Source organism: Rutilus rutilus (genome assembly GCF_951802725.1).
Source record: "Rutilus rutilus genome assembly, chromosome: 10".
Taxonomy (NCBI): domain Eukaryota; kingdom Metazoa; phylum Chordata; class Actinopteri; order Cypriniformes; family Leuciscidae; genus Rutilus; species Rutilus rutilus.
In genome coordinates, this window is record NC_140215.1 from 15,070,816 (window position 1) to 15,142,904 (window position 72,089).

The 72,089-nt window shown below is 37.8% G+C and overlaps 2 protein-coding genes across 4 annotated transcripts; one reads left to right on the forward strand and one right to left on the reverse strand.

Annotated features, from left to right (window-relative positions):
- Nucleotides 1-4,050: 4,050 nt before the first annotated feature.
- Nucleotides 4,051-9,371, forward strand: klf5b (Kruppel like factor 5b). The gene is made up of 4 exons (XM_084420492.1): nt 4,051-4,340; nt 5,409-6,211; nt 6,790-6,849; nt 7,405-9,371. The coding sequence occupies exons 2-4, from the start codon at nt 5,416-5,418 to the stop codon at nt 7,581-7,583; spliced, it is 1,035 nt and encodes a 344-aa protein (XP_084276618.1). The 5' UTR covers nt 4,051-4,340; nt 5,409-5,415; the 3' UTR covers nt 7,584-9,371.
- Nucleotides 9,372-12,315: 2,944 nt separating this feature from the next.
- Nucleotides 12,316-58,642, reverse strand: klf12b (Kruppel like factor 12b). Of its 3 annotated transcripts, none has more exons than XM_084421481.1 (6): nt 58,544-58,642; nt 37,184-37,266; nt 31,319-31,820; nt 26,155-26,290; nt 17,467-17,624; nt 12,316-17,311 (listed from the first exon to the last, which is right to left on the reverse strand). In XM_084421481.1, exons 2-6 carry the CDS (start codon nt 37,247-37,249, stop codon nt 17,130-17,132), a joined length of 1,044 nt encoding a protein of 347 aa, XP_084277607.1. In that variant the 5' UTR covers nt 37,250-37,266; nt 58,544-58,642; the 3' UTR covers nt 12,316-17,129. The 3 variants fall into 3 exon arrangements, with proteins under 3 accessions (XP_084277607.1, XP_084277608.1, XP_084277606.1); XM_084421482.1 differs by lacking the exon at nt 58,544-58,642 and adding an exon at nt 58,350-58,532; XM_084421480.1 differs by lacking the exon at nt 58,544-58,642 and adding an exon at nt 39,037-39,177.
- Between the last annotated feature and the right edge of the window lie 13,447 nt (nt 58,643-72,089).

The window sequence follows — 72,089 nt, forward strand, 5'->3', positions numbered from 1 at the left end:
GAACTTACAGTAGTACAATATTTCAATGTGCCTTTTCCTTACGGCTTTAAAGAGGAAATGCCTACTTGCTTCTGATTCTTAATCTGATAGATGCAGGCTTAAAATAGATTCATTATTTTTCTCTTTTTTACCAAAAGAGTCTAAACAGTATATTTATTTATTTTTTATAGTCATCACACAATACATTTATGTAATTCACAAATGTAGTTAATGTCTAAGTCTAACATGTTAGTCTGTGCTCCAGAGAAAGATCAAACAAGTCAGGGTGACAGAGTTTAGCATACAAATCTCCTTTTCAAAAGCTTAAGACTGACTCTCATTCTGTTTACAACTTTTGCCCTAAATTGCACTCAGAGTACATGCTGAATTTCTGATGACTGCAAAAGGCTCTTTGATACTTCTGCTAAGCCAACATCTTGATTTGTTTTTGCTATTTCACTTATGTAATTTGTTTTTCTACAGTCTTTTCTTATATCAAGATTGCGTTTAAACCCATTTGTCCCATTTGTTCAAACAAACTACAATGTCTAGATGTCTCAGTGGTGCTCTGCACATTTCTTCCAACAGTTTGTACTTGTTTAATCTACATTTCCCATTTTGAGAAATCCTAAACGCCCACGTGCATGGAAAAAGCCAAAGGTAATTCACACATATCGCTCTCTATCTTTTTTGTGTGCTAGTTCACATGCAATATAAACACATATATTCACATGGATTAAGTTCTATTCAGTGCCATCAAGCATTAAATATTATCTTAAATAGCTCTTTCAGTAAGCCACTCGTAATCCCACTCACAATGTGTGCTTCCTGACACACCACACCCTCTAGAACTAAACTGCAACTTTACACTTGACTTAACTTTTTAAAAAATATCACAGAATATGAATGCAATTGCTGATCAATACAATCCTTTTGAGAAAACCTGATGAGGAATAAACATATTCAATTTGAATTTCGAGATCCAATATCAGTTCTTGTGCATCGTGACAATATTTATTGTAGAGCTTGGCAGCAACTATGTTATGAATGTGGGGTTAGAATAGAATTAATTTGCATTATACATGGCTAATGTTTTTTATATATATATATGATTTTAACCTGGAAATGAAAAACAATAAGAATTCACAAGCTCAGATTCTCATTTGAGAAATGAGAAAATTTTCTAGTGAGAAAATAGCTCACAAGCCATCACTATCTGTGGTAAACAATTTTTAGACATGTGAATTTCACCGTATTAGTCCATGTACAGTAGATGCTCACTTCAGATGCTTTGCATTTTCCAAAGCCTGGCATCTAATTGTCTGAATATTCTGAGTTATAAATGATGTGCAACATGAATTACTTGCATTCATATGCGGATGTCTATGTGCCAACATCAACAGATGCTCCCTGGCTGCTATCATCCTTAAATTCTCTAATGAGCAACAGAAAATACTTGCCTTTGATGCACATTCACTGCATAACTAGAATCAGTGGATCTTGATTTAACATTTGGCAATGAGGCATATTGGCAAAACAAAATGTGTAAATATGTCACTATATACTGTCCAGTATTTGATACTCCATGACAAGTACATCAATGAGATGTATGAAATATCAGTTTTATGCATATTTGTAAATACTCCTCAATATCATAATCAGTATTTTATTATTTATTATTTTACCAGGAAGGTCCCATTGAGATAAACAAAAGAAAGAACAAAATCTCTTCTTCCACTGGGTTCTGGCCAAGGTGGCGGTACCAATAATACACAACACACAAAACACATTATAAAAAAAAAACATAAACAATAAATAATAACCATACATCAGAAAATTGTATCTCATCACTCTGAGAATATGTCAAAACTGTAGTCACATCTGCTTATTTTATTCCTTATTAATTTACAGGAAAGTCTGTTGTCTACAATGCAGCATATGCCTATAGGAACGGGTTTTTTTTCCCATACAATGAAAGTCAATGGGGTCCAAAAGAACTTTGGATTCCATTGACTTTCATTATAAAAAAAAACATGAAAAATATCTTATGTGTTCCACAGATGAAAGAAAGTCAGACAGGTTTAGAATGACATGAAGGTAAATTTATTGAGTGAACTATCCATGTCAAAGTATATTTTACAAATAAATATTCTCTGAATGATGCTGCAAATGTGAGTCAAACTTTTACAAAAGTAACATCACATTGTTCAGTTTCAGTGGTTTGTCCGGCCCCAGGATAATCTGGAAACCTGTCTAACGTGTCTTTGTTTTTCTAATGTACATGTGTTTGGTTTTCAAATGTTTCTGTGAAGCAGGACAATAGGTTCAAATATGAATAATGGGAACGGCCTTTATTTCGACATCACAATTGATTTGTAATGCTAACACATACTGTATGTTTTACTTGTTGTAACATTGATTTCCTTTCATAATAAAATGAAACTGAAATTCAGGCACCTTTTCACTAATCAGCGCCATTTTGATGAATAGGAACTAGAACCATTCTGCTACAATAATTCAGCCAGGCAGGCAAACATGCCACAACTGTAAATTTGGATTTTGACATGTTTACAGCATACCAGTTTTTATGAATAATTTTCAACTAGATTTTCCTTAAGTGACATCAAATTTGTCCACAAATACCCTTTTGAAGACTACCAAGGCATTCCTTGTGATTGTTTATGATCGTGTGCTATTTTAATCAAAACATTCCTGATATTTTTCCCTGGCAGCAACTTTGCCTACTTCAACACTTCTCCTAGCATGTTGGCATAGAACACGCAATCCACACAGGCAGCTGCAGTGCAGTCAAGCAGTTTTGCATACCAGCACATATGGCCCAAAGCAGAAAGAGAGAGAGAGAGAGAGAGAGAGAGAGAGAGAGAGAGAGAGAGAGAGAGAGAGAGAGAGAGAGAGAGAGAGAGAGAGAGAGAGAGAGAGAGAGAGAGAGAGAGAGAGAGAGAGAGAGAGAGAATAAATGTGAATTAACCCATTCCCTGGAAATTCATACTGTATTCACAGGGATTAAGGATTTTATCAGTCAAATGCCAAATTTTATATATCTGAGTCTGATTATCTTGAAGTGTTGTTGGGGAAACAGTGTCATATTAATATTAATATTAATATTAATATTAATATTAATATTAATATTAATATTAATATTAATATTAATATTAATATTAATATTAATATTAATATTAATATTAAGATGATAAGGTCATTATTTAAACATTTTGGTAAATATTTTCAGACTTTTAGTTTCACTTTATTTATATATAAAACTGAAAATGTAAAATGTAAAATATATAAAAATTACATATTTTATATTTACACATTATATATGAATTACCTAATAATTAACACAGAGAGAGAGAGAGAGAGAGAGAGAGAGAGAGAGAGAGTACTTTTTGCAGTAAAAAAATGTTCGTCTTATCCCACCTTTCCATGTGCAGATCATTACATTTGTCTGGATTTTGATTTAAAACGTTATATTTCTTCTTATATTTTTTTCAGGGGCATTTGAGTGTTTATGTAGCATTTTGTGTTTTGGTTCATGTTTACTTCATGTTCATGTTTACATTTTTTAAGCGTCAAGTGTGTGTGTGTGTGTGTGTGTGTGTGTGTGTGTGTGTGCGTGTGTGTGTGTGTGAGAGAGAGAGAGAGAGAGAGAGAGAGAGAGAGAGAGAGAGAGAGAGAGAGAGAGAGAGAAACTGTGCTATGTCTTGATTGATCACAGTTACTGGAGAGGCCAATTTTGATTAACTTTTAAGATCTACCTGTGTAATTATGTTTTTTTAAAAACATTTTAATTGCTCAAATAGGTTGGTATATTACGCTATGATTTAATGGCATACATTTAGTCACTAAAGTATTTGTATGGTAAAGTTCTGGCAACTACAGCAACCAACTGTATTAATATAATAATAAAAATAACAACAACAGCAACAACAATAATTACAATAATAATAATTAACATTATGTTTTTATTTTTTTACAGTGCATTACCATGTTTGTTTTTTCTTTACTAGACAGTTACAGATCCGGAAAACCTGTTTGGATGAATTACTAAATGTACAAAGCCCCGCCCCGTTTTGAGGCATTGAAACGAGGCAGTTGCGTAATTTGTCTTGTCAAACGCGTAAAGCGCTTGCCATCTCTGGCTGTCTGTCGTGTCGTTTTCATTTGCGGCATATTGTATGACGTGATCTCCAGTTTATTTCAGCGGAGGACATGCGTTATGGGCAACGCTTTGTTGAGCAGGATCCACGGCTAGAATAAAACACCTCTAAGAACTGAGCGCGGAATTGAGAAAGGACGATTACAGTGGATTTAATGACAGTCCATCAAAGCATCACATTCTGGTAGAGTGAATCTGTAATCGCATGTTACATTGGTAAACAGTGCTGGGTGCCATGCTTTCCGAAATGCCAGTGTTATTTATGCTTTTGATCTAAAGCGTAACATGATCGCTGCACAGCTTACATTTTATAGTAATGTTTTCTCATGGTGTTCTCCACCACGTTATATAGCCTATATATTAAGCATGCTGGATGAATTGTGCTGAACTCTGCTCTGACCTTAATCTGAAAACTCCATAACAGCAGAGCAGCTGTAGGCTCTAAATTCAGATGGAGTATTTCCTAGTTTATGGATGGCAGATAGAGAGAGAGAGAGCTTGCATGGGGGGTTCCTTCTTCGGTGTAAGGTAGCAACAAGCCTAGTGTATTTAGACATGCACACAAGCTGACTTGTTGACATAAAAATGACAGGAATATTACTAAGTTTGTGTTGATCTTTCAGTCTGAGAATGTACATGTATCTACTGTACAGGTAAACATAATAGAAAAAAAGAACAGTCATGTTGAAGATTCATTCCTCTGAACTTATCTTGCAATTCTCAGGAATTTCTACCTTGTTTACTTGGAAGCTTAAAGGATTATGCCAAAGTGGATTAAAATATATAATAAGTGGAGAAAGATGTCAATTATGTTTCCCATGTCAATGACAGTCGCTTGGAAATATGGAAATATTCTGTGTTTTGAACCAATCATCTGACTCGTAAATACCTTGTGACTAATGTATGTAGTGTGTCATGAATGTTGATGGGAACATAAGAACTCACACAGTCCCAAAACCTTCACTGAGTGACTTTCCTGAACTGTGATGTGAAGGACGACAGATGTTTTGTGCTTTTCCTCAAAAAAGTCTTGGACATTGGTAAAAACTATAATATACTAATATATCTGCAAGAAAGAAAACAACTAGGTTACAGTTACAGTATCCACCAGCTATGGCCATGCTAAACTCTTTATTAATACAATTTCAAGGATTATTGTTGGGTATGGCTGAAAAAACGTGTTTATTTTCATGTATTTTATGTTTTTGTGCAATTCGTGGTGAATGAAAACCTGTTTTTTTCTGACCCTCAGATCAGACATGGATGGATACCTGCCGCCTCAGTTTCACGTTTTGTCAGACCATAAGAAGTTTTGCCAAGACAATTCCCTGACGATGGACCAAGGAGCACCGTACAGCATAAACATGAATGTTTTTTTACCTGACGTCACCTACCTACGGACCGGCATGTGTAGACCCGTTCGATCTGCAGCGACACAGATAAAGACGGAACCCCTGCATTCGTCTTTCAACTACTCCAGTTGCCACGGCTCCGTTGCGCCCGCCATGGCGCACACAGAGTACATGAACCTCTACAGCCCAGCTGCGGAAACAGGTAACAATGTTTACGTCAAGCACGAGACCCCATCCCTCGAATTCCCAGAAGTCCCTCTGTTTCAGCTGTTGACTTCGGAGCTTGAGCCCAATGTGCCTGGAGGCCACTCTTGCACAGATTCCCACAATGCCGCATGCTCTCCGATGTCAACGTACAATGGCATTAACCCACCCCCCAGTCATGTTGCAGAAAGATCTCTTTGTAACATGGGCAGCAGTGGATATTCTCTACCTGCCCAGTTTGGTCAGCATCCTCAGAAGAGGGCGGCCTATCTACCACCGTCCCCTCCCAACTCCGAACCGGGCAGCCCAGACAGGAGGAAAGAACTCGTACAGAACTTATCGCCACCTCCGTCATATGCTGCCAGCATGGCATCTAAAATGTCGTGTCTTACTCCCGGACCAGCACTTTCTGTCCAAACACAAGCAGGACCTGCCCAATACAACCGCAGGAACAATCCCGATCTAGACAAAAGGAGGATACATCACTGCGATGTACCAGGTAAGACTGAATTTAGCATCTAGACACTTCAGTATGTGAATATAGTATACACTTTATTTGACATGATATTCAAGGTCTTAGAAGGAAGCCACAGCTTTTTCCAAATAAATGACACAGCGCAGGCTTAAATGCCTATTCAGGTGATTTAACGTTGTTGAATAGATGTTGTGGAGTGACGTGACTAATCATCTGGCAATTACCGGTCTAAAAGTTGGACTAAGAGGCTTAGGACACAATGGCATAACCTTTTGACATTGTATTTGAATCTGCCGGACAAGTCAGTGCCGGCCAGAATGTTAAAACGATAGTTGACCCATTGTTTACTCACCCTCATGTCATTCCAGACCTGAATGACTTTTCTGTGGAGCACAAAGGAAGATATTTTGAAGAAATTCTTTTTGTAATGGAGAGAAAACACTTGAGACATTTTTCAAAATATCTTTTTTTTTTATGTTCCACAGAAGAAAGAAAGTCATACTGGTTTTGGACGAACCATCCCTTTAACGTTCATATAATGTATATAAGGTTTAATGGTAAAGGTTATGATGTATACTGACATTTATTGTATTATTCGTCAGGATGTAAGAAGGTATACACCAAGTCCTCACATTTGAAGGCCCATTTACGTACTCACACAGGTAAGTAAGACTTTTAATAAGCAGCAATATCGCACAGACAACAGAGCTGTTCACACAATTTTCAGTGTGATATCGCTGTCATACAATAGTTCAGTAAAGTTGACTAAACAGAATTACACATTTAGTGATTTGATTCTGATTCACAAGCTCTCTATTTTGAATCATTCAGGCATGTTATAATGTCCCTGGTATGGTATGGTATAACTTGATACATGACAAAAACAGTTAAAAACAACATTAGTTCAAATCAACCTGCCCAAATTATGCAGTTCAATTGCTATTTATTTAACAGATATACTAAAAGATTTACTTTTATAAAATTATTATTCATGTTTTCCATGTAAAAATGTCCAACGTCCAATTTGATGATGATGTGGTGTAATTGGTGTAATTTGTTTGTGAATCAGATAATAATAGTCGCGCTGTATGTTATTGTGTGCAGCCCATTAGGACGACTCAATGGAAAGACCTTTTTTTTTCTTGCCAATGTTTTATCCTACGAAATTGTGATGTGCTCTCCCCTCAAACTGTATTGGCCTGTGTTTTTTTTTGCAGGCGAAAAGCCATACAAGTGCTCATGGGAGGGTTGCGACTGGCGCTTCGCCCGCTCTGACGAGCTAACGCGCCACTTCAGGAAGCACACGGGGGCCAAACCTTTCCAGTGCGCCGTATGTAGCCGTTGCTTCTCCCGATCGGACCACCTGGCCCTCCACATGAAAAGGCACCAGAACTAGAGCTGCCCGCTCTCGTTGTTCTGACGGAGCCGCGGGAGGGCTATCAGGACCTCTGCTGATGATACTAATTAGGATTTGGGTGTGTTGGTTAATCTTGGGTTTTGGCAGTTCATCAGGTACAACAGGACCAAACCCTGCCGTCGGTGCGGCTCCTGTGGTCACAAAACCAGCTAATTGATGAGAACTTGGCTCATTTGCCAGATGGGACATTCTTTTGACATGTTTTTTTGTTTCTTCGTTTGTCTGCATACTTTGAGGTCATAATTTATGACATAACTACTTTTAATGTGCCTTTTTTACCTTATAGAACTGAGGTGCCACGTAAAATATACAATGTGCAAGATCTTGTGGGCAGTTTTACAGTTGTACTCCACTATAGAGGAATATTCTGGGTTTAGTAAGAAGTTAAGCTTAATTTACATCATTCGTGGTGTAATGTTGATGAACACAAAAATAGTTTAAAAAAAAAAATATAGAAAATCAAGTTTACAGTGGAAGTGAATGGGGCCAATTTGAAATGTGAAGCTTATAATTTTATATAAGCACCAAAAAAATACTTTTTAGAGTTTAAGACATTGCTTTGACATGGTAACAAAGTTTTCACACTAAAATCATGTTAAAACATTCTTTATGTCTCGTGTTATTGAAACATGGAGAATTTGAACGTTTACAAATTGGCCCCATTGAAATTGAGTTTTTGTGGTACCACAGGTTCTGTCAGCTGAGCTTATCTTGTACTGAACCCATAATAATCCTGTAAGCGACTACTCGTACTTGCATCACAAGGTAAATAATTTCAAGACAGAGCTGTAGTCTTGGTTGTAGAACCAAACCGCAGAACAGTCATGAGTATGTGAGCCACGGACGGCGAGTCACTATGAATTAAGGTCTCTTAAAAGCAGCGCTTGATAAGAAACAGTGCTTCAGAAATTTGTGTGGGAGTCGCCGGGTAATTAGAAAATTAAATGTAGCTTCAGAACACCAAAGAGTTGGATTCAGTCCAAACTATGATATGTGTCGAAGAGGATTCGCTTTACGTCGGCAAAATGTTTGAAAGAGCACAATCTGAAGATTGATTGAACTCCTTTTTGTGTGTTTTACTGAAATGCAATAAGTGGTACAAATACTGTATTTTTCCTGGCAAGAGGACAGGTTGGATATCGATTACTTCCATAGTTGTTTATTTTTCCTTACTATGCATTTGTTTGGGATAAATGATAGCTTTAAATGTACATAAGACGTGTATTTATTTTGCACAGATTGTTTTTTTTGTTTTGTTTTTCCATTTATATTTTATAAAATGTAACTCAACGATCACATGAAATGTGCGCCGGGTTACTGGGAAGTGGTTTTAAAACTCTTTGTTCAAACTAATAGTGCTCTGAATGGCTGCATTTTGCAGAACAATGTGGCAGATGATTGTTTACATTAGTTAGTTTGGCTTTTGGTGTGTTACGTCTGTATGTGTGGCCTCATAAAACCTCTTATTTTCCATTACAGTGATAAAAATGTTTTCCACCTTATTTTTCAGAGATTACAAATGCGTAACAGAAGGGACTCATTACAGATGACAAGCTGATGTTGTTATTGAGATGGAAGTAAAATAGACAGAGGACTTTTTTTTATTTGTCTGAGGTAATGTAATACAAGGATCCACAGTGTTAAAGAGTATATGTGTTAAAGAGAGAGGAAGAACATATTTGTAACTACAAGTTCTTCATTTTGTGACCAAAACCCAAAGAGAAAAACTCTTAATTACAGCAATTAAAGGTTCAGACTGCTTAAGATTAAACACACCCTCTAATCGCTCTAATTTGCAGTACTTAGATAAGTACAGTAATGTAAAATATGTAGGCTACATCATTACTGTTATTATAGAGGCAGATCTGTATGTCTCAGTATGTCGGGTTAAACTGGAGTGTCCCGTCGTCTCACATGTGATTAGGTGAATAAATGGAGGTGTGGTTACCATTGCTAATACGGTCTGTCAGATTTTAAGTCGCTGAATTTAAAGTTGATAGTTTTGAGTGGTAACACCCAATTAAATTGATACTATAATTATCTTGACTGTATACAAATCACTGAGTAACAGCAGAAAGGCCACAGTCATGGAAATAACCTGACGTTTTCACAATGCATTCTTTTCATCGTTAGGCGTATGTTATTGAATTAGTTCTTACATAAGCAACAGATTCTGAACATGAGTAATTTACAATGTTTTTCCTACTTTAGTAATAGATACTGATGCTATCATCCAGAAATGACTAACAGTCAGGCCTACACCGGAACAAATACACCAAAAAATGTCAACTGAATGGACTACATGTTGGTGTAGGCCTATTGTGTGCTAACGAGTCCTAAGACGGAAGCATGTGGAATTATTTAGTATTTATCAAATAAAAATACAATCTCCAAATAGAGTGCAAGACAATCACCACTCTTGAGGTAGGTATTGTCTATCTTATAGTAAGAGTTTTATTTTATCTTGTGCGGCCTCTTTAAACATTTTAGCTGAGGTTATCATGCTAGCTACATGCTAAGTCAGCACATTCACCTGTCACTTCAATGTAAAACCTCACTGGTCAAACAGAGTGTGATGTTATTTGACAATTAGTGACTGCTGGCTAATAACTTTCAAAATCTTTATATAATATACTTGTTAACCATGACTGGAATCAACCCAACTGCTTTGTCTCTGAGGAAGATTGTTATCATGAAGCCAATGCCTTCATGTTTCTTTGAAAAGACTTGTGTCAATAGGGAAGTCATTTATTTTCTTTCATGGAAAGGAACAATAGTTTAATTCACTATTTGACCTGACATTTAGATGTTCTTTGCAGATGAGAGTATGGATCAAACAGTAGCTCAGCTGTGATCCTCTTTAGTGAATGCCATTTACTGAAAGCACTTACAGGATCGCTGTGATGTTGCTCATACCCAGGGAAAACCATTTCATTTTTCCCACAAAATCATATTGGTATGAAAGCAATATCAATTGAAATGTTAAATCATCATCTGACTTCTGTGTTTATAGTCTTATAAAGGCCGTGATCTCAGATAAATACACTATACCGTTCAAAAGTTTGGGGTCGTGAGAATTTTTTTCTCTTATGCTCACCAGCAGTGTTGGGGTAACGCATTACCAGTAACACATGTTACGAAATCAGATTACTTCAAGTAACTAGTAAAGTAATTTACATTTACAACAAAATATCTGATTTACTTTTTCAAATAAGTAATGCAAGATACTTTGTGTTGCCATTTATTGACTGATACCTCTCCTGTCCCCATGTTGAGATAAATCAGGAGTAAGGGCAGAGGCGTTATGTGTGTTGTGTGTAATATGAGGGTTATTGTAGTTCTAGACTAAATATGAGCAGTCATTTACCCATCTCACTGGCACTAAAACAGAATCAATATTCCTCAAAAAAAAAAAAAAAAAAAAAAAACAACGGTGAAATGCAAACTCAGATAATTATCCAAAAATATTAAATGACAAATATATACTTTATGTATTTAATCTCACTTTATTAACCAATGTCTTTGCCTCTGACCTTCGATAATCCAATTCAAATAAGCAAAAATGACTTTTATATAAACATCATATTTGTTTCATTTTTTTTCTTTTTCTGAAGATAGTTTTTTTGTTATTAAAAAACAAGCAAGCAAGCCCAGCCCAGGAGAGAAAGTAACACAATACTTTCTGTAAAAAGTAATTTTTTAGGGAGTAACACAGTTATTTAATGCATTGCTTTTAAAAGTAACTTTCCCCAACACTGCTCACCAAGACTGCATCTCTTTGATCATAAATACAGTAATATTGTGAAATATTACATTTCTATTTTAAAATGTAATTATTCCTGTGATGGTGAAGCTTAATTTTCAGCATCTTTACTCCAGTCTTTAGTGTCACATGATCCTTCAGAAATCCTTCTAATATGCTGATTTGGTGCTCAAGAAACCTTTATTAATGTTGAAAACAGTTGTACAGCTTGAAATTTTGGTGGAAACCATGCTAAAAAAAAAATTAATAAATCAGGATTCTTTAATAGAAAGTTCAAAAGAACAACATTTATTTAAAATAGAATGTGCCTTACACTCACCTAAAGGATTATTAGGAACACCTGTTCAATTTCTCATTAATGCAATTATCTAATCAACCAATCACATGGCAGTTGCTTCAATGCATTTAGGGGTGTGGTCCTGGTCAAGACAATCTCCTGAACTCCAAACTGAATGTCAGAATGGGAAAGAAAGGTGATTTAAGCAATTTTGAGCGTGGCATGGTTGTTGGTGCCAGATGGGCCGGTCTGAGTATTTCACAATCTGCTCAGTTACTGGGATTTTCACGCACAACCATTTCTAGGGTTTACAAAGAATGGTGTGAAAAGGGAAAAACATCCAGTATGCGGCAGTCCTGTGGGCGAAAATGCCTTGTTGATGCTAGAGGTCTGAGGAGAATGGGCCGACTGATTCAAGCTGATAGAAGAGCAACTTTGACTGAAATAACCACTCGTTACAACCGAGGTATGCAGCAAAGCATTTGTGAAGCCACAGCACGCACAACCTTGCGGCGGATGGGCTATTTTCCCTTAGGAATTTCAATGTTTTTTTTTATTATAAATAGCTTTAGTACTTGTTAGCAACTTGCTTAATGTTACATTACTATAATTCAAATGCTATAAAAATACATAAAAAATTCTCATGGGAATTTATGGGACAAAAATGCTAATTTTTCAGGTTTTAGGACTGAACATCTTTATTCTATTAACAGTTTTGAAATGTTAACGTGAAGTAAATGTAAATACAAGATGTTATGTTCCATACAAAATGCAAGTTTATTAACTTCCATGCCTCCAATTAGATTATCAAACAAGTATAATGTATAACCTCAATTTCAATTCACAGCTCAATCTTCTGGAAAAGAAAGAAAATACAGAGAATAGCAAAAAGCACAGAATATTTAGACAACTTCTGGAGAAGCAAAATAAAGCTGAAACACTTTTAACCTCCGAAACGAACGGGACGTGACATCCTCCAATGGGAAGGGAATCCCTTTGAAGATCAGCTGGGGAAAATATCACAACTTTACAATAAAACCAAAACCAAAAAGCTCTGAATATATTTACAAATACACACACTATACATAAATACAAGAAAGATAATTACAGAATATCAGCAAAACAAGAAACAAAGGCCATTGAGTAAATACTTGATTCCAAAGAAAGTAAAGCAAATACATAAACAAAGGTAATATTTTACAGAGACTGAAGGGGGGAAATGCTGCTCACGGAGGAATTATTACACCGTACCACCAGTGTCTTAACATTCAGAATATTTCCTCGATTTCCATAACTGGGGGCGCATCAGAAGTTCACGCGACTTTATGAAGTCAGAGGTAAACCGGAGTCCTGTTAATTAAGCAAATGTGTCCTTCCGTAGGTGAGTATAACCGTATAAATCTTATGCAGCTTCCATAGGAGACACATAAAGAATGTTCAACAAACACCAACCTGGATATTTACAGCTTCAAAATGGTTCATAAGGCTCAGTGCATTTTAAAAGAACATGTCTGGGTGATTAAACCAGGGAAACCGTGACTTCATGTACGTGAGGATCTTAATAATACTAGGCACTCGTCATTATTGCATAACTTTGACCCTGTTTGCCTTTGCAAAATTATGCCACAAAAAACATAAGAATGTCAAAGGAGAGGGAAAGTAATGCAGAATTGAGTAAAACAACCCTTTATTTTTCTGAAATCTTTCCAGTAGAATATTGATCACTATATTTGTTGCTCATGCCTCTTGCATACTGTGCTGGATACACTGTTTTCATTGGGTTGTTTTTACTTCATTCACATTTTAAGAGTCAGTATAAAAACATTGAAATAGTTGCTAAAAATGAGGCAGCACCGCCTGAATACTGTAATGAACATTTCATTTGAATTTTTTTTTATTTATAAAAACTACATGCAACTGCAACCGGTTTCACTCGGCCAGCGCAGAGCAGGGTCGAACCGGTCCTACATGTGCGTTTATAAGGATAGGTCACCCAAATGTGAAAATTCGGACATAATTTACTCACCCACACGTCACTTCAAACCTGTATGATTTTCTATACATGCATATACCTGTATGAATTTCTGTCTTATATATATTTCTTTCAAAAACCTTCAAAATATCTTCTTTTATGTTCCAGAAGAAAGTCATACTGGTTTCGGTCAACATGAGGGTGGGTAAATGATGACAGATTTTTTCAGTTTTGGCTGATCTATCTCTTTAAGATGACAAGCCTTTATTGTTCTCACACATACTGTAGATCAGCTAAATGAATGTCTCTGAAAAATCTGCATATTACGTATAAAGATAATCCCTTGTATTTTAAAAAAGCCCTATTTTGATAGGTATTTACAGCCTGTAAAACGGAGCAATATCTTTTCACTGTCACATATATTACAACATCTTTAAAAGTATTTTTTTTTTTGTACAGAAAATAGTCATATGCTGATGAAGTGCCCCACATTACAGACACGCTTCAAAATACAGAATATGATAAGATACATTGGTGATTAATGTCACATCTACCTTAAAATAATTACTTCCTTACTTCATAAAAACAAGGTGCTCATGTTATGTTCAAGCCCATAAACAACAGAACACACACGTGTGTACACAAATACATAGTGAGGGACATAAAACATGGTGGATGATAATACTTCAGAATGAACGAACAAACAAAAAAAATGCTAGAAATTGATTGGTCGTCTCTAACTGACAAGAATGTTTCTTGACATGTTTCCTTTCACAGCACTTCAGTTTTCTTTTGTTGGTGACGAAAAGTTCCTACATGCACCAGCAACTGTGTGATTGATTGTAGATTTAGTCAGTGTGTTTGATCACCTGATCTGTCTGTGCATGCAGTCAAGTGGCCTTTCGCAATATCTAATCATTTGAAAAGCGATCACATGGCTTCCTGTATAGCCACTTGAAAGTGCATATGGATCAAAGGGGCAGAAGTCTTTGACTGCTTATTACAGATGTCCTTTCAGAAACAGAACTTAGACAGTTTAGTGAAAACGTATACCTTAACGTGAACTCGATCATGGGGAACGTACAGTGGATTTATCTGGGTACAGTATATGTTAAATTAAATTACTTGTATTCATACAAGTGTGGCATATTGCTTCTTTTGAGTATCTAGGTTATTGTAGTGTGTGTGTCTATATATTTATAAGTTAAGAAATGCCTTTAAGATAGATAGATAGATAGATAGATAGATAGATAGATAGATAGATAGATAGATAGATAGATAGATAGATAGATAGATACCCTTTTTTAAAACAGCATTGCAGAGAAATTTAGCTCACTGGCCGCCCTCTACTGGTCACTTTGGGGATTGTCCAAACGGTGTGATGAAAAGCTATGTGTGAAAAACATTGGTAACATTTTATAATAAGGTTCAATTCATTAATATTAGTTAATACATAAGATATTATGAACTAACCATAAAATAAACTGAACAACAGCACTTATTAATCTGGGTTAATGGTAATTTTTACATAAACTAATAGCCTACATTTGAAGCTGTTTAAACTAACAGTAGCCTACTCTATTAACAAACATGAATTGTATATATCATGAACAGAAAAAAAGTATAGTTATAATTGACCATTTACCTAGATTTATAAATGCTTTAAATACTGTTGTACTGCACACTTCCTTTCAAAAGTTTGGGGTCAGTAAGATTTTTATTTGAATTAACACCTTTACTCAGCAAGGATGTATTAAATTGATCAAAAGTGACAATAAAAACAGTAATAATGTCAAATTATTATTATTTCAAATAAATGCGGTTCCTTTGAACTTTCTATTCCTCAAAGAATCCTGAATTATTTTTATTTTTATCACAGCTTCCAGAAAAATATTAAGCAGCACAACTGTTTTCAATATTATTATTAATAATAAAAAAATGTTTCTTGGGCAGAAAGCATATTCAAATGATGCTGAAAATTCAGCTTTGTCACCACAGGAATAAATTAAATTTTATATTATATATATAAATACGTGATATATTAAAATAAAATACGGTTATCTCAAATTGTAATATTAATTTTCATTATTATTGTTTTACTGTATACTTGATATATTAATTGCAGCCTTGGTGAACATAAGAGACTTCTTTCAAAAACAAAAAATTATTATAGACACCAAACTTTTGAAAAGTAGTGCACATTGTTAGTTCAATGTTACCCAATGCATTAACTACTTGAAGTGTTTTTAAAATAATTAAAAAAATGGATGCACTGATGTATGCAAAGACTTTAACTGAAGCATTAACACAGTACTTCAGTAAATACAAAGTAAAGGACAAAGCCTATCAATGCTGCTGTACTGACCATAAATTACATCTAGGCTTCATAGTCCAAAAGCAATCTCACAAAAGGAAAAGAAAACAGAGGATTCCTCTGCATATTCTACAAAGCGACTTCACCTCCAAAATGTGGCAGCTATAAATAAAAGAGGTATAGGAATTATAGAAAACAAAGCGGCACTGGTAGAAATCCAAAGTTTTGTCCGTGTTTCAACGCCACCTGATGTAAGTACGTACTGTACATACTGATAGATAGATAGATAGATAGATAGATAGATAGATAGATAGATAGATAGATAGATAGATAGATAGATATGTACGTACTTTATAAGTGTAAGAGCCAGACCAGCTCAGAATGGGTATATTGCTCTTCTACCTCGAGTTACCAGTCTGAGTAGACCCTCATTATCCAGATTTACTCTAATTAGTGAGTTAGTGTGATGAAATTAAGACAAATGTGGATGGTAGGCTGCAGAAGCCCAAGCATGTTTTGTCTGTTTATCAAATTGAATCAATTTCAGTTTAAAATCAACAGTTGTGGGGAACAGAAGATATAATGACCCAAAACATAAGTTGTTTTTGTTGCGTAATCTCATTCGCTGGTATGTTAACCTGTAAATGGCAACCTCTGAAACCTCCAGAATCACTGGCCCAAAGTCTCCGTCATCAGAAGAACTGCATGATCCTTCACAGATGTGTCTGGCTCTTGATGTTCCGCAATAATGTAAATGTAAAAAATTGTGCAAGCATACAATTCCCGGTCAAACTCCCCTTTGCGTCTGCCTGAACAACACGTAAAGCCCTTCCACTCTGCGTTTCTTCACATTGTAGATGTCGACCGAGAAGCAGCCATGTTTAAACAGAACACAAGGATGATTCAGAATGGAAAAATCTGTTTGTCCGAGTGAAATATTCCTTTGAACACACATGAGACAATCAACATCCTGGACTCCAAATGTTTCAGGCCTGTAGATGAGCCTCCTCCCTTCCCTGAATGGACCCTGTTTAGCTCTGCAAATGTGAGGAAAGCATTGTACTCCTCTCTCTCTCTCTCTCTCTCTCTCTCTCTCTCTCTCTTTCTTTCTTTCTCAGGGGCAGGGATGGCCATTTTTGTATCCAGCCCAGCTGAACACTATTGGGGGAGATCCAGCTCTCCCGTGTGTGTGTGTGGATTCAGACCAGCATGTGTCTGCGACGATGCAGGGCCAGATGGTCTGAGCGGGAAAAGCTTCGGTCGCAGTCCCCACACTTAAAGGGTTTGACCCCTGTGTGTTTACGGTAATGCCGTGTCAACTCGTCCGAGCGAGCGAACTTCCATGTGCAGCCGTCCCAGGTGCACTTGTATGGCTTCTCACCTGGTGGAGATAATGGATCACACTTAAGCAAAAAGAGACACAGATGCAATTCGTAAAATCTGAACCAATCACGACTGGTTAACTAGAATCCCCCAAAATCAAATAAATTGGTAGTGAAACTATGTGTATGGACAGCATTTTTTGTGCTCACTTACCTGTGTGTGTCCTCCGGTGTGCCTTTAAATGGGAGCTCTTAGTATAAACCTTATTACAGCCTGCAAAGTCACACCTGTGGATGCGTCTTTTCTTGGAGTCTGGAGATTCAGGTGGCTGTGGCCGTCGAATGCTCTCAATACTGAATGGTGACATGGAACTGAGGCAGAGAGAAAGATATTTTAATCACACTGAATTAAACATTACAGTGTTGCAGGAAATTGCCAACTGACTAACTTGTTCAGCATCCTAAACAAAATCCTTAACACAGCAGCATGTACACAAGCTAATTTGCTGCCACCATGTGGTGACATGATTTTAAAGCAGTAGTACTTAGACATGGACCATGTTTGCATGTGTCAGTATTACATGTTATCTTTATTATGATAAAGTGTTTCTAGCACTAATTTTCAGCAGCAGCGCTCGCAGTGTGGTGAATCTATGCGTCAAAGCAAATGTAATCATATTTCACCTCAGCTGTGAATGTTAGTTTGCCATCTTAAAGGGATACTCCACTTTTTTCGGAAATATGCTCATTTTACAACTCCCCCAGAGTTAAACAGTTGAGTTTTACCGTTTTAGAATCCATTCAGCCGAACTCCGGGTCTGACGGTACCACTTTTAGCATAGCTTAGCATAGATCATTGAATCTGATGAGTCCAGTAGCATTTCTTTCAAAATGACCAAAGAGTTTCAATATTTTTCCTATTTAAAACTTGACTCTTCTGTAGTTAAACCGTGTACTAAGATCGACAGAAAATGAAAAGTTGCGATTTTCTAAGCCTATATGGCTAGGAACTACTCTCATTCCGGCGTAATAATCAAGGAACTGTGTGGCTGTACCATGAGTGCAGCAGGCGTAATGATATGACGCAGCGCCTGAAAATAGTCCCCAGCTCGGTAACTTCTTCCAACGTGACCGGGACTAAGTTTGTCTAACCTATTAGACCTATTTTCAGGCGCTGCGTCATATCATTACGCCTGCTGCACTCATGGTACAGCCGCACAGTTCCTTGATTATTACGCCGGAATGAGAGTAGTTCCTAGTCATATAGGCTTAGAAAATCGCAACTTTTCATTTTCCGTCGATCTTAGTACACGGTTTAACTACAGAAGAGTCAAGTTTTAAATAGGAAAAATATTGAAACTCTTTGGTCATTTTGAAATAAATGCTACTGGACTCATCAGAATCAATGATCTATGCTAAGCTATGCTAAAAGTGGTACCGTCAGACCCGGAGATCGGCTGAATGGATTCTAAAACGGTAAAACTCAACTGTTTACCTCTGGGGGAGTTGTAAAATGAGCATATTTCCGAAAAAAGTGGAGTATCCCTTTAATGTAATACAATAAAAGTAAATAATGGCAAGAAACATCTTTCTACTGACTTTTCCTCACAAGCTAGGGTCACTAATAATGTTTTTATGCTTTTGAAATAAGTCTCTTATGCTTGCCAAGGCTGCATTTATTTGATCAATAATATTGTGAACTAATATTACAATTTAAAATCGTTTTTCTACTTTAATATATTTTAAAATATAATTTATTCCTTTGATGGAAAAGCCAATACTCCAGTCTTCTGTCAGGTTTTTCTTCAGAAATATTTTACTGGTCAATAAACATTATCATCAGAAATGTTGGAAGCAGAATGTTCCTTTGAAACTTTCATAAAATGTATTTGAAATACACATATTTCGTAACATTATAAATGTCTTTACTGTCACCATTGCTCAATTTGATGTGTTATTGCTGAATATAAGTATTCATTTCTTTAAAAGAACATTTGAATAATACATAAATACATATATATTATACATACATATACACAGTATACACACACACTCACTGGTCACTTTATTGAGTACACCTTGCTAGTACAGGTTTGGATCCCTTTTGCCTTCAAATCTGCTTTAATTCTTCATGGCATAGATTCAAAAAGGTGCTAGAAACATTTCTCAGAGATTTTGGTTCATATTGACACGATAGCATCACAAAGTTGCTGCAGATTTGTTGGCTGCACTTCCATGATGTGAATCTCCTGTTCCACCACAACCCAAAAGTGCTCTATTTAGTGAACTCATTGTCATGTTCAAGAAACCAGTTTGAGATGATCTGAACTGTGACATGCTGCATTATACTACTGGAAGTAATCATCAGAAGATTTTTACTGTGATCATAAAGGGATGGACATGGTCAGCAACGATACTCAGGTAGGCTGCAGTGTTTAAATGATTCTCAGTTGGTACTAAGGGCCCCAAAGTGTGCCAAGAAAATACCCTCCACACCATTACACCACCAGCACCAGCCTGAATCATTAATACAAGGCAGGATGGATCCATGCTTTTATGTTGTTTACTCCAAATTCTGACCCAACCACCTGAACGTCGCAGCAGAAATCGAGACTCCTCAGACCAGGCAACGTTCTTCCAATCTTCTATTGTGCAATTTCGATGAGCCAGTGTGAACTGTAGCCTCAGTTTCCTGTTCTTCATTCCTGACCTCTGGTATCAACAAGGCATTTTTGCCCACAGAACTGTCGCTCACTGGAAATTTTCTCTTTTTCAGATCATTCTCTGTAAACCCTAGAGATGGTTGTGTGAGAAAACCCCAGTAGATCAAGCAGTATATGAAATACTCAGACCAGCCTGCCTGTCACCGACAAACATGCCACTTTCTTCCACTTTCTGATGCTCAGTTTGAACTTCAGCAGATTGTCTTAATCATGTCTACATGCCACATATATATATATATATATTATATATATATACATACATACATATATATATATATATATATATATATATATATATATATACATACATATATATACATACATACACACACACACACACATACATACAGATATACATACACATATACATACACATACACACTTACACACACTTACACATACATACACATACACATACATATACATATACATATACATATACACATACACATACACATACACATACACACACATACACATACACACATACATATACATACAGTACCAGTCAAAAGTTTGGAAACACTACTATTTTTAATGCTTTTGCAAGAAGTCTCTTATGCTCATCAAGCCTGCAGTTAAAAAAAAAAAAAAAAAAAAAAAAACAGTAATATTATGAAATATTATTACAATTTAAAATAATGGTTCTCTTTTTTAATATACTTTAAAATGTAATTTATTTTTGTGATGCAAAGCTGAATTTTCATCAGCAAGTACTCCAGTCTTTGGTGTCTTATGATCCTTCAGAAATCATTCTAATATGATGATTTGATACTCAGTTATTATCAATGATGGAAACAGTTGTGCTGTTTAATATATTTTTTTGGAATACTTTTTTCAGGATTCATTGATGAGTAAAACGTTAACAGCATTTATTCATAAAAACAGCATTTATTCAAAATAAAAACATTTCTAACAATATAAATCGTTACCATCACCTTTTATCAATTTAACGCATTCTTGTTGAATTAAAGTACTAATTTCTTTTAAAAAAAATAGTTATTGTTCCCAAACTTTTGAACGGTAGTGTATATTGTTACAAAAGATTTCTATTCTAAATAAATACAGTTCTTTTTAACTTTTTATTCATCAAATAATCCTGAAAAAAGTATCTCAGGTTATAAAAAAATATTAAGCAGCACAACTGTTTCCAACATTGATCATAAATCAGCATATTAGAATGATTTCTGAAGGATCATAAGACACCAAAGACTGGAGTACTTGGTGATGAAAATTCAGCTTTGCATCACAAAAATAAATTACATTTTAAAGTATATTAAAAAAGAGAACCATTATTTTAAATTGTAATAATATTTCATAATATTACTGTTTTTTTTTTTTTTTTTTTTTTTTTTAACTGCAGGCTTGATGAGCTTAAGAGACTTCTTTCAAAAGCATTAAAAATAGTAGTGTTTCCAAACTTTTGACTGGTACTGTACACATTTAAAAAAAATTTTTTTTACTTATTGCTAATGTTCTACTCAAAATGTATCACTAGATGGCGCTGTAGGCTAGCTGCATTTTGATGGTACAAGACAACTGTTCAGAGGCCAAAAAACATGCCTTTTTTTTTTCTTACAAAACCAGCCATAATTCTTATAGAGATGTGACATTTGTTGCCTGTTAGTTTGCTGTTAGTAAAATCCAAGAGAATGTTTTTACATACTTCCAAATCACAATATTACAGGATCAGATGCATAAAACTGCACAGTATTAACACGCTGTCTGTTCTGATTGCTGTGGGAAAATGAATTATTGCCATTCCAGACGGTGGGCCCGATTTCAGACTGTAAAGCTGGCTCTCATTGAGAGGATTTGTACATGATATCAACCAATGAGCTCACTGAACTGTTGGAGAAGAGCAGAGAGCCACGTAAGTGTGAGGACACGCTGTGTTTGAAAGCGAGAGAGCGTACTAGTCGTTTTGTTCCATTTCTCCTATAGGTAGAGACAGAGAGGAGCACCTAATTACATTACATTGTCCTCGCTCGCCTTCCCTTCTAAGGTAATAAGAGCTGTATGTCCCCTGCTTTGCTGATTGGCATGGGCTGGGCCTGGGGGGGGGCGGAGCCAGACAACCCCTCCAGTGAACTGTCTCCACCACACGCAGCCCACTTCCTGTTTCTCCCCTGCTCCTGGGTCACCTGTTGGTGTTGGTGCGCTGCCAAGCGAAGGCCTAGCGGAAATGAGCCAATGTGTGAGAAATGAGGCTGAACTCTCTCTCGCTGCCTCGAGCAAAAGCACACAGAGAGTGAAAGAGAGAGAGAAAGAGACCCAGGAGGGGAGAAGTGAAATTGAGAAGAGGAGACAAAGAGAAGCCGAGAAAGAGGCAATGAGCCAAACAGGTTGTTTTTTTCTCTCTCTCTCTCTCTCTCTCAGATAAATTACAAGAGAGCAAAAGAGAGTCACAGAGAGTTTCTGTGAGAATGAAAGTTGGTGGCAAGATAAAAATGTAGGGGGGGGGGGGGGGGGGGGGTGGATGTTGGAAGGAGAGCTTGGAGGGAGTGAGGGAGCATGAAGGGAGTGACAGGATTTACAGTGGAAAGAACTCTCACAGGATGTTTACAGTCTAATATATTTCAGAGGGGACGCCACTGACATAAATAGTGATACAGTAGTCTGAATCGTGGAAAATGACTTGAAAATATATATATTCACCTGACAGGTACTGTACAGACGCCTCTTTCCTTTATTGTCCTTCTCAAATCAGGTGCATTGTCAATAGACGTCGACCAATATATTATTTTATTCAATCAGCCAAAGCTATACATCTAAAAAAAAAAAAAAAAAAACGTACAAAATTGCTTTATAATTACAGCTCACAAACAAGTGAGGGAAACTAAATATTAAAATGAATATAAACACACTACCGCTAGCTAAATCCATTTTCAGAAGATCTTTAATTTAAATCTATAATGTAATAAACATTTGGCCAAGAGGACTGTCATCCAGTCGCACACATCTGCTGTCCTCCCTGCAGGCCGCAGGTGTCCTCTAGATTCAGGTATGGTGCAACAACACCAGGCGGGTACTAGGATGATCTCCTGGATTGGATGGACCCCTATTTTGCCCAGCCCAACCCTCACATCCCCCAGCACGATGAGGACCGAGCTACTTTTAGTTTATACCCCACTTTTTTCTTCCCTTTGTTTTATATACAATTTTAGTTCAATCAAAGCCTTTGTCCATGTCCAGCCACTGATCCATCCATGCCCAACATATGCTAGTGCCATCACTTACTGTAGAACATAGAGAGCTTTGCAGCCCAGATGATGCCTAGACCTTTGAAACAGCTCTTGTGTAAACCCTGCATAAACCTGTCATCCTGGCTTTGTGCTTTTGTCTGTGTTTGGGGGTGGGGTGTATGAATTGTTTGGTTCTCAAATGTTTCAAATCAGACTGATTTGAGCTCTTGCTCTTTTTGTCTCAGCTCTCCCTTCAGAGTGACTAGCGAAGTAAGCTTTCTGCTGAGTGCTCCGGGTGTTCTCTGATACGGTCCCCTAAACATTTGTCACAACAAGACCTGCATCTCATCCTGCAATCCCACAAAAGAGAAAGCAGGCTTCAGAAAGGAATGACAGAGAAGAACCAGGGAGAGAGGGAGAGATTAGGTTAGACTACTGTATGTATACTCTAGAGTCTAGACATAAAAGGATAGCTCAATTAGTATTGATAAAATATTCATATTTATTATTTATAATTAATAATCTACTATATGAATTTAAGTCAGCACTAGTTGATGGCAAAAGTATCCAATATAAGTCAATAAATATCTAATATAGGCCACAGCAGTAAATAATAATAATATAATCATGCATCCTTAATACTGAAGTTTGATAATGCCGCAGTAATGCAGGAACATGCAAGTGTGTTTCTGTCCTAAAAGAACTGAAAGTGTGTAGTTGCATGTGTGTGTCTGTGTGTGTGTAGCCACACTCCCAACCTGTCTGACCGAATGACCCTTTGGGACTCGAGGGACCCAAATGAACCTGCCACGGCCACTTTAACGATATTGTAGTCCCTTTCCCGTAGGGATTGATAGATTTAGCAGAGGCTGTTTTGAACACACAAAATACAGCAACCCACATACAGTAGATGCATTTGTCACTCAGAGATGTGAAAGTTGGGCACAGGCTTTTCATCTGTTCTTCTGAAACTGATATCAGTAAGTTAAAGCCAGATATCAGCACATAACACATCTGGCTTCTCGCTCAGAGTGCCCCGATGTAATGGACGGCTTCTTTAGCAGCATGGATATTTAAATTAAGTGCAGAGCCAGCAGTTCTCTGTCTCCTAAATTGGCTCGTCTGGTGTTGAGGACAGTCTTATAGTGGAGACTGAGTAATTTTGGGTCGGCTGTGACTGGCCTCTGACAGGTCCGTGAGCCCGGTTATTTTAGTCCCGCGGGCTTCACGGTGCCAGCCAACCTATGCGTCCACAAACTCACCCCTCGAAGGGAAGGCATCACTCCTACTGTTAGACGCTCTGGTCTCAGTTTAGACTGCATTTTATTGCCCAGCATTTCGAATTTTCTGCTTCGATTACTGCGCAAAAACACTGACCCAGTTAAATTACAATATTCTTCATCAAACACTTCCTTGATGTGATAAATGCTTATTTGTTCATGTCCATTGAGTCCGCCATGCTATCAGAGTATTTTACGGTGACGCTGCCCACAATGTTATCTTATTTCACATGCTAGAATGAACACAGCTGCACACATGACCTCTTTCTCCATCTCTCTCTCTCCCTCTCACTCTCTCTGTAAACAGCCAAAAGCAGCAGCTCTCCCAATAACACCATTCTTGCAAACCTGGTTAAACTGTGTTTTGGCATTCTGCTGCACTGGGGGGCAAAGTCCTAGTACCGTTCGTTCGCATCACATTCGGAGCAAAGGGAAACATTTGCACGGTATCAGTGCATGAGCTCTGACATACAGAGGAATCCAGGAATACTTTCCAAACCATTTGCCTAAATAACAGGCAGACGACAGGGTGCTGGTAGGGGGGCTGGCTCATGGAAAACTCTTTGGGAGAAGTCCTAGACTGTTTTTCTTACAGCCTGCAGTCTTGAGAGTCTTCTGGTTTTGATCATGTCACTGTCTTTAATGGGACGACTACCTCATCTGAGTAAAGACACATGGAGTTGTGCAGACAAGAACGGGAGATGACAGCTAATGTTACCAAAGAGCTGGTATTTCAAAGAATGGCATTTAAGGAAACGCTTCACAGTTTGCACAAGTCTTTTGATAGAAGGTGTTCATTTCCAACTCTTTAATAAATTAAAGGGATAGTTCATCCAAAAATTACCATTCTGTAATCATTAATTCACGCTCTTGTCGTTCCAAACCTGCATGACTTTTTGTTCTCTGGGCACCACAAAAGAAGATATTTTCAAGAGTGTTTCAACTGTTTCTCCATACAGTGAAAGTCAAAGAGGTTTAAAACAACATTGACTGGACCCCACTGACATTCATTGTACAGACAAAAATAAACACAAATACATGTTTTAAATATATAAGTCAAACAGATTGGGAACAACACAAAACTGTAAATAAATTATCATTTTTGGGTGAACAACCTCTTTAAAGCAGTGGTTCTTAACCAGGGGGCCCCAATAAGTATTCAAATTATTTATATTAACCCCTGGTTTCACAGACAAGGCTTAAGTCAAGTCCCAGACTAAAATGCATGCTTGAACTGTTTTAACTGAAAGCAACTTGCACTGACATACCTTAAAGTATGTCAGTGCCTTTGTTTTGTCTCTTTTTTTTTAAGGCACATTTATAAAAGCTACTTAAATGTCCTAATTGAAAGGCCTACTCCTGGCTTAACATAAACCCTGTCTGTGAAACCGGGCCTTAGTTTTATTAACATATTCCTAGTTAAAATGCTAAAAAATACACTAAAAATACAGATGTACAACATTAAACTATCATCATATTTTTGAGTTTATTTATTTTTTATTACAGCAGATGGAAGGGCCTTTGAATCTTGGACTAAGGGGGGCCTTGGATTCACTACTTTAAAGTCAAACTACAAAGCAGAATCTCCAAATTGACTGTTAGCAGTACGTCCATACAATTTTCTAGCTGAAGATTGTCAGTCTGCACATGTTGGAGCTTGATTTCCAGTGCATGCTGGTGTGTTTGTGAGAGTGTGTCTTTGGAGGATACTCACTCCTGCACTGCTCGTGCTATAGACAGCGCTGTGGATCCTGTTTCATTAACACTGTCCAAGGTCACGTTTGGCAGGTCGTCATCATCACTGTCACTTTTGATTTGTCTTGGTGACAAGCCATTGGGGTCTGTTTGTGCTGCCGCAGGGGGAGAACAACAGAGGAGGAGGTTAGTTACATGACTGTAATATGCGTTCTGCCCGAGGACATTCTCATTCCCATTCAGAAGCTCACAATATGCTACATGACGTTGAGCAGGAATTAGCGCAGCATTTCAGGGTGTTTCTTCAACTTTTGGCACCTTAATGTCCCAAGGGTTGATTTTTATTCAAATGAACAGATTTCAACTTTTTTTCTGTTTATTGTATTAAGGTCACATTAACTGTCTTGGAAACATTATCGCGCCTTCATTATTTAAATTTGCAACTTTTCAAATGCCCCAAAATGTTATAAATATAATTTCCACCACAGAACGATATTAAACACAGAACATCATTTTGAGATGGTTGAAATGACCCTGCGGTTTATTTACTAGAAGGTCCACAGGGCCAAAAAGGGTCCATAGTAAAAGAAACACAGCACCTAAAAACTTGTATATTAAAACATATTGGTAACCAGCCACAATACAACAATGCTTTTTGTTATTTTTATTTCAAATGTTTTAAGTAATTTAGTACTTACACTTATTTATTTCAGTTAGGTGCCAAGGCAACATTTATTTTTGCTTTGTAAGTTTTTCATTTTATATTTATAATGTATTTTATTATATTTCAGCTTTATATCAAATATTGTAAAGGATTCTTAATAGTTTTAGTAAACAATAACAACAATGGTATGAAGTAACAGAATCCCAGACAATCAGAACATACAGTTATTAGCACCTTGAATAGATCTACCAAAAGCCATGTACCAAAAACATAAATGGAAAAATATTGATGCTTTATCATGTCGTGGTTCGGACATAATGTAATACGAAGACAACATGTATTTGAATAGCATATGATACATTTCAGGCGTGTGCTTGTTTGTGAGTTTGTCATCAATTACAGGTTTTTAATTCAGACGCACCTGCATATGTCTTGCTGTATGTCAGTGTTTTAGACTGGCGGTCACAGAACACCCGTCTCTGATTACTGTATCTCATTCCCCACAGATTGAGAGCAGCATTCTCCCTGACTCAAAGCTTTGTTAATATTATGTGGGTTAGCCCAGGCTGCAGGGCTACGCTTCTAATTCGCTGCTCTCTCAGCAGTCTGTCAGACCTGATCCCGGATCAGAGGTGTCCGTGCTGTCTCCCAATCAGCCTAGGGCGGTGTGTCCTGCAGGCATGTCACCAGCACAGGCGATCAGATGCCCGGAGAGCGTCTAAAGACAACAGCGCTGTGCTGCCACTCACCCTTTGTTTCTTGGGTGTTGGACATAGTTATGCTGCCAATTTATGAATATCTGTATGAATGATGGGAACACTTAAGATGTCAGTTATTTGATCTCAGAAGCATTTTGGTGTAAAACGTCGGGGCCATGATTTTTTTTGAGCTGCCACTGCAGACAATGCACCTCAGCAAAAAACACTCAAACTAAACGCTGATAATGTTTGTTTGTTTTTATCCCAAAAGTTTGTAGTTAGTATGATTTTATTATTTTATATTAATTATTTCATTCAGAAAGAATGCATTAAATTGGTCAAAAGTGACATAAAAACTTTAACATGGTTACAGAAAATTATATTTCAAAATGCTGTTCTTTTGAACTTTCTATTCTATTCAAATCTAATGTTTTCTTGAGCAGCATCATGATATAAGAATGATTTCTGAAGGATCATGTGACTGATACTCCAAGACTGGAGTAATGATTCTGAAAATTCTGCTTTGCCAACACAGGATTACATTACATTTTAAAATATATTAGCAGATATTTTCAATTATAATAATATTTTGCAATACTTTTGCTGTATTTTTGATCAAGTAGATGCAGCCTTGGCGAGCATAAGAGACTTTTCAAAAATATACAAAAAATCTTAGCCAAAACTTTTGAACAGTAGTGTACATTCAATCCTGTGAGAACAGACCAGCATTCCACTTTCGACGTGCAACTTACTAGTAAAGAACCATTAAGTAAACATCACACGCACTGGTCTAGCTTCACACCTATTGCTTTTTACCGTTAGCCATAAGCTGTTTCTATGCCTTTTGCAAGGGTAGCTTAAACATCCACTTTAGCCACAAACGCTCAGCAAAAACTAACGGAGGATTTCATTGAAAGATTAATTAGACACATTACAAGAGCCTGGAGCTTTTCTCTCTCCTTCTCCATTGTGTCTACTCAGGGCAGGCTAGACACAAATCAGGTATAGCATATGATTGCAGATTATAACATCTGTATAATGCAAAACAGTTCAAAACACTATATTCTGCATTACATTTATTATGATACAAGATCAATGTTCAAAACAGATCCAGAATCATATTTGTATACTGTTGATTCCCCTGATTATTTTTAATGCACTAAAATATTTGATAATTTCTTATTTGCATTATATATATTTTTTTACTTCATTTTCTTTGTCTTTTTAGTTTGTGCTGCACTTTTTATGCTATATACCTAAACTAAAAGATGCAAGACTAAATCATGAGGAAAACCATCTTCAAAAAAAAAAAAGTCTGCCTCTACTGCCTCTGTAGACTGTTTCCACCATAATCCATTCAAGCTACCTACAGTTCATAGCTTGCATGGATATTCCTTAAAAACGACCATATAAAGGCAATGACAAAAGCGAGAGTTCATAAGAGGTGGTGAAGCAAACCCCATGATTTCTTTCTCCTGTTGTTTCCAGCCATAGCCTGTTTCCATGGTAACTCAGCCGGAGACAGAGCTGTGGAGAAGGGCACACCCCCTCCCACCTCCCCCTGGCAACCTGTACACGAGTATGCGTGAGCATGTAAAAGTGTGCGCTGTCCATTGTGTTTCCAGCTGTCACTGACTGTCTCAATATAGTGGTAAAATGTAACTGTCTCACTATCATGTAAGCATCTCACCGTCTGCTACCCTGTTGACCCCGCCCAGGTCTGACCCCATTTCCTCTGTGCTGTTTCGGAGCTCTCTGGGTGGAGTCCATGTTGCTATGTGCCTGACTGCTCGCGGTGCCACCCATCTTCAATATCCGCCCCACCCCATTATGCAAACCTTGTTTTTCCTTTCTTTCCTCATCTGAAGCTGAGCGAGACACCCAGTATTTAAATCCTCCTTCTAACAGGATGCCCAGCCCTGCCCAACCATTTGGGACAGACACCCTTCCCAGATAAACAAGAGGTTGAGCAACAAACAGCTCCCTTGTGCCCTCCGCTCGGGCCGAACACCATTTTACAGCAACACCCAGAACATCATGGCTTACTGCCAGAGTATTAAAACTCGCCCTACAGGAAACCAACCCTAAACAGCAGTCCGGTGAGGTCTCGAGAGTTTGGGAACGCACCATGCAAGATGTGTGCTTCTGATTAGGGCATGCGGGACCTTTCTGCATGACCTTGGACTTGAGACAACGACACAGATCCTACATTTGAAGAAACCACATTCATCCCAGGATGATTAGTGTCTTAAGATTCTGCATAACTGTGGGCCTTACAGTAGCTGTAGGGTGGGGAATTTTATTTATTCAATATAAACATATACAACTCCCTATATATGGATGTTTCTTAAAGTATGGGAACTTTTGGCCCTGTTGACTTTTAGAAAATAACAGACTTTTCACACTCTCACTAGTAAATTTGTGAGGCCAAACATGCATTCCAGGACAATTTTTGTGTTTTCACAATTTTGTGGTGGAAAGGACATTTTGAGCTTCTTTTTTAAAAATAAAAAGACACCTTAATCTTGCTACGGCTATTTTCACAGCTAACACATTAAGTATCCTAAATACACATAATTTAATTGAAATTACTATAATAAAATTATGGTACATACCATTTTCTTTTGGGGGTTTTTTCTACACATCATGTCTCATGTTTCATTCCTCACTGAACACTGTTGTGTCCTTGGTAAACAAGTACACAAACTTATATATAAAACATTATTATGGGCAAAATTGTTGTTTGAGGTAAAAAAAAGAAAGAAAAAATTACACCGCAACTGTGGGCTAGACGTATAATAAAAACTGGGATATAAAAGTGCCTAAAGTTGAAGTAACAACCATATGTGAACTTGACCAAATGTAAAAAGCACATATCTACGCTGTAGCTGTAATCTCAGTTGTGTTTTTACATTTGTGTCCTCTTGAAAAGAATGAAATTCTTAGTGTTTTCATTTTTCCTTGTATCTCAGTTTTGGTCCATATGTGAAAAACTATTAGTTCACTTTGCATTTACGCTGTATACCGCAATTTTAGATGAAATGAAGCAAGTGTGAAAATACCTCACATGCTTGGGTGTGTTAAGCAGCAAAGTGCTAGGAATATCTTGAATAATGTATATAGGGACAACATGCACCTTGTCAGCTTTTCAAATGACTTCCAAATCTAAATCAAATATTACTTCTTTAAAAAAGCAACCGTATTTGTACATCAAATGGCAATCTGAGATGGCTTGCAGGTCGACCGCCATACTGGCTGGTACATAAATCAGAATTACCCGCCACTCTCCAAACAGTACTAGCATTTGGATGGTGGTAGGAATTAATTCCCCACCCTGCTTACTTGATTTGGAATTAGGCTTTTAGTTTGCATGCCCTCCTGAAGCAGTGCGTATGCAAGGCCTGACACACATCACATACTCCCTAACAGCAGGAAGTACACAGGCAGCTGAGGACAATCAACCCATATCTGCATGTCATTATGAGTATGGTGCTTTACTGTGAAGAAAGGACAGAGAGATTCTGCTGTCTGAAGCTAGTCTTTTAAAAACAAATCCGAACAGGTTCTTTTAATCAGCTTTCATTTTTCCCCCATTCCAGCTGATTTCTTTTCCGCTGTGATCAAAATTTCATTTGATTTCAGCATTCCCCTTGGGGCAGGTTGATGTTAAGTGCTTCACCCAGGGGCACAGCGGTGATCAATGAAGTAATTCTCAAACTGTTAAGTTGCAAACCTCCAACTTTTCAAATTAAGGAATCAACTTACTGTATAACTGTATGAAAAATGAATCAACTGGAATCAATCCAAAATGAGGTCCTTACCTTTGCCCAGGCACTTGGCCTCGTCCAGGAGAGGTAACATGATGGTGGAGTTGAGGGTGGAAGGTGAGCGTACGGCTGTGGTGTACATGAGGGGAAGCGACTGCACCACCACAGGGATACGGTGCACCTGACTGGGCAGTTTACTGGGGCTCGAAGGGGGAACAGGGTGGATGATGTGCAAAAATTGCTTGCCTCTAACTCCATGAGAAGAGCCCACCAACGGCCCGGGTGTCAAAACGGAGGGCATTCCCGCGGAGATGGATGCGATGACGGAAGGTGAGGACGACGATGATGAAGAGGAGGATGGAGAGAAGGCTGAGGTAATGGGTGAGGTGTTGGATGAAGGAGATGACGTCCGTGTTTTGTTGATCGACAGGTCCACGGGCTCCGTCTGGGTCTGGAACTGCTCGGATGAGAGCAGGTCTTCTGGAGGTTCTGCCTTCACTTTGCTGAGCAGGATTGGCACCGCCTCCATATCAGGATAGCCGTGCACTTTGGGTGACTGTAAGGAAGACATTTATAAAAGCCATGTAAATCTCTTCAGTCAAATTTCTGACACAAATGGTCATTGATGAGTTTTTTTTGTTTTTTAAATGTGCATCATGACAGTAATTCAGTGATTTTTTTTAAATATACATTTTCAAAAAAATATACATTTTATGCTAATTTTTATATTTTAAATTATATTTAAATATGAACTCTTTCTTTTTTTTTTTTTTTTACAAAACTTTCAAGGCCCCCAAATATTTGGTTACATTTTTTGTTTAGGCTCTGTTCTTTTCTTTTTTCTTTTTTTTTTTTTGAAAAAATTGTTCTTATCAACACAAAAAAAGAGCAACATTCTGAAAAAAAGCTGAGACATTCTTATTTTTGTCAAAGACTACCACCGGTTCGGATTCAGAGCGGTGATCAAAACATAGATCGAGTCCATCAACAGCCCCAAAGCTTGCACAGTCGTGTATCTCGTCCTGGGTCGACGTTTCATTCTTTAATGTTAGGCCATTTTGATTTATATGCTGTTTAATGTTTGTTGATCGCGTTAGCTTACATGTTTCTGCTTCTTCTCCGCTTGTTTTTAGATCCAGAGATTCAGTACTATTTCAGAGATGCGTAATAGAGGCCCCCTACCGTACAACAGTGAAAACATGGATTATCGGAAAATCAAGTCAATGGCGGGGAAGCGTTGTGTCAAACGACGGAAAATTCTTTCAATGCAGGGAAAGAGCTAAAATATACAGTTAATAAAAAATATGAAGAAAAGCTTTTCATAATATAATTTCTAACAACAATTTCCGGCACATTCAAATTGTGGTCCGCAACATGGACAAAACATAGCTTGACTTTTTTTTGCTTTCTCAACTATCAGAACTACATCTTGGAGACAGGATCTGTCAACTCCACACATTTGTCTGCTCAAAAACACCTAAAGTGCTAGCAGACAAAGCGCTCAATTCTGCAGTAAGCGCATATAGTGAAATGATCACTCCTGAGCAGGCGGCTAATCATGACAGAGCAGCACATTAAAACGAGGGGAAAAGTTCTCGAATTGCGACTGCAGATGTGATAAACGGTCTGCTGCAGAATCACGGCTTGACTTTGTTTATAGACTCACTTTTCTTTATGCAGACTGAGTGGGCCTGTAGCAAATTACAATTTTCCCCCCAGAGCTCATACTATTTTTACTCCGGACAAGTGGAGTCACTCTGAGCGTTACCGACCCATGAATCAGCAGAATGTGGTACAATAAAACTGCATTTGAATCCAAAAACAAACAAATGTCAGGCAATTAAATATGCTGACATGACCCGTAAAAACCCAGGTGGAGTCATTCAGGGTTTAGAGGGCATTGTCACAGGTCAGGACACATGACCTTAAGGTCAGGGTTACAATACTGATATGACTGGGCAGGGAAAAGAGCAGTATATTCAGAACAAAGAAACCCCTTTCTGCAAAGTGTGACAGCGCTGACAACAATGGTTCATTGGTGATTTAGTCTCTTTCAGGAGTTTTTGGGCTAAAAGAAAAAGCACAATGAAACTTTTTCACAGCTCTACTCAATTGACTGCTGGGGCTATTAAGGGATTATAGGGTCTGCAAATATCTCCAAGTCAGTTTTCTCTTGCAGGCCAAACAAGTTTATATTTCGCTTTTTTTTTTAAAGCGCTCCTTTAACATCTGTAACTGTTTTTTTTTTTTTTTTACACCAACCCTCATTAACCCCTTCCCCCAACTCCACTGTATTTTAAGCATATTGATACCATTTTTTTTTACTTAATTATTAAAATGTTCTAAAACAGCAACCAAATTGGCAAGACATTATTAAACAAACAAATGAAACCATTGGCTAACAATTGAAAAAAAGATAACAGACATTCTAGGAGCAAATAGGCCTATATAGAGAACCTCCTGATTCATATTAAACACATCCATTAACCTGATCGCAAATCAAATAACACATTTATATAAAATGCATGTTATTTTTACATCGTCTAATTTTTTGCTGTAATAAATGCTGAACATGGTCAGATTTTTAGTAAATTTGAGTATTTTATTCTTTAAAAATGCTGCACAGCTGCACAGACAGGGTAGTAATCAAACCCAGTGAGTGAATTTCTATTAGCATAGCATGCAATCAGCACCCTGCTAATGAGGGTTGTATGAAAGGGAAGGGAGGTGCCTCTAATGACCAATCAGCATCATGCTTAACAGACTCGCTATCTAATTGAAAAAACCTGCCTCTGTAATCTTTTGTGTTCCAAGCAAAAGGGACAAACCCTTTCTAACCAGTTCCTTGAATCGCCAGCGTTTCAAATTATGTGATGAGATGAGAACATGCAGCCGATGATGAGACAGAAACCAGCATGTCCAGCGCATGTAGGCCTTAAATATATATTACTTAAAGGGTTAGTTCACCCAAAAATGAAAATTCTGTCAGTAATTACTCACCCTCATGTTGTTCCAACCCCGTTAGACCTTCGTTCATCTTTGGAACACAAATTAAGATATTTTTGATTAAATCTGAGAGCTGTCTCACTCCTCCATAGGCTTCTAAGACATTATAACTTGCTGGCCCAGAAAATGTATTAAAGACATCGTTAATATAGTCCAAGTGACTCCAGTGGCTCAATCTTAAGTTTATAAAGCGACGAGAATACTTTTTGTGCGCAAAAACAAACAAAAATAACGACTTTATTCCACTTTTCATTTCCTTCTCTCTGGGCCTCGAGTCTGTGCACGTCACCTACGTGCAGCCTACGTGGTGACGTGCAACACAGACGCGCTACGCTTAAACACTACGTGAAAAGACTCGAGGCCCAGAGAGAAGGAAATGAATAGTGGAATAAAGTCGTTATTTCTGTTTGTTTTTGCGCACAAAAAGTATTCTCGTCGCTTTATAAACTTAAGATTGAGCCACTGGAGTCACTTGGACTATATTAACGATGTCTTTAATACATTTTCTGGGCCAGCAAGTTATAATGTCTTAGAAGTCTATGGAGGAGTGATCCAGCTCTCAGATTTAATCAAAAATATCTTAATTTGTGTTCCGAAGATGAACGAAGGTCTTACGGGGTTGGAACAACATGAGGGTGAGTAATTACTGACAGAATTTTCATTTTTGGGTGAACTAACCCTTTAACATGAATAACTTTTACTCTAGTCGTACTGAAATTGGTGACTTCTAACTTGTAATGGAGTCTTTTTCGCTGTAAGGTATCTGTACTTTTACTTATATATGGTTTTCAGGTAGCCTACTCTTTACATCTCTGATTATTATTCATATGGTATCACTGGCTGATCCACAACATACAACGTTTCGAGATTAAATGTGAATAGGAAAGAAAACAAGATGAAACTGTAGCAGACTGAAAGTGTAAACTGATGTACTGTGGCACACATGACCTCCTTTCATGTGGAATAAAATGTAAATGAAAGGCTTTGAGGAGATAAAAAGTTGTTTCTGTAGAAAGGTTTTCAAACCTCAACCGCTCGCTCCTCCGTACTTTCCACCTTGGCTCTTTACTGGTGACTTTTACTTTATTTGAGGATCCTACATGAAATCTCGGTCTTGCAAGTGAGGGCATTAACTGGGGCAAACCGTTCTCAGCAAGGTCTTGGCAAGTGGCCACCGGAATGACGACCATGTTTGAGCAATGAGATGCACTTCAAAGAGTCATTGTGTAGGTTGCACACTTCCTGGCGCTCGACAGCATTTTGACGCATATGGATAAATACGTCTACCAGCCTTTCGCAGGAAGGAAACAAGGTGTTGATATGCTGGCTTGTGAAGTAGAACATAACGAGGGTACGTTGTTGGCTCTCAGAAGCAACTATTAACAGGTTCTCTCTTTAAGAAAGTGGTTTGTCTATTCACTATCTGCTTTTGTGCTTTTCATTAACTGAGAAATTCTTGTGGAGTTCACTGAATAGAATCAAATTTATACACTAAGCTATGCTGAGTCAAAAGCTTATGATAATGTGACAGGTTAGTTATATAGTTCAGGCCTTTTAAAACTTTCAAAAACCACAGAATATGACAATCCCTATTTTGAAACAAATTAATATCCAATTTTTTTTTTTCACGATGCACAACTGTTTGTATGGTAAGATATATATATATTTTTTTAATGTTTTTAAAAGAAAAATACTCACCAAGACTACATTTATTTGATCAAAAACACAGTAAAAACACCAATATTGTGAAATATTATAACAATTTCAAACAACTGCTTTCTATATGAATATATTTTAATTCCTTCAGAAATCATTTTAATATGCTTATGTGGTGCTTAAGAAACATTTCTTATTATTATCAATGTTAAATATCTAGTTTTTTTTTCAGGATTCTTTGATGAATAGACTGTTTAAATAAAAACTTTTATTTATGAAAAAAATTCCAACAAAATATCTTTGTCACTTTATATCAACTGAATACATCCTTGATGACCACATGACCCCATATACAGTGTTTAATATATAACTATAAATATGTTTTTATTTCTTTCTGTTAGAAGCTATGGCTGTTAATAAAATAAAATAAATCATAATTAATAAATTCCAAACAGAACTGAAAATTAAAAAATAATAATGTCAAAGTCAGTAAATGTGTTAAACAATTAAATAAAACAAATTAACTATAAAAACTTGCAAAACTTCTTCTTTTAATTAAAAACATTATGTTTCATATTTGTTTCATAATATTCATATTTGATGAATATGTTAACACATAAACTTTGACAGCCCTAAAATACACATAATGTAAAATACTTATTCTCATTGAAATGCTCTGCAGATCCCCTAGCACCCTCTTGCTTGTTTGAAAACCCTGATATAGATGAACAGTATTCTAATAGATGTGCCTGGACGATCATGTAGAGTATATGTGCACTTAGGTAAGCAGCATATGAAGAAATAATGACACAAAAGAGAAAACGACTCTCAACAGCAGTGTATCTGCATCTGTTTTTGTGCCCTGCCAAAATGGCTGTCCTGGCTGCAGTGGCCCTGTCTGCAAGCCCTGGGAGCATTCCTGTTTCAGCTGTGGCTCTCCACATCAGGGCTGCTCCACACACACACACACACACACACACACACACACACACACACACACACACACACACACACACACACACACACACACACACACACACACACACACACACACACACACACACACACACTCACACACACACACACACACTCACACACACACACACACACACACACTCACACACACACGCCTGGGAGTAATTAGGGGTATCACAGCGAGAGGGTGGGTGTGTGAGGGGTGAAAGAAGTGGAGGGTGGTACAAGAGAATGGATAAGAGGTCAGGACAAAACTTGTATGAAAAACAACTGTTCTCTTACCCCTCTCTCAGATTCCAGAGGTTCTGCTTTGACTCGGACTGCAGGCATTCCGTCTAGCATTAACATCCTGTTATTGATGGCGTCTGTGAGCCGAGAGAGAGAGAAAAAGAGAAAGGCATGAGAAAGCTGCGTGTGACTCCTCTCACCTTTTCAGTGATTGCGCCATACCTAGCATGCTCTGAAACAATAGCGCAGGCTACAATGCAACAGGCAATGATGTCATGACGGTATGCAGTCAGTAAGCAGTTCAGGTTTATGTCTGAGGGTAAACAAACGCATCTGGCCTGTATTTTGGCTGGTATCTTACACCAAAAGGGCTGTGAAGAGTGAGCGACACAGAATGTAGCGTAGTAAGAAATCTGAGAGAAAGCTGTGAGAATTCAGGATAAATACAGTATCAAGTAAGTTTTTTTTTGTAAATAAACACCAATAAGTAACTTAGAGAGGAAAAATACAGATTTGCCCTTAGTTTTTTGGTAAACATTACAGAGATCCAAAATCTCCCTTCAGAATCCTATACCCCTTGGATCCCAAAGCTACTCCATCAACTGGAAGAATACGTTTTATGAGTACTCTATGTACTTAGTACTCTTGGTGCCTAATCAAAAATAGACATCAATTAACATTTTTCATGTTTTGTTTTTTGTTTATTTAGTTAGATATCACATGTTGTATTATTAAAGCAAAAATGGTCCAATTAAACATTTACCTTTTTGTGTTTTTAGTTAGCCTTCAAGCTAATAGCTTAGTTTAGTATGTTTATAGCTTAGCATAGCTCTAAGTATAGGCTAACTCTCTTTGAAAAGACAAAATGAGTATAATAATCAGATCTTGCTGAGCAAATCACAAGACCACAGTATCTGTTGTTCTTTTTTAACATTGTGAAACCACTGCTCGAACAACTTTGCAAAGTAACATCATTACATTTGACTTATAAGTAGCCTAATGTGTATTTTATTTATTTATTTATTTATGAAGGAGAAAGAGAGAAAAACAATACAGGTAAAAAGCATATATACAGCTCTGTTAATCAGATTGCAATTCCTAAAATACTTGAATGAATAATAGGATGTATGTCCTTAATACGGACAAAAACCATTCCAGACCATCTTCGAATTTCAGAGATCTGAAAATGCATTAATGCCGGGTGTAAAGGGGGCTTGTAGATAGGAAAGAACATTCGGCATCACCTAGGCGACCTGCTGCATGTCTATGGGGTAGAGCTGTGCTAGCAAACACATGCACTCACTCGTACAACACACACACACACACACACATACATATAGCTGCATACAGTGCATTCACACATCCAAGGCTGCCTCTGCTATCAGAGTCTCCTGACATTTCTCTTCTTGTATATCCACACAAATGACAAGACTTTCTAACAGAATCCACGTCTTTGTGCAAACTCCCCTCAGGCATCTGAGTCTCGGAACAAAGACTACAGGCTTGTTACAGCTCTGTGCTTTACAGTGGGCATTGCTCTACCAGACTCTGTCACAAATATAAAAAAGTGGCCACCTCCCTCAACATCCAAGGGATGCAAGAGGAGACAGCCTTAATGAACTGGTGGAATCTGATTACAAGTTAATATAGCTCTTAGAGCACTGCATGATGGGCTCCAGAACTCCCACAGAGACAGTTTCTCTCCCCCGTCTACTCAATTTACCATGTTTAACACCATAAACGCACAGTAATAGACACATGGGCACCTTGGGAAATGTAATATTCATGTGTCCTCGTGTTTGTTTGGGTTTCGCCTTTTGGAAGGGATGAGTTTGCACACAGACAGGTGACTTGTCTTGAGGATTGAAAGGAGTGAACATAAATCTCTTCCTGTCAAAATGACTTACTTTGAAGTGTGCGGCTCGTAGGAACATCTGTCACTAGTGTTGTAAATACGGTCAGTGTGGCTTTCGGAGTTGTTACGACTCTTAGCAAAGGGGAACCTCAGAAAAGAGCCAATCACAACAATGCGATTGTGGCTCAGAGGGAGTTGTCCTGAAGTAACCTGTGCACTTATTATTTTAGCAGCAGCACATGATGGAATGCAAGCAAAGCAGATATGCTTTAAACATCTCTATTACACTTCAGTCTTGGCATGGGCAGCAGGAAATGAGGCCCAGATCTCGACTCAGCACTTGGGCTGAACCCATTCTGGTGAAGATGAGACAACACTACAGTCCACTGGATGAATCTACATTGTTATGCATAAATAGCCAGTGTACATTTTCACACAGCTATTGTGTTTTGACAAAAGATTTGTTAATATTTTGTCATGTCATATTCAAGCATTTTAGTCTTTACTAATTTTAGTCATTACAAATACAATTAAAACAATTAGGCAAAAAAATATGCAAAGTGATAAAAAACTTTAACTGACCAAACTATAACCAAATTTAAAATAATTAAATAATTAAATTTAAATAAAAAAATTTGAGGTCAGAAAGATTTTTCTCCTTTTTTTGTTGATAGAAATACTGTTAATACTTTTATTCAGCAAGGATTCATTAAGTTGTTTAAAAGTGAGAGTAAAGACATTTTGAATGTTACATATAACGTTGAATGTTACATTTTCCATTTCAAATAAATTGAACTCTTTTGAACTTTTTATTCGCTAAAATATACTGGAAAAAAAATGTATCACTGTTTCCACTAAAATATTACGCAGCACATCTGTAAGTGGTTTTTGAAAAACGCTGTTGAAAAGTATATCGGACTGAGCATCAAAACACACTTGCAGCCAATCAGCAGTAAGGGGCGTGTCCACTCATGATGGGGGCGGAGAGAGAGCTCAGCGCACAAGACGGACATTAGCAGAACGACTTTAGAAAGAGAGAGATGGCAGAGAAAATACAAAAGAAGAAAACGTCCATATAACTTTAAAAGAAGGGTTGCGATCAGTAAGCTAAAAAACAATTAGACATTCGACCTGAATTATCATAGCAACACAAATTGCTTTCATTTATGTGTAAAGCGTGAATGTGGGGGCGGAGGCATCAAGATAGGGATGTGATCCATTTGGGTTTGTTTTGGAGATTTCAAATGTTAACAGCATTTACCAGAAAAGCGTTTACCATTTCTCCTAAAAAACGTTTTCGTGCTTTTATTAATATCTTGCAGTGTTATTCTTTAATATATTGTCTTGTAATTATATAGCTAAATAAATAAACATAATTTAACAGTAATTTCATTTCAGACATCAGCACTAGCATGCATGTTAGCCTTTAGCAGTAGCACAGTTGAACTGTATTTAAAAAGCTTTCTAGCTTTAAAAAACAAAGGTCTTAGTCATATGGGGTTAAAAGCAAAATATAATTTCTGTGTGAATTGTAACTGAGTGTGCTTCCAAGTTAATCTGTGTGCATTGGATTGAGATTGTGATCAGGATGTCCAATGGCTCCAGGTAGTGGTGGGCTGAGATAATGTTGCCATGGCAACTCAAGTTGGAGCTCAGAGGGTTATTGTCCTTCTGGATTGACATGCGAGATTTCACAGTTGACCAGGGCACTCGCTGTTCAACAGCCAGCTATTTTTTTGTGCGTGTGTGTCCAAGGAGCTGTCATCACACTCTTGTGTATTGTGTAAGCATATCACTCTGAGACATTGATCATTAGATCAGATAAATGAGCCAACCTCTTGCCTAACTAACCTTGTCCCTTAAGAGAGCTCCAAATGGGAAATCAATACCAAGAGCAAGGTCTCAGTTGTTTCATTAACCATCAAATGAACAGATTATTAGCATAATTGAGTACAGCACCATGAGGTTAACATTTAGGCACAATTTGTCTATCTTAGCTCCAATTGATTAACACTTAATCAAGAGGTTGTGATGGAGGATGGTGTTTCGCCAACTGTATTTAACAGTGGCAACGTGATACTAGAGGCAAGAGTAATGATGACTAATTCTAGATCCATCTTCCTCCGCCTTCTCCAAACAGCATAAATGTTCTTGGTCAGATTGTGCGATTTATCTAGTCTAGTATACTGTCAGTGTATTACCCTATAGCAGACCCTAACAAAGGAATTTTCACATTAGGACTTGTATGTTATGATATTGTTTATGGATAATTAATCATCTTGAGCATGTAAAGTTTAGTTTTAATTCCAAAACAGACCCATGGGTGTGTGTTTGTTTGCCTTGACCTGCATTCAATGTGATCAAGCACACCGAGCAGGAGTCCTATTTGCATTCCTTTCTTCTGCGCAACACAAAAGAAGATAGTCTGAAGAATGTTTCAACTCTTTTTAATCATACAATAAAAGTCAATGGGATCCAAAACAACTGTGGACCCCGTTAAATGTTATTCTATGTATAAAAAAAACCCAGACATGTGTTCCACAGAAGAAAGAAAGTCAGGTTTGGAACAACACGAAGATGAGTAAATGTGTGACAGAATTTTCAAAAACATTTCACAATAAGGTTCAATCCATTAACATTAGTTGACTAGTTAACAAACTAGCAATGAAAATACTTCTAAAGCATTTATTAATATTAGTTCAAGTTAATTTCAACAGCAACTAATACATTATTAAAACCAAAAGTTGCATGCTAATATTATTTAATGGACATGAACTAACAATAATCAGTTGTATTTTTATTAAGTAATGTTAACAAAGATGAATGAATAATTTAACAGATGTATTGCTCTTTGTAAGATAATGCATAACTAACTAATAAGACCTCATTGTAATGCGTTTCCGAATAAAAAATTTGGGGTGAACTATCCCTTTAAAAAACTGGAGAAATGGAAAGAGAGCAATCGAGCGAGCGAGAGAGATTAAGATCACCTTTCCATTTCACCGGGACGCCGAAATGAAATGGTGATCCCAGGTGTGAGCGTTATGAGCATGGAAGGTGCAGTAACTGAGTGCTCAGGCATCTCATTGCCATGCACGGCTGGAGCCGTCCCCCGAGAGGCTCCCTGAGAAGAATGAGGGCAATTCAACTGGAAACGGGGCAACAGGGAGGGGGGCCCGCCTGGGATTTGATTCCGGCTGAGGATGGGGGAGCCAGGGGAGGGGATTGGCTGGCACTCCCATGCCCAGCCGTAGCTCCAGAACTCCCCGATGGACGTGGGTGCAGACGGAGCACCGGCGAGCAGACCCCAAAGAATGACGAGCGGATCAATATGAGGTGACAGGCCTGGGTGGAAAAGCCTGACCTTCCTGGACCCCACGCTGACCTTGCTACACAATGATTTAAAGAGTATTCAACTTGCCCCCTGGAGCCGGTTGCATACCTCATTGTATAACTTTCTGCCTCGCCAAGCCTGGTGTGGCATTGATGTGAGGGGCGTTACAGTGTATAGTGGGAACCTTTATTTAAGTGGTTTGGACGTATTTATAAAGTAATAGCCTATCAATTTGTCAAGGGGTATAAAATAGGGAAGCACTGACATTTAAATTTTGGCCGATGCCGATAACTCGATAATCATTTTTGTGTTATGGCAGATATTTAAATTGTCCACTTTTTTGTCTATTTTTTTATTTTTTATATATAAAATACAAAGCAACTGAAACTAATAGTGTCAAGTGACTTTAGGCATCATTACATTATAATATAAGCGGGTATTCATCTTAGGATTTGCTAAGGATTACATTTGACTAAATTAGTAGTGTTTTTAAAGATGAACTAAGTTACATTAGAAAAAGCAGGGTTCAACGCTAAGGATTTTTTTTACTGGTTGTGCCAGTGGTTTAAATTTTTATTTGCATAAATAAATAAATGTTGTTTTCATTGTTGTGACCCATGTAACATTATATTCTAATAAGGCAACCAAAATTTTAGATAGGCTAGCAGTGAAATTTCACAATTCTTGATTCCAATTTCGATGCCACAGCAAAAAGTACTAGCCTAACTAATACAAAGTACTAGTTATTACTGAAGACAAGTGAACAGTCAGTAATAAATAAGAACAAATAAACAAATTAAAAGCAACAGCACAAATAAATACAATAGAACAAAAATTAAATAACGATGCAAAATTAAACATTTCTAACAGTAGTATTTATGTACAGAAATGAAAGGATCAGCTGTAAAATAACACTGCATAGTCTTCAGTGTAAAAATTAAATGTAGATTAAGCTACAAAAGGTATTCAGTCAAGAGCAGTGAGTGATTTTCTGTCGTTTGTTGTTTGATTAACATTAAACTACACAGAGAGCAGCAGGTAATATAGGCTCCTGTCACTTTAAGAGTTAATGCATGGATCCAATACACTGTTAAACATGCGTTTTCTTTCTCAAAGGTTTACTCACCAAGATAGGTATCTTAACATAATTTTGTGTGTATTTCAAGCACAACAAGACGCAAAAGAGAACTCAATTCTTCTTTCGCAGCTTCTCTTAAATACCGAATTGTGTTCTTTTTCACATCTTCTTCGATTCTGACGAAGCAGCACTGGCCTGACAATTCTGCAATAAACAGTGTCTTTCATGCTGACATCGGGTAGTCCTTTACTAATTTATAAAAGTTTTTTTTATTTCTATATATTAATAGTACTTCATCTTAAACTTATTTCAGTTTAAATTTTTCGTTTTTTTATTTCAGCTTTATTTCAATTGCTGAATACTATTTTTAATACTTTTTAATTTTATATAACAATAACAACACACAATATAATAACTCATATACAGTAGGACGATATGTATTAAACATCCATGAAAAAATCTCCAATATCAGCCATTAACCGATATGGCAGCAATATATCCTAGAATAAAATATTCCAAAACACCAAGAAATTTCTGAATAAATAAGACAAAATTTGGAACATGAGCAGAAAAGAAAGAGGAGCAGGATGATCATGCTACTGCTTGGAGGCGTTTCATATCTGAATTCATATCTGCACTGGAGGAGTAGCACACTAACAGACGGGTTCCCTTGGTCCTGCCAATGCTTTGTTCCCATGTCGAGAGCCCAGAGCAACTACAGTCATCTGTGGCACAGAGGCTGGTCCTGCTGCCATGGGCCGAAGGGGGAAATGCAGATGGGGAAGAGAGGAGGAGGAGGAGGAGGAGGTGATTGAGGAGGGAGGTAGAGATTTAAGCACTGGAGCCCAGCCAAGAACCAGACAAGAACACTGAACTCAAACATGCCAAGTGAGCCTCTCAGACTCAACCAGAGCAAAAGAACAGCATTTTATGTAACATCAGACTCCACACTGAGAAGAAGAGCTATTGAGAGCTGCTTCCCGCTGAGCTCTTGTAAATAGATTACCTTGGCTTTTGATTTGCAAAAAACTAACACTCTGGAAATATTAAAGGTGAAGTGTGCAATTTCTGAACCACTAGTGCTAGTTTGTAAAAAAAAAAAAAAAAAAAAAGTGACTGTCTGTAAAGAGATAGTTCCAGCCCAACCTCAAACTTTTTTACATCTACATTTATGCATTTTATGAAGTAAAGTTCCTGCTGATCTACCGAATAAAAATCCTGTAACCACAAAAGAAAAAATTCAACAAGTTCACATGATGCAACGAGAATCAGGCTTCCTCTCACCACTGCCAGACAATGTCTGCAAGACAGAGCTCGGCTCAAGCTCACTTCCCACTTTGGAGCCCCTGTAAACAGCAAATATGACGAGTCAGCACTCTGTCATTACCAGCAGAGAACATGCAGGCTAAATACCGCCTTTCCATTTACTGTCATGCTGGACACAGTAACTTCAACCTCGGGGGGCAGGGGGAGATGCGATGGTTTTTAGTGGAAAGCTCGGTTTGTTTCAGTATCATGAATTTTTTCTTCGCACATGGTATCGGTCATGAGATTTTTTGGTGTATTAACCAACATCTGCGGTCATAAACTGATAATAAATAAATAAGTAACTGTTTTGAAAATAACCAAGTACCATAGCACTACCATCTGACTACCAAATAAACTTTTTCACTGGCACAACATCAAGGTAATCTCAGGTAGTGTCAGAGTATGTACCGCATTTAAAGAGGAATTTACTTCTTGACTTCTGCCCTTACACAAACTGAACAGCGAATGAATTTCAGAAAACATAATACAATCACACCCACATCCATATCTCTTCCTGGTAGATATCGTGGATTCTAACCCCAATGCTCCCCATCCTTTGGAGTGGACTATATTTTTTTGGTTAATCTTTTCTGGCATACTGTGAATGACTTCAGACTTTCCATTTCATAAGGCGCATTTTCCTTGGCAGGCAAGTCTGTGCCCTAAGACTTTGGCCGCTATTGGGACCTTTTTTGATTCGAGCTCTAGAGAGATGTGCTGCTTCAGTACCAGCTGAGTTTGTGGATAAGTAATCTGAGTGCGTGTTCTCCTCCCTGCGCATCCAGACGGTAGCGCTTCACCTCAGGGAGCCCACTTTGCCATTTTCCTCTGTCTAAAAACAGCCACACAACAATGCCTGTCATTCACTCGGGCCCCCAACCAAGCAGATTTGCTGTCTTGTAGCTCTCTTTATTTTTCTGAGTGTGACAAATGTACTCTGACTCAGAGACGAACAGAAGGAGTGCTGAAAGACATGACCAGATAAACTCCTCTGAACAAAAAACGAGGTCACAAGGGAATGCGCTACTCTCGAATGCCAGTTTTAGAGCCACGTCAATGCAATCAAGATGAAAGTTCACTCAGAGGAGGGAAAAACATGCAAGCCCTAAACACCATCAGCAGAGTCAAATGCTGGGACCCGTCCAAGACGGCAGCTGTAAAAAGACTCCTGTACTGTACATCAATTTTATCCTACTACCCCCCATCACTAGGCCTCACACACCTGATAGGAAGTGAGAGACCTTTAATAGAACGCTGAGGCTCTTGTAAACACTAGGCCAACTTTCCAAAACACAGGCTGACGGAAGCACCCGTAGTCCAGCAAAATGCCCTTGGGCTCTGGCTATTTCTGCCCAGGGAGATCCTGTGTCAGTGATTCAATGAGGATAAGACAGCTTAGTCCATGAGATACGGCCCTAGTCCGCACTACTCGCATATAAAAAGCTGCACACAGTCAAACTTTGGTACGGTTGTACGTTTCCTAATGGAGCAAGAAAAATCATGCCTAATTAAGCCATTCATTTCCTCTGAAATTTAGAAAAGAGATGAAATCTGGTATAAAAAACGTCCGGTATGATTTCAAACACATGCATGAAACTATTATTCTCAAAACCTTTCCTATAATATTACCAGATAAAGTATCAGCCAGGTTTTATTTTACTGATTGGTCAGTGCTATGGGGGTGAGAGGTCATGAGTTGTGTAAAAGGGAGTAAAGGAGAAAAGAGGGGTCAGAGTCCATTCTTCACTTAAAACATAAAAACATCTCAAATTAGTGTTTAGTGGAATCCATACAGCAGAATGTAATGGTAAGAAAAATACTAATACTAATATTTTAAAAGTATCTTTTTCTGTTTCTTTTTTTTTTTAAATGCATCACCTACACAGTTACTTACACAGAACGATATCTGACGATATCTTAATATTCAACAATATTATTGATCTGCCTACATTGACAGCATTAAATGAGAACTGAACTGAGCTGGACGATGACATCACTGTTTTCTTCAGAGCAGCTATATATATATAAATTAACTAAATTAATAACTTTTTTACAGCAAAAACAAACCATCACTGAACTTACTTAAGCTGGACTATGATGCTGTTTTCAGCTGTACAGCAGAAACATTATTTTCCTGTTATCACTGTAAAGCTGCTTTGAAACAATCTGTATTGTAAAACGTGCTATATAAATAAAAGTGACTTGACTTGCATCCTGATCAGCTGGTCCTGATCAGCATTTTCAGCTGAAAAATCTGTCAAAGTTTATGAAAACAGAATTAAAGGGATTAGTTTCGCTAAACGCACCCATGGGACATTATGTCACAGCTTAGCTATTTAGTTTGAAGTATCAGGATGCAGAGTGATGGGCTTTCAACTCAGCAAAGAGGCGTCTTCACAGCTAAAGCAAAGGCATTGTTTTGAGGTTTTTTTTCTTTTTTTCATTCACGTGGTTTTGCAGGTTCTAGTAAACATGTCTGGCTTCATGAGCTGTGGTTCTTCAGCCAAATCGTTCTATGACCTCTGAAATATTTCTCATGAATTTCCAATTCACCCTAGTTCTCACACATAATGTGTACTGTTGTCTCTACTGAATATCCATCTCACTGCAGTGTCATACTGTTTTAACAGTAGCGCAGAGTAGAAATAGGGCTGGGCGATATATTGAATATTTACAATATATTTGCAATTCTTTTGCTGGCGACATAAAATTATGCAACACCGAGTTTTAAAATAATATAAAATAAAACGATTTTAAGATTTGGAATAAAATTATTTTATTTTAACAAAATACAATTTGTGGAAATGTGGATGTGAAAAACATGCACGATTACTTTAACAAGATTTTCTAACAATATATTAAACATTTTAAATAATGAGATTTTTTTTTTTTGGGGCTATATTGCCTAGACCTGACATTAAATACAAAGAAATCTGCTGTTACATACACACTACTTATAATCTGAAATTGTAGGCTGCACAAGACCCTGGCCAGTGCTAGCACACCTCTTCCCTTCCCCCTTTAGTTAAAGTGCTGTGGTCTCAGTGGTCCATGCTTTAAAATAGACCTGACACAAAAACCTCAATTGCTCCGAGAGGTATGGAATGGGCGGAGTGGTCACCGCAGAGGGATTTAGCTGGGGAGAGGTGGACTTAAATGCTGATGATGATCTGTGCTGGATCAATAAGGAATGTGCATGTGCTGATAGGCTGCTCCTACTCCACATTTTCTCCCTCCAAGCCCTCAGTTTGCACAGGAACTGGAAACCCAACCTCATCTCCAATTCAGAAAAGAAAGCTAATGAACTGCCTCTGACCAGCAATGCCTCACAGCTCCCGCTTTCTTTCTCTCCTTCTCAGAATGTGTCACGTCAGAAGTCTGCAGTTGGTGTACTGTAAAGTGACCAGATTTCTGAAATGAAAACCGGGGGCCTTTCTAGTTTAGTATTAGAAGTATTGTTGACTGATAAAAATAATTTTTAGCAACTGAAATAAAGCTCAAATAAAACAAAATACATAGCCTGGGTTTCCCCATGCTGCCTTGCGCGCAGCGCGATTTTATTCACCCTGCTAGGCAGCCTGGACACCATGGACCAGATTTTCCCCTCAAAAAGGGAACCAATCACAGAACGGGGAGGGAGCAGCAAGACGATGACGACGTCTATGCGACACACCGAAGCAGTTTGTTTATATCTTTGGATCCAACATGGCAGCAGACGCGAAGTTACCTTTCGATGCAGCCTTAGATAGTGTTCTAAGTAGTTTAGTCGCTGAACGCCATCGTGTACACATAAATCTCTGACCCATCGTCTTCTTCCTCGTCGAATTTCTGTCGCTCTACATTCGTCATCTGGTATAATTGAAACGATTGGCTATGAGCTACGTACAGGCGCATTTGATAGACATTCGTAGCGCCCAATAAACGGCTCTGGGCATTCGTAAACCACGCCTCAAATACGAGAAAATGAACATGTGGTTCCCAGACCACGTCTCAATGAGACGAGCCACGCTACAAAATACAAATATTAGATGAAGAACTTTAACTTAAAAAACGTAATAGAGGAATAAGCTTCAAGAAGCCGTATTTTAGAGCAGCTAAGGGGCGTTGTTAAGCATAATGCGGAGCGATGTTCTAAAAACATTGTAACCCAGTGGATTCAGTGGACTTTTTTATTTTTATCAAATGGTTACTACATATAGCAACAAAACTTAAAAAAACTTATTGACAACAAATAATAATCCTTATGCTAATCCTTATCTGTTTTATACATTATGAATACAATTAGAAATGTTGTTTTGGCAACTACCTGAAATAGGTTTAAATTGAAGCACTAAAATGACTAAAACTGAAATAAAAATGAAAGCTAAATAGAAAGGTAAATATAAATTTTGTTTAAACTAATAACTAATAAACTAAATAATAAACTAAAAACTAATACTAAAACTTAAAATATTTTTAAAACAAACAAACAGAATATATACAAATAAAAAGTTCATTCAAAATATTAATAAATACTGAAATAGGATATAATTAATACTAAAATTATTAATACTAAAACGCCATCAACTCACACTTGTAACACCTGTAAAGACTATTATTCTGCAGCACATTTGCACCCTTCAAACTAATGCTTGTGGACAATGATGTCAGCGCACATCCAAAATAATGCATTACAGGGCTGTATAGAGTTAGTTCCTATACTGAATTGCAATATAATGCATAGCAGTTTGACAGACAGTTAACAGCTGTATAAAGAATTTGAGTTACAAAGGTAAAGATTTTATTCTGTTATAGTCTAAAATTTCCTGTTATTTAAAAAGGTAAGTAAGAAAGAAATTACACACTGTATGTTATGGTAATGGACAATGGTCTGTCCACAGAAAGCAAGTACTGCCTGTGTTACAGCATGCTGCACTGTAATCACAGAAGTGAAAAAAAAACAAAAAAAAAACATCGAACCTCTGTTTTTCTTTCGACAAGTCATTATGACTAACGAGTAGTCATGTAGTGGTAATGTCACATTGATTCACATGCCATTAATCCACTTTTAATGAACCCAGCCCATTGTAATCAGTCTTGTCACTGACATGTGACCAATACATTGACAGTCTTGACCGTCAGCAATGTCACTGCTGTTAAAAAAAAACCTCCACTTTCTCAGAGTGTGACTTTTTGACCGTTACAATTATAAGCTCTAGTACAACAGTCCTATATTTGGGAAAGCCAAGTTATTCTCTGGCTATTACTTAAATGCATAAATTGAAAAAAAAAAAACGTCTCCCCATTAGAAATGCACATCCCTTTGTCATCCAACCACAATTGCTTGTGATGTGATTGACAGTTAAGAAGATTGCCCCTCCTCTCAAATCCTACGCCTGCTAAGAAGATGCTCACAGCTGTCCCCAGCATTCAAGTAAATCCATTTAAAGGTGTCCAAAGCTAACTTTTAGGGGCCATATGTGTTCGTACCAGCTGTGGACTGCAGGGTGGCTCTGTTTGCTGGAAAGGTAGAAGTTCCATCCAAAGAAAACATCACACACAGATGAGCAAACAACAATACTGTTTCACACTCGAGCTGTGCACTGTCAGACGCTTAGGGCAAATATCCACCTTTATGCTTACAGCAGTAAAGTGTGACTTACTCATCTAAACTCATATGTTTAATTCATATGCTTATAAAATGTACATTCAAATTCTATACACTACTGTTCAAACGTCTTTAGTTCAGTAAAAATGTTTTAATGTTTATGAAAGAAGTCTCTTATGTTTACCAAGGCTGCATTTATTTGACCAAAAATACAGTAATATTGTGAAATACTATTAGAATGTAAAATAACTTCTTTTTTTTATTTTTATTTTTTATGTTATTTATTCCAGTGATGGCAAAGCTGAATTTTCAGCATCATTATTCCAGTCTTCAGTGTCACATGATCCTTCAGAAATCATTCTAATATGCTGATTTGCTGCTCAATAACATTTCTTATTATCACCAATGTTGAAAACAGTTGTGCAGTAATATTTTGAGGAGATCGTGATACATTTTTCAGGATACTTTGATGAATATAAAGTTCAAAAGAACAGCATTTATTTAAAATCGTAATCTTTTGTAACATAAATATCTTTACTGTCACTTTTGAACAATTTAATGCATCCTTGCTGAATAAACATACTAATTTCTTTTAAAAAAAATTTACTGAAAAAAAAAAACTTTTGAACGGTAGTGTATTTATAATAACAATAATAACAACAATAATAATAATAATACGCATTAACCATATGAATTTGGGAGAGTGGTCTGTTTGACCAGCCAACATCAATTATGTAACTAAATTAATGACAATTTGCATTACTAGTATTTTTTACATTAAGGGTTGGTTCTGAACCTAGTAAGCAATTACCCAAAACATCATAGGGACCGAATAGCAGTGAGCTATAAAAAACACTCATAGCAACTGTATAGCACAATGCCCTGGCAAAACCTTAGCATCAAAATCGTTAGCTTAGCACAGGTTAGCAGCACTCGCATTCTCTTCAGAAAATGAGGTCTAGTTATACCACACGCTTTTGTATCAGGACTGGTGATTTTCTGTAAATAATAGCAATTGAAAAATGCCACTTGCAGTTACACAACTGTCATCAATGCTATATAAGGAGATCAGCTACATGCCTTTCATTCATAGCATGTCATTCTACTGTTCACCATACATCATGTGGAAATAAGTGCTGTCGTACTATGTATAGCAGTGCAGGTTATACAACGTATTGAGTCTGTTAAGTGTTTGCGGAGGTAGATGGGAGGAGGGTTGGAGGTCTGTGGGTGGAGGTGGTGGAGTGTATTATCATCAGTACAATAACCCACTCCTCATGTCTCGGGGGGGCTGGCTGCATCCTCCAGCCTTAATGGTGAAGAGGTTCTTTAAGACGCCTCTCTGTAGCTTTTCAATGCCTTGCATACCGGCCCCCTCCCCCTACACATAAATACATACATTTGAGATAAACAAGACCAGGTATCAATGCACAAACGCAAACTTACCTGCAACTAGTTTGCTAACTAAACTCCAGCAGGATTTTGGTCGGTTCATTGGGAACAGGATGGACCTACATAATAATCTCCCAGATTCACGATTTCAGATTCACCCAGATTCACAGTTTCAGAACGTGCATATTTACACAGCTCACATCCTCTTGTTGAACCTCCTACACAAGCTCTCTGATTGAGCAATGGCATTTGTGCCAAACAAGAAAACACACTATCACAACATGCACGAAGCACAGCACACAGTCGCTTGCACTCTCTATTTTTTTCTGCAAATCTATAACCGGCACTCTTGCCACATTAAGTAAAATAACAACTACAGAGCAAAAAGAGTTCAACTCACTCGAACATTAAATAAAACAGGAAGTCCTCATGAGGGTGTTTTTGTCCTGAAATTTGACCCATTCAGGCACCCATAGCCTCATTTAATAGAATAAGCAGCTGGGTTTATATTCATGCTTCACATGTAGTGTCTGCTTTTCAGTTTACTTTTCCACGTTTTCTACTAATATCCAGATTTAGGTCCCAGTCTGAGCATATCCAGATAAATAAATAAATAAAAAAAGTTTGTGACAAATAAATAAATAGATAAATATATATGTGTATATAATAAAAATATAAAGAAATACATATTTATGACTGTAATAATCTCAGGCTGTAACCTAACATATATAAAATGAAAAAAAGTCCTGCAGTTGTTCGTGGCATTAATAGATAAAAGAATTATGATTGTGATAATCTCAGATTGTAATTTTTAGAGCATATTTCAAATGAAAAATGGCCAGAAACTTATCTTGAAATAAATAAATTAATAAATTAATAAAAATAAAAAATAAAAAATAAATACTCAGGATAATCTTAGATTGAACCTTTCGTTAAGAGTGTAAAAAAAAAAAAAAAAAAAAATAAATAAATAAATAAATAAATAAATAAATAAAAAAAATAAATAAAATAAAATAAAATAAAATAAAATAAAATAAAATAAAATAAAATAAAATAAAATAAAATAAAATAAAATAAAATAAAATAAAATAAAATAAAATAAAGACCCATTCCGGCACCCATAGCCTCACTTAATAGAATAAGCAGCTGGATTTCTATTTATGCTTCACATGCAGCGTCTGCTTTTCAGTTTACTTTTCCACGTTTTATCCAACATTAAGTGCCAGGTACGAGTCTGAGCTAGTCGCCGGAGGGAAGTTATACTATATGACATAGACTCACGTTCCAGTCTCTCAAAGCTGAGCCATGCACGCTGTGCTTTGCCTTTGGATCGTAATTGACTCCATATGTTGTTTGCATAATTTCTCAACCCCCCGATCGCTGGACCTAAAACTGCTAACAAAGTTCATGCATATCTCAGAATGTCCTACTGATGGTTTCTGAGTCCCCTGACAGAGCAATTAAAAAAAAAAATTCACAACAAATCCTGGATGTATTGTTACGCTTTGAGGGATTATATTGATTCAATTTTTTTCCATTAAGTTCCCAAAAGTCATCTTAGGTTAAGGGACGGCAGATAGGTGTGCTAACGGTGTTGTCATGACGACAGGCAGAGAACAGCACATAGATAGTGTACAGCGCAGGTTTAGTCGTCTTCGATTTCTCTTACTGTCATGAAGAGCCATACCATGTCTAATAACTGAAAGGAGGCTTATGTAAACATCAGTACAGATATTCATGCCAAAAAGACCACTCTGAATACATGACATAAATAAAGAGTGTAGGGTATATCCAGAGTTGTTGATACTGAATAGTGACATGTGTCATTTATAATATGTGTACTTGAAGTAGATGTAGAATTCCACGTCTTGCTTTCTATGCCAGAGTGTTCAACAATCATCCCTCCCCCTCACCACACACAGCTTCAGTAAACAAACCAGGGCTGGACAAGAGGGTCAAGGGTTGAACACACCAGAGGACACACTAGAACATTTTGTCAGCTTAGCGAAATGTTGAAATGAGGAGGAAGAGAGAGATCATAAGACCCACGTAGTTACCCACAATTCCTTCTTTCACCTACTCTTCTCTTAGTTAGTTTTTGTATGGGCACTAAACACAGACGTTGATAATCTCAGATCGTCCTCTTACTTAGAAACATATAATCAAATGGAAAATGGCCTGAAATTGTTAATGAAATAGGTAAATAATATTAATGATAATCTCAGATTGTCCCTTTTCTTAGCGCAAATGGAAAACGGCCCAAAATTGTTCATGAAATAAATAAATAATAAATCAATGTATGATCGTAACATATTTAAAATGAAAAATGGACTGAAGCAGTTTTCTGAAATAATTAATTATAAATGAATAAATAATCTGGAAATAATCAAATAGAAAGTGAGTGAGTAGTGGCATCCACATCCCTCTTGTATTACCAAACAATCATGACATTACTTTCTGAGTTGGCAAACATTTATGAGTCATTACTCCATTGAAGGACACACTCTGTTTCTGTCACATGCTTCAGTTTACTCACAGACATGCATGAAGCCAGCCTTAGCGCAGACACATATTGTATGTCATGATCCAATAAGGAATGACAAATTATTTTTCATACTATTTCGTAGTATGCACCACAGAATCGCTCAGTTTAGTCTGGCTACACAAAACACACACCTGGATCCATCAGTGCAGTGAAGGGTATCATTAAACCGACACGCTCTCTGTGTCATTGGACAGGCCCGGTGACAAACCCAACATTAACTCAACATGTCCGCTCTGAATGTGCTGTGTGCTCTTTAGCTGTTTGTCACTAAAGCGGGATTGGGGGCAAAGCTGAACATTTGATCAGCTGGAGCCGACAGCTATGTAGACCACAGGGGCATTCCTGGGTCCCCTGGGCTGAGCCTGGTACAGATGGGGCCGGTTTGGGTTTCAATCCCTGCCCACTTCCTCTGGGGTGGGGTGTTCTGAGGGTGTCTTTTGAGGATTTCCCATATAATCCCTTCAGCAAGGTGTCCAGTCTCAGGCAAGTTCCATCAATAATTCACTATGCCCAGCCCACCTGTGTGAAGCTCCTTCGAGCAGAAGGGTGCTAACCTTTTAATTCTCGATCCACATGGCCATCAGGGCCCACTTGTGTGGCTGGAGAGACCGTTTTAATGGAATCCTCCAGCGCAACGTAAAGCTGAGGTGATAAGCAGATACGCTGTCCTGTGATTATTGGGTCCCATTATTGAGCCCTCTATCTGGCTGATTGCTATCTCGAAGCCACCGATAAAATCCTCCAATACACTTTTGACAGGGACCATAGAGTCAAACAATTAAACTTGAATCAAATGAATCAAATTAAAGATTGGATTTTTTATCAGAGAGTGTCCAACATGCTTTACACATATATAGCGCGCACACAGAAAGCCGCGTCTCAGACAGCAACGCAAATATTGAGTTCTCTTTCGAGTCTTGCGCTTGAACGGGCAAATTCACACAAAAATTGTCTACATGCCCGTCTTGGTATAAGTATCCTAGCAAACATAGTATTATGTCTGTGAACGTGACATACGAATGTCGTAAACACAGTGAAGTGAACGTAAACAGTTGAGAAAGACAACGCATGTGTTCAGTATCAGTGTACTGGATTTTATATATATATATATATATATATATATATATATATATATATATACAGTGAGGAAAATAAGTATTTGAACACCCTGCTATTTTGCAAGTTCTCCCACTTGGAAATCATGGAGGGGTCTGAAATTGTCATCGTAGGTGCATGTCCACTGTGAGAGACATAATCTAAAAAAAAAAATCCAGAATCATAATTCCACTAAACGTGTTTGGAGGAAGAAGAATGATGAATACCATCCCAAGAACACCATCCCTACTGTGAAGCATGGGGGTGGTAGCATCATGCTTTGGGGGTGTTTTTCTGCACATGGGACAGGGCGACTGCACTGTATTAAGGAGAGGATGACCGGGGCCATGTATTGCGAGATTTTGGGGAACAACCTCCTTCCCTCAGTTAGAGCATTGAAGATGGGTCGAGGCTGGGTCTTCCAACATGACAATGACCCGAAGCACACAGCCAGGATAACCAAGGAGTGGCTCTGTAAGAAGCATATCAAGGTTCTGGCGTGGCCTAGCCAGTCTCCAGACCTAAACCCAATAGAGAATCTTTGGAGGGAGCTCAAACTCCGTGTTTCTCAGCGACAGCCCAGAAACCTGACTGATCTAGATCTGTGTGGAGGAGTAGGCCAAAATCCCTCCTGCAGTGTGTGCAAACCTGGTGAAAAACTACAGGAAACGTTTGACCTCTGTAATTGCAAACAAAGGCTACTGTACCAAATATTAACATTGATTTTCTCAGGTGTTCAAATACTTATTTGCAGCTGTATCATACAAATAAATAGTTAAAAAATCATACATTGTGATTTCTGGATTTTTTTTTTTTAGATTATGTCTCTCACAGTGGACATGCACCTACGATGACAATTTCAGACCCCTCCATGATTTCTAAGTGGGAGAACTTGCAAAATAGCAGGGTGTTCAAATACTTATTTTCCTCACTGTATATATATAGTAGGGCTGTCAAAAGATTAATCGCGATTAATCGCATCCAAAATAAAAGTTTGTGTTTACATAATATATGTGTGTACTGTGTATAATTATTTTGTATATATCAATACACACACATGCTTGTATATATTTAAGAAAAATGTGTAATTTATATATAAAAAATATATATTTATATATAATATAAATTATATATAAATATATACAGTATATGTATGCAAATATTTCTTAAATATATACATGCATGTGTGTGTATTGATATATACAAAATAATTATACACAGTACACACACATATATTATGTAAACACAAACTTTTATTTTGGATGCGATTAATCGCGATTAATCTTTTGACAGCCCTAATATATATATATATATATATTAGTAATAGAACACATTTGAAACATGAACAGTTATAAATTAATGTAGATTTGAACACCAACATAGACATGCTAAAATAAAAAACTGATCCATTTGATTCTCTAAAGAATGTAAGAGCTCCCTGCTGTGCAAAACTGACTGCCACAATGCTAGGGTATTCTGGGTGGTTGCCAGGGCTTTGGTTGCGGTTGCTAAGGATGTTCTGAGTGGTTTGTAGTATGTTGCTATGCAGTTGCTAAGGTGTTCTGTGTGGTTGCTAGGTGGTTACTTACTGACCCAAGACATGAGAGGCCACCTCAAAGAAACGCTCCTTCAAAGATCCCTCTTTCAATGTAAATCTAAGAGATTTTTACTCCACCCGTTTTATGGTCTGCCAGGTGAAAACCGTAAATTGGTCACTTAGTACTCTCCTGAGCAATTTGAGGCATTATTTAAACCTTTAACCAAAAAAATTTAACAATATATACAATAATAACAACAATAATGGTACGTTACTAAGTGCCATTAAATACCATTTTTGGTCAACATGACCTATAGTATCAGCAGCAATAGTATAGTTTACTAGCGTTTTGGGCAATACACACACATATACTCAGTGTGTCCTGAATCAAGGGTCTTAACCAGAAAAGCATTAAATAACCTCATCTCTCTGGCAGAATAGCCTTAAGCAGCAGTGGCTGCCTCACAGTTTAAGGCTGAGTGACCAACATTAGCACTGTGAAGAGTCACACAGATCAGGACACAGTACCAAAGTACACACACACATAAGGAATCCAACCTCCACATAAAATTGCACACACACAAATGCACATCGACCTCCACACCACTCTCTCCGTGAACAAATGCCTTCGCTGTCAGTTGCGGAGGTCTGGCGTAATTGAAAAGAACAGCCACGGGCCAGCCCACAGACCAGGAGCCCGCCACTGACAGCCAGCCATCAATACCAATGACTGTTCCTTGAGGAGCAGATGACATCCACGACACCACCCATGCAACACCCCGGCACACACATACGAACGCTTGCCTCCCGCCCCCTCGCTGTCCTTCCTCCACCACTTGAGTCTCTGATTCCTACCCCAGTTTGTCACCACGGTAACTCCACTCACCGGGAAGCCTGTCATCGCTTCAGAGATACACGTGCCATCGGCAAACGCACTCATACGCGCTCGCACTCACTTACGCTCATGCTTTCATGCCGAAAGGGGGGATGAAACTTTTTTGAGAGTGGAACAGTGGCTGCTCAGAAACCTCCGGGCTCACTTTCCTCGCATACACTACTCTGACAGTGTGTCAATATTTAACCCAGAAAACCACTTTGTCTTTAACTTTAACTAAACCTTCTCCAAAATACACACACACACCTAATGAACCAGAGAAATAATAAAACTCTACTGAGACACTTCAAACCACTTTACAGTACATTTATACTGTGCATTGCACACTACATATTTCAAACTCAGTGGACAACACGGGGGAAAAAAAAAAATGACATCATGCTTTTTTTAATCATGTTTTTGACCACCTGCATTGTACGATTATTTTAGAAGGCTGGACAGCATCAGACTTGTCTTTTTTTTTAGCGTAACTCTACAGTGACAGCTGAACAAGATGCACGGAGCACAGACAAACAAGCGAGACAGAAGTATTCAAAGAAGAAAAGAAAAGAAAAACAGCGAGAAAAAGCGAAAGAGAATAAAACATACACAGACCTGACCAGGAGCTGCAGAGCGACAGAAACTGTCTTCCTTATACAGTCCTCTCTGTCTGTCTGTCTCTCACTCTCTCACTCTCTCTCTCACTGTGTGTGACTCCCTCCCCTCTCTGCTCCTCTCAGCTGCTCAGGGCAGTTCTCAGGAAATGAATGGGAGCTCACAGAGAACTGTTGTACTTGCAAATGACTTACCACGGTCACATGATCCGCTAAATGTAGGGTGGGCCGGTGGGTGGAGGCTTCATAAGCAAGAGAAGACAATATACTCTAAGCTTTAACAGCATGCATCGAATTACACGGGGCCCCTCGTGGGAGGTTTCCGACATGTCTCTGAGCACAGGCAGCGGAGAAACACTAGAGTACCTCCCCGTTTAAAGGGGAAGAGAGAGAGAGAGAGCGAGAGAGCGAGAGAGAGAGAGAGAGAGAGAGAGAGAGACGTTCTGAGAGTGTCACGGTTCTGTTAGTTTGGACTTTTTGTGTTTCTCCACCTTATGCCTGAGTTAGTAGTTTGTTGTCTTGGTCACTCATTACGTGCAGTTGTGCGCTCATTATCTACCTCGTTATCACGTGTACTTAAGTTCAGGTCTGTTTGTGTTCATTGTCGGGTATTGTCTACGTTACGTGTGTGAGTAGCTCTCGCTCTGTTTTGGATTTATGACTGTGGATTAATTAAAGAGACTTTCCTCTTCATCATTTTGTTTGTGTCGATAGAGAGAGAGAAGGGGGGGGGGGTATATTTTCTCAAAAAAGTACCCTACTTTATATAAATTCAGACCATTAAAAGAGCTTTACAGTGGAAAACATGGAACGATTTTTAAAATGTAATTAAATTAACAATTAAATTAAAAGTAAATATCAATAATCTATTCAATTATTACATAAATATGATGTAATAATAATAATTAGTAGTAGTAGTAGTAGTAGTAGTAGTAGTAGTAGTAGTAATAGTAGTATTGACATTGGTTATTAAACTGTCATGCTGTATTATAGTCTTACATATTTAGCTTATTCACTCTGTTTTCTTTTTGGCAATTATGTGGAAAATCTGATTTTGACCTACTGTAATATTTATCACATTTATCCCAATATTTGAAAATAATTATTAACAATATTAAGCTTCTTCTCTGTATGCATTTAACGTATAAAGCAGTACATTTCATGTCTGTATTACAAGATGTTTTAGTAAGAAACCGTCTGCCACACACAGCTCTTAATTGGCTCCATTTCTATTAGTCACCAGACATTGCTCTCCGTTAGATTATAAACGCATCTCTGTACTACAATTCAATCCTAAAAGCCATTTATTTCTGTTTATGAAAGCATGCACAAGGGAATGTTGCAAAGGCTCGGCGATGGAAGAGGCAGCTACGGTTTTCAAGATGCAGATTCGCTCTTCTGGGAATCCTAATTAATGTATAGGAAAAAGAGCTAATTTGCATCTCTGATAGACTTTGTGTTCCACGCACACACAAGCTGATGGGGTTTGATAGTGCTTTGAAGAATACTCTGCCCATGTTAGCTTTTACCTAATCTCTATCAGAAAAATCTCTTAATGGCTTATTTATGTTGCATTATCTATGTTTCATGTTTGAAATTCATCATACAGTGTGTGATGGAAACCTGAATTTGGGACTTTTAACAATTAAAAGCTGTATAGTGGCATCCCTAAGTTCATTACCGAAATAGATTCATTTTAAACGCCAAGGTGCATCACATCATATATTTTTGCACTTGAGAATTGCAGATGAAATTTCTCAGATCTAAAAAGAATGATGTAATATTGATTCCCGCAAACGACAACCCATATCGTCATAAGAACTACAAGATAAGTATAAGACATATCAATACAAGATCATCCCGGTGAATTTACACGAGAAAAAACAAAGACCTTTATCCTTGTGTCTGACTAAAATGGGCATTGAAATACCGCTCTGCTCACGCTTTTAATGCTGATTAGCCCTGATGCTTCTTTATGAAAAGCTATGCCACCCAGCTGCAGCCTCTGACAAGAGTGGCAATTTACCCAGCAATAATGACATCTCGAGGAAGCAGTCCCGCTCTGCCCGCACACCCAGCCCAGCCTGGCACACAAAGGGTCCTGGCATGTCTTGTAAAGGGCTGAACTGGAATCAGGCGTTCCAGTGGGAGGGTGAGCCGTGTATGGAACTCTGCCAGGGAACATGGCCCCATCTTAGCTCCCCTGCAAAGCGGAGAGAGAGAAAGAAAGATAGATAGAAAAAGAGTGAACACCCTTGATTACAGTTGTGGCACAGAGAGGACCCAAGGCGATTAGGTGGGCTACAATGTCCGTGTTCACCATGGTTAACTGCACAGCAGGCAAACAGTTGTTGTAAGGTGATAAGATTAACCAAGCCCATGTAGGCCAATATATACACATTTACACAACAACCATAAATTACATGCTACCAAAGATTTCTGTTCCACCAGCACTGTTCAAAGTAAAACCGTGACTGTCATCCCTCCAACAATCCTAATCTATTTCACCATTAAAAAAGACATTTCTACAAGGTCCATTTCAGGGATAGTATGTCAAGTTATTCTCTCTCATGCTGTTCAAACCTGAATGACTTTCTCTCTTGGATGTAACACAAAAGATGATGCTTAGCAGACTATCCAAGCTGCTTTATTCTATCCAATGAAAGCAAATGGTGACCACAACTGTCTCTGGTCCAAACGCTAAAGATCTCCTTTTGTCTTCTGCACAATAGAAAAAAGGTTTAAAAATGTCATGGGAGATTTTTTTTTTGTATTCTAGAGAAAACAACCTTTTAATGTTTAGATGTGACAGAAATACTCAATGAGGTGACTTCGAAATGTCCCAGTGCGAAGAACTAGCTTTTGATGAGGGCAATGGTGGGCCATCAATAAACAAAGTACTTAGCGATCTACGGCAGAGTGCAGAAGCTGGGAAATGCGTTGATGGCGCATTAGCCACACAGATTTCCCGGCTGCATGGGAGACCCGTCGCGGCGCAATAAATGCATCTCCCGCTGGGTAACTTGCCGCTGTCTGTGAGCCTGCCCTGTGCGTTCTGCGCAGAACAAGAAAAGGAATTACTTCACACCATTTCACAGTCAAATTTGACTGGAATATAAACATCATGACATTATGTGCACATCCTTTACTGCTGTAAATGAGAACTGTCACTACAATAGATTTTTGTTTTTGCGTACTGACTAAGAGTCTATTTATTGTTCAATTCAAAATGAAATCATTCGCAAAGAGATGCTAAGTGAATAGTGAAATACAGCTTGATAAGAAATTAGATTACACAGAGTTCAGCATCTACAGTAACTTTAGCAGCTAATTAGTCAATTATATTCTTTGTGGATTATAAAATTAGGGGATTATATTCTTTGAATTTTAATAAAATCAAACACCAATGATGTACGTATGACAAAGCTCTTTCTCAGTTTTAAAGTTTTAGATTCTGAATCCAGTAGCATGGTATCTTCTTATACTATAGTACTGCATGTAAATAAATGGTATATGAAAAAATGCACATTTTACAGTACCATGTTATTGCCATCTGACACAATCACAGTATGGTATCACCATAGTATATAAATACTTTTTAACATAAGGATCTAATTCAGAAAAATAAATTAATTCCAAAATGAATCTTGTGAGAACTAACTGGCAAAATTATATTTTTAATGCAAGGTCCATCATCTGTTAGATGTGAGACATAAGCTGTAATTAATTCAGAATAAGTTGTTTCTGTTAAACACAATTGAATGAATTTGACCTGCTTCAGTTATTAAAACAATATGGGAACTTTTGTCGATGAGGTCGTGCTCAGAGGTTCACTGCTCCAATCAAGCCAGAAGATCTGAGAAAGATGGTTTTTTTATAACATGGTGTTCCTCCATGCTGTCTGGTCACTTCACTTGTATGGGCTCAGATCTCTTAAGTGTGATGAACAGCATGCTATGGTTCTGGGCAGAAAGCTCACTGGCATGCTAATTCAACACAAGATTAGTCTCAAATCTTTAAATACTACTCTTTTTAGGATCTATAGCACAAAAACAATTTAATACATTTGCCATGATTTTGAAATATTTATTAATATTAACTCGTTATTTACTTTTTATTGCTCATTTTTTGGGTTCTGGACTTTACGGCAAATTACATGAACGTAAAATATACATCAAATTATGGGTGTGAAGTTACTTTTCAAAGTGATTGGATTCTCAATTTTAGCCTGTCGGAGGATAATCCAAGTGAAAATTCCCACATACTTACACTGAAAGAGGGAGCTAAGATATACTGTATCTGGGGACCAGAAAAGAGATCTGTAGCTTTTTTTTTTTTTTACTTGGTCCAGCAATGGCCTGGCAACCGCTCATAACACCCTAGCATTAAGGCTGGGCGATTCTGTGTTTTATGATTTAATATACATTTATAGAAACTATAAACAAGCTTTTAAAATGTAATCAAATGAAAATATAACATTAACAAATAAGATGTTGCACAACAGACCTGTATAGATTTAAACCATGTATGAACAACCTATCTTGGTTGTATCATATTCCTTAGAAATAATAATTTTACTATTACTACTTTGAGAAGTACATTTTAGTATACAGAAGTGACACATTTCTGTCATCATTTCTCAGAATTAAACCGACGCTTTTATTCTGACGTTTTTTTGTGAAGATCTTTCATTTTGGTTTCAGTTTTAGTGTTTTTATCTGTAGTTTTTATCAAATAAAACGGTGAAAAGCTTGTGAAGTGACTTTTCAGAGCAGCTATGAAGATTAAGTTCATGTGTTCATATGCTTACATATTGAGACGGCAGATGCTGAAAACGCCCTGAGCGTCACATTTGTGTGAGTTTGTGTAGCAGACGAAACCACGCCGTTCATTCACACAGTGACACGCAGAAATCACTTATTTGCGACATGCACTGAATGGCTGTTGTCGTGTTTATTCCTGGTGTGTGATAGGCTGTTAGATAAATCCATAAGTAAAAAAGTCCAGTGCTTATCTTCGTTATCGACGTAAATTTTATCGATTTTATTAGATATGATATTGTTTATTAAAATCTAGAAATTCAGTTCTTTCAAATATTATGGAAGGTTTACAGTGAAATTTCCACCAATTTGACCACATCAAGCCAAGAAAGGACCACAAACCATAGAAAGACTGTAAAAACAGGATCAGGGACTTGTTGGGGTCCCCTTGTTTTTTTTTTTTACTATGAAGGCACAGTAAATGTACATTGGTGAAGTCTGTGCTTAACCAGACAGTCTTTTTCTAGCTAACAAGTGTATTATTCCAGTAAATGTTCTTCAGTGTGGAGTTCAGAAGCACATGACCTGTGCATGCTCGGGGGCAAGGACTCTTCAGGAGGCACTGTGTGTGTGTTTGTGTGTGTCCACCTGCACAGAAAGAGGGGGCTCTGGCTGGTGTGGCTGCAGGGACTGAATCGGGTCTGCATCTATGTGCTGTGGCCAAGGTCAGCGCATCACCGCGGGGCAGAAGCAGAGGCAGGAGCAGGGGCAGGAGTGGGGGCGGCTGCCTAAGCACACCACTACCTCCTCTGTGTCCAATAGCAACTGCATCTGCAAAAGGAAGAAGTGTGCACACTGTGGGCAACTGCCAACACAGGCACAAACACACACTAAAACATATAGATAACAGCTGATGTTCATGGTTATGTACAAACACACAAAACTACTAGAGAAATGGACCTTTGCAAAGGACAGCTGTGAAAGTATCAAGCGAGAGCGATGTGTTCTCAGAGTCCAGGCTGAGTATTATGTGATCTCCGCTCAGATCCATTACCTGGATCGTTTTCCCTCACAGGGTCTGACTTAGCAAAGGCGGGGCTGACATTTAACCCCCAGCAAACTGCTCCCAAAGTCACCTGAGCATTGCGATGGGCGTAGATACGACTACCCAACTTCATTAATAAATAATATAGTCATTTTCCTCTGCTTTTGGGAAATTTCACAGGCTACAGTGGTTAATTTTGCTAGCAATGTTTGAGATAAATGCTATGTTCTGAAACCTAGTGGACTCTCTACCAAGGCAGCTGTTTAAGGCATCACAGTAATGCTTTCAATGGTAGTCATTGTAATTATGCTTCCCTAGATACCTTGTTTTAGTCATATTCTAAGACAGGATCACATATCCCCTTTGCAAAGAAGGCACAATCAGAATTTACTGCAACAGACTAAAGGTGTGGTCATGTCTATTGTCTTCATCTATTATCAGCAATAGTGTAGCGATGAATGGACCACAGCTCATGATGACAGAAGTCAATTTGATGACAGAAGTCAACAATCTGAATGTGTTGTGAAATCTGCGTGGGTAATTCCCAATGTGTGGATTCCTTTTTAAATGGATTTTACTCAAGAAAAATCTCTGAACAATGGTAAATGTGACCACACCTTAAAGGTGTATTGATTATTTAACCAAATATATGCGTATTATGTAATTTAGCCTAGCAGCATGTTAACCTTAAACTACTGAAATCAAATGCGAGGTGTGTGTCTCCCCAGAGTTCATCAAATATGATTGTATAAACATACTTCCCCTTCCCTTATAAAACATTAACCTTGGTTTTACTATAGGAAGTATTGTAACACTAACTGCAGAAACCATAGGTATACTTTGGGTCTAATCACTGCAATAAGAAATACCACAGTTGAACTATAGTTGCTATGCAAGAACTATGGGCCGTTTTCATAAGGATTCGTTTTGGGAGTTTCAGCAGAGTTGAATGTAAATGCAGCGCTATCAACCTGTCATGAGAACCGATAACAGCCCCTGGCATCATATGAGCGGCCAAATACTGTATACAGAGCGCGCCCATCACCCAGCCACACGGACACAAGGGAGAGCATTGGGTTTGTGTTGAACCTTTTGTTGCTCTTTCCCCAGCCAGCAGCCTTGGTTTGGTTGAAGAGAGACCTCCCCTTGTTTCCAAGCAGCTCCACCCCTCCCACCCAGGCTCAGGGTTGGGAACAGCCAGTGCTGTTCATTGTGGGGGCTTTCGGTACACGGAGGAGGCTGCCAGCAGGTAGCCATGGCAACAACATTGCTTTCACTCTCTACTTTTTTTGTGCTTTAAAAGGGGACTGTGGAGAATTGGAGGGGCCCTCATCACAGGCCAAATTAAAGAGGTCACAGTCATTTGCTGGCACCAGTTGAGATAATCATAGAGACGGATGTGTTGCAAAGCAACGGTGAAATGGAGGGAAAAAAATGAGCGTATTAAGCAGACAGCTCGTTCAATTGTAATATGATTAATTTACGTTGTAAGTGGGAAATTGGAAGAGAGATTACAAGAAATGCATTTGTCAGAAGTTCAGTGTAATTACAAGCATTCTGCGTTAGCGTAAGGAAACAGTCGACTTGGTAGGGTATGCAAACATCTAACTTTAAGGAGAAGTGCAGACAATGAGCAGTGAATCTTTCAGTGAACACCTCATATCAATAGTCATGTGTCTTGTTTACTCGAACACTACGTATTTACAATCAGAAAACACGTGCATGCATGCATGATTACAGCGTTCTGCACACATTCAGATTTTTTCTACATTTCTTGCATACTGTATGAGCCAAAAAATTATAATCCAGATCATGTATATTTACATTTTGGCAAGAGTTACAATTCCACAAGCCGCAAAACCCTCAACTCTGACTGGGTCTATTTCCTGTATTTTCATCAGCTTTTTGTGTCTTTAACTCGGCACGGGTGTAAAACAGGAAAACCGATATCACTGTAAAACTCTGGAATGTCTCATATTGGTGAAGGCTGTTTTGACTTTATGATACTGACCAGGGCAAGTCACTCAAAGCTGCTTATTTTTAGTTGGATTTTTCTGAACTTAATCAGGAGTGGGATTTGATTTATTGCCAATGTAAATCAAGCACTCAAAGAGGTGCATGCAGCCAAGACCGGGGTGAATTGCTGTAAAGAATATTACAATTAGATTACATCATAACCAAAACATTTCTATTTTTACATGCTGATTAAACACAATTTGTCATATCAGGAATTTCCATTAGAGAGGTCTAAAATTGGAATTAAGGCTTCCCACTCACACAAGAACAGTTAGTTTATGAGGACATTGTTATAGTAAGAACTTTCTTGGCAAAAGTGTTTAGTTAAGCTAAACACTAACGTAAGCTTATCCAGTAAATTTGGATCAATGACGTGACACTCACTTTTTTGTACAAAAAATATATATAAAAAAAAAAAATGCAGTTCATACATACAATGACTCGAATACACCTCTTCTGTGATGAGCAATATACTGTATATTTTTGCAGTGCATAAAGTAAAACATTTATCCAGAAATCATAATGAAGAAAACCCTCACTGAATAAAAATATATTCTTGAAAAGAAAACATTTAGTAGCTTTCAATAATGTTTTATTATTATTTCATAGAAAAAAAAATATTCTAACAAAACTGCTTCACTACTTACTAAAATAAAAAAATGTTAAGGTCAGTCTTTTATGGTAATGTGGTGCCATTTTCAAAACCATATGAAACCAACATGACTTCTATGAGTAAATAACTTGACACACGTGTTTTAAACTATAGATTTTTAAACGATTTTCCTTATAGTGGACACTCTTTTACATCATTGACCCAAAAGTGTTTAGTTAGTGTGTTTTCACACCTGCCTCGTACGAAGCATTTGTCTTGGAACCTGCCGTGTTTTCTCAATTAGTTTGGTTCATTTAGTATTAAAGTGCCTATATTATGTTTTTTCAAATATTCCCTTTCATGCAGTGTGTAATATAGCTGTCTGTGAATGTAAACGGTCTGCAAAGTTGTGTAAAGTCGAAAGTGCACGTTAAATATAGTTATTGTCTCCTAAAAGAATCGACTATGAACAGCATTATGGCTACACGTCACTGGGAAACACATTTGCATAATGCCCGCCTACAGCGGGGGAAATAAGTATTGAACACGTCATCATTTTTCTCAGTAAATATATTTCCAAAGGTGCTATTGACATGAAATTTTCACCAGATGTTGGTAACAACCCAAGTAAGCCATACATACAAAGAAACAAACAAAAATAAGTTCAGAAATTAAGTTATGTGTAATAATGTGAAATGACACAGGGAAAAAGTATTGAACACATGAAGAAAGGGAGGCGCAAAAAGGCATGGGAAGCCAAGACAACTGCTGAAAACTTACAGTAATTAAAAAGCAATCCAGCCCCCTGTCAGTGGAAATTAATAACAGCTGGTTCAGTCCCAAATGATGGCCTACAAAAAGGTCTCATTGCCAAGGTGTCACACAAGACACATCTCATGATGGGTAAAAGCAAAGAGCTGTCTCAAGACCTTCGCAACCTAATTGTTGCAAAACATAATGATGGCATTGGTTATAGGCGCCATTCTAAGCTTCTGAATGGTCCAGTGAGCACTTTTGGGGCCATAATACGGAAGTGGAAAGACAATAATTTCACCATAAATTTGCCTCGACCAGTGCTCCTCGCAAGATTTCTGATAGAGGAGTGAAAAGAATAATCAGAAGAGTTGTCCAAGAGCCAACACCAAGTTGTATGGTGTTTTTAGGGTAATGTGCACTGCCATTTCTCCTCCAAATATGGTGTGTATTATGGCATCCAAACAGTTCAATTTTGCTCTCGTGACCACACTATATTCTCCCAGTATTTCACCGGCTTTTCCAAATGTTGTGCAGCAAACTTTAAATGAGCTTCAACATGCTTTTTTTTCAGTAATGGAGTCTTGCGTGGTGAGCGTGCATACAGGCCATGGCGGTGGAGTGCATTACTTACTGGTTTTTTTTAGACAACAGTACCTGCTATCTGCAGGTCTTTTTGAAGCTCTCCACAAGTGATCCTTGGCTCTTGGACAACTCTTCTGATTATTCTTTTCACTCCTCTATCAGAAATCTTGCGAGGAGCACTGGTCGAGGCAAATTTATGGTGAAATTATTGTCTTTCCACTTCCGTATTATGGCCCCAAAAGTGCTCACTGGACCATTCAGAAGCTTAGAATGGCGCCTATAACCAATGCCATCATTATGTTTTGCAACAATTAGGTTGCGAAGGTCTTGAGACAGCTCTTTGCTTTTACCCATCATGAGATGTGTCTTGTGTGACACCTTGGCAATGAGACCTTTTTGTAGGCCATCATTTGGGACTGAACCAGCTGTTATTCATTTCCACAGACAGGGGGCTGGATTGCTTTTTAATTACTGTAAGTTTTCAGCAGTTGTCTTGGCTTTCCATGCCTTTTTGCGCCTCCTTTTCTTCATGTGTTCAATACTTTTTCCCTGTGTCATTTCACATTATTACACATAACTTAATTTCTGAACTTATTTTTGTTTGTTTCTTTGTATGTATGGCTTACTTGGGTTGTTACCAACATCTGGTGAAAAATTCATGTCAATAACACCTTTGGAAATATATTTACTGAGAAAAATGATGACGTGTTCAATACTTATTTCCCCCGCTGTATGTTCTACGTTGTCCACCAGCGAACAACTTGACTCGCCCACAAACACTGTAGCTTTGTCATGTGATTAACATTATGTCGAGAAGACACTGTGTCCTAGGCTGTGGAAGTAAAATTAGTTTTATTTTCACTTCTGAATGATGAGGCTGCGAAGAATCAGTGGTTAAAAATAATTTTTTCAACGATACCACAGCAGTACAATTCCAATCTTTTGTTGTGTTCTTGTCATTTTACTGACGACTGGATGTGTTCAACAACACTCTCGTGTTTAACACAGGATTCGCAAAACGCTTTCTCTTGAAAGATGGGTCAGTACCCAGTTTATGTGGACCAACTTGTTCCTCAGAATCACAACCTGTAAATATGATTAATTATTGATGTAAATATTTTCAACAGGGTGTTTCAAAATGCGTAGTTTTGTGTTTTATATTGTGTACATTTCCGGCTAAACGCTAACTCACGTTATTACTGTCTTACTGAAATAGTTCTGCAAAGCAGCTGTGGGCCACTATTACCTAAAATTGTGTCAATTAATGTACTGTCTGTTGTTTGTACTACTTTGAGAAATTATGAAGGATTGAGCTAGATTTGTTTTGCAAACTATAATGTTAGTCAGTCATTCACGTTACTGCTCAGCTAACGTATGAGCTGTTATTGATACAGTTCCTGCATGTGCCCTGCAATAAATTAGAAATTTATAAATTTGTTAATTTCTGTCATGATGGTCCTTTCTTTTTAATAACATTGAATGTGTTAATAAAGAGTTGGATGTCACGTGATGAATAGAAGACTCGGGAGGTGAACTATTCACTTCTGTTACATGTACAGACTGCATAGTCAAGTCACCTTTATTTATATACTGTAGCGATTTTTTTACAATACAGATTGTTTCAAAGCTGCTTTACAGTGATAAAAGATAATTAATGCAACAAAGACTGTTTTGGCTGTACAGCAGCTCTAGAAGAAAGTCATTGTCCAGTTTAAGTAAGTTCAGCGTTGATTCATTTCCGCTGTAAAAATCATTAGTTATTAATTTAGGGGCCATTTACTCGACACGGTTTTCAACTGAAAACAGAAAACTTTTTATGCGTTCTGGTTATGGGTTGTGTCATTTACACATCAACACAGTTTTGGTGGCCTGAGAACACAAACTTTGAAATAGATTTAAAAAATCAAGTTACAAAACGATATCGTTATCATCTCTGTGTAAACTTCAAAACCGTGAATCTGTGAAAACGGTGACAGCATGCACATGCGTATTACGTGTTTAGTCTATAGGCCTTTTCAGAATGTTTGTAAACAATAGGCGCCGATCACTTCCGGGTGGCAGAACGCGAGCGGCTTCCACTGACTAACTGAAGAGATCCAGCCGGCGACTGCAACAGTTACATAGTTAAAAACATTGTTGTTGATCAAAGTTGAAACGATGATGAAAACGTGTTGTGTTTGGGGTTGCGCTGCCAGATATACAGCAAAAGGTACAGCAACTGACCGTGAGACTCACGCAATTGTATGAGGCGCCACGTAGGATTTAAATCAAACTTCGCTTATCAATACATACATAACATACACCTATAAATTACCCGCATATACATATACTATTGGATGTTCAAAATACATATGAAATACACGTGCACACTAATATGAAATTCATACCAATGTTAGTAATAAATGCATACACTTGTGAATATTGTATATAAACTTGACGCACGCATAAATACTCGCATACATAGCCTACACAACTAAAGCATGCATCCACGTTTTATTTTGTATGCGCGAGTGTTTTATGGATGTGTATGTATGCGCATCGAGTTTAAATTTATGTGCGAGTGTTTATAGGTGTGTCTGCGTGCTGCGAGTGTATGTGCGAGACGAGTGTTTATAGGTGTATATGCATGGAAGTTTAAGTATTTATAGGTGTATGCGTGCGTCAAGTTTATATGTAGCCTATATGCAAGTTATTCACAAGCATTCATTACTAACATATGTATTGGTATGGATTTCATATTAGTGTGCACGAGTATTTCATATATGTATTTTGAACATCCAATAAATGTATATGCGAGTAATTTATAATTGTATTGTGTTATGTATGTATTGATAAGCGAAGTTTGATTTAAATCCTACGTAGCGCCTCATACAATTGTCACTTTTCACACGCTCTCACTACACATCCATTTTCTCACGCAACTTACCTAAATGTAGCCTATATTCCTCATACATAATATCGACCAATCAGTGTTTTTCAACCGCGCAAAGGTCGATATAACAGCTGGAGAACAATTGCCACATAACATTTACCTCAGGAAAGCCATTTAATGACCATGATAGGCTATATAGCACGTTATTTTGGCTAGAAAAAAGAGCTATAGAGAGTATTTTGCTAATTATGTGTAGGCCTACTATATTACATATTTATTATATTTTTTACTTATATCATTAAACACAGTTGTTATTATGATAAAAAAATGCATTATATTTAATACAAATTTGAATTTTTATTACATTTTTACTGTCGACGGTGGGCCTCCTTTCCAAGCAATTTACTAGCGTTGTCATAGGAACGCTTTGGCTTTTGCCACCCGGAAGAACGTCTATTACTGTTGTGACGTCATGGTGAATTGTCGTATAGGCATGCGTATTTGAGTGCGTACAGTATGTGCGCAGGCGCGTATATCTTTACAATGTGACATTGCCAATTACTTGTCTGGCATGCATAATACAGCGTTTTTAGTAGTTTTCGCGAATCCATGTGAACAGGAATCATTTTGATAATGTTGTCATCTATACAGAGGAAAGAACTTTTTCTGTTTGTTTTTTTACCCTTTCACAATTTCATACTTACAAATAAACAGAGTAAAGATTATGCGTATTTGGCGTGCTGGCCGGGAGGAGGGCTCCGAGCTCGGAATTTTTGCCCGAACCCAGAGTACTCCCCCAAAGGCAAAAAGAGCAAAGGACAGCCGCCAGACTAAAGACCCCCAAAATGCAGAGATTTGGCAGGCTGGCGTTTTGAGAATAAGCCTGGTTGCTTGACCAGGAGGGCCCGTGTTGTCTTAGATAGGAGCAGCTCACAGCGCCGGGCGCTGCTAGCCCACGAACAGGGAGCAGCCATAGTTTGGAACAACCAGTCGGGAGGGCTTGCGGCGTCGGACGGGCGAGCCCTACCGGGCGATGAATGAGGAGCAGCGTGATTTAAGCCGCCTTACCAGGAGGGCCCGTAAGAGCAGCTCACAGCACCGGGCGGACGGGCCCTACT

Bases quoted from the DNA above. Each gene is read 5' to 3' on its own strand.
- klf5b (XM_084420492.1), top strand. From the start codon at position 5,416: ATGGATGGATACCTGCCGCCTCAGTTTCACGTTTTGTCAGACCATAAG. The intron at 6,212-6,789 runs GTAAGACTGAAT...ATTATTCGTCAG, and splicing joins ACATCACTGCGATGTACCAG to GATGTAAGAAGGTATACACC. The intron at 6,850-7,404 runs GTAAGTAAGACT...TTTTTTTTGCAG, and splicing joins CCATTTACGTACTCACACAG to GCGAAAAGCCATACAAGTGC.
- klf12b (XM_084421481.1), bottom strand. From the start codon at position 37,249: ATGTTAATGCTAGACGGAATGCCTGCAGTCCGAGTCAAAGCAGAACCT. The intron at 26,291-31,318 runs GTAAGGACCTCA...CCCCTGCGGCAG, and splicing joins GGCCAAGTGCCTGGGCAAAG to CACAAACAGACCCCAATGGC. The intron at 17,312-17,466 runs GTAAGTGAGCAC...TATCTCCACCAG, and splicing joins ACACCGGAGGACACACACAG to GTGAGAAGCCATACAAGTGC.